The sequence below is a fragment of the Pollicipes pollicipes genome, unplaced genomic scaffold (genome assembly GCF_011947565.3).
Source record: "Pollicipes pollicipes isolate AB1234 unplaced genomic scaffold, Ppol_2.1 Scaffold_7231;HRSCAF=8579_pilon_pilon_pilon, whole genome shotgun sequence".
NCBI lineage: Eukaryota > Metazoa > Arthropoda > Thecostraca > Pollicipedomorpha > Pollicipedidae > Pollicipes > Pollicipes pollicipes.
In genome coordinates this window covers 36604959-36661912 of record NW_023597034.1, presented here as the reverse complement: position 1 = coordinate 36661912, position 56954 = coordinate 36604959, and the positions used below count along the sequence as shown (strand labels likewise).

Genomic DNA, 56954 nt, shown 5'->3' with positions numbered 1-56954 from the left:
CACAATTGGATGTTTCTTTCCAGGCAACCCCCATAGGGAAAGTGTTAACTCTTGCGGAACTATCGGGCCTCAGCCTCTTGGATCCTTGGTTTCCGTGCAACTGTAAACCTATATATATATATATATATATTATGTGCGTGTGTGTGTGTGTTTGTGTGTCTATATATATATATATATATATATATATATATATATATATATATATGTATATATGACTGATAATCAGACGCAAATAGGAGCAGAATATTCCTATCCGTGCATTTTGTCGCATCGAAGCTGTCCGCCACCCCGCGGATTGAGCTAAATTGGCCAGTGCCTTCGGACTTGAAAGACGTGATGAGATCGCCGAAACCCGGCTTCCGTGACAATCAACAGCGCAGCAATGACATCCACCACAACAGGGGAAACGAAAAACGGACCTTGCCTTCTGTTCCGCGCATCCTGGTTTGAGCTGGGCGCGAGCTTGTAAACATGAAGTCCGTCACGTCACGACAGACGTGACGCAGGTTTGCAGCGGAACGTGCCGACTGCAGCATGCAGCGCACAGGTGCAGCCGACGCCTCTGCTGTCGAAGCTTGCGTCATTTTCGTTGTGACGTAACCGAAGTTCACGTTTATAGACGCAGACAAACGAGTCCCTTAAATGCAAACATATGTAGCAACGAAATGAGAGCCTGCTGGGTGAAAGGGCCTCGCACTTCAATTTGGCCCTCTCCGGAGCGAAATCCTGGTTACGGCACTGTGCAGAACAGTAGTCCAGTGCCCGAAAGTGAACAGACAAACGCGTAGGCCTCAAATTTTGCAAATTGGATGTGACGCTGCGGCTGTTGCACGGAAAACACGTGGGGATTGAAAAACTTTGATTTCTGTTGCGGAACAGACCGTCGGGGGGGGGGGGGGGAATCTGAGGTCATCAGAAATCTGGACAATCAGGAATAAAGATCGCCGGACCGGTACATGGATGTGTGTGTGTGTGTGTGTGTGTGTCGTCAATTTTCAAGCTTTCAAAACATTAGGAGGCAATTGGCTCTGTAACCGTTTTTTGCTCGCAAAGGGTGCAAAAAGCCCGTCGCTTTTATGCCTCATGTCTAGTCCAGTCACGTTTATAACACAAACAATGGCAGCGCCACTGTCATTTTCCAAAAGCTCAAAAGATCAGATATAGCGGCCACTGAATCGGATTGGGGGGGCCTCACAAGCAAACATCTGCATATTTTTTCCTTGCATTTTGAGAGGATTTCTTAGGCATATATAACTGAACAAAATCTCCTCCGATCATTTTCGGTGGTACCTCCGATCATTCTCGGTGGTGCCTCCGATCATTCTCGATGGTGCCCCCGATCGGAGCCTTTCCATAGACTGGATAAGTTTACAGTGTTTTTCACGGGGCCCAAGCGTCTGATCACGCGTTGTTTCGACCAGCTGGTGGCTCCTGTCGACCAACAGGGCCTGGTGTTGGCCATACAGGGCCTCCCACGGCGCGGAAATCTTCTCCTGCGTATCCGGTCTTCCGTTCGGTCTTACCGACGCTGATGCTCCACGCGGGGAGTTGAATTCCACGTCCGCCTCCCTTGAGATCTTCGGAAGCCCCATTAGAAAGCACTATATTTTTATGTTGAAAAAATGGCGTCTGATTTCGCTCGACATGATTTGCACTTCCTAAGACAACCCAATAATCTGCACTAAGTGTCAAATGGGGGGGGGGGGGGGGCAAGGACGCAGACGATCTGAACATTTCTTTTAAAACTCAGTTTCTTCAATCATTAACAAACTCAGATTGATAGATAATGATTTCGAGATACATATATTGTGGCGACATTTCAAAATTTAAGAATTCGTTAACATATTCAAAGGAAGGTACGAAACATGGAATGATGATACCAAAATTCTAAACACAGGTGCATGCTACGCGTAGTGCGGCCACAGCGTGGTGCGTTGCGGGCTGCCCATGTGTCAGGGGCGGCCAGCCAACCCGTGCCCTCGGGCACCACTGGGTCGGAGCACTAAGTGGGCGAACGGTGGAGCCAGCGAGTCCAATGGTTTGTGCGACCCATTTGTGCGACCCAAAGCCACGCTCAGTCCACACGACGGGTGGACTGAGCGTGGCTTTAATACAGTGACACCCTGAGTTAGGGTGTGATTGGCCACGCCACATATATATGGTGCCTATATTGCATGCAAAGGACAGGTGGCATAGGCGTATCCAGTTTTCAAAACAAGGGGGAGGAGCGTATGATTCAAATAAGGGGAGGAGGATCTATTGCCGCCGATGCCGGCTGACGGCTCGTTGTTGGTGGCCACGCCTTCTGCGTACTGCAGCTCAACTCCCCTTCGTTGTTCCTGCGCTGGACTCTGGCATAGGTTAAGATGCTGTTAAGTGTACAGAAGGAAATGCTGAAATGAAACATTCCATTTCAGGCCTTCATGTTTCAAAGGCCATGGATCCTTCTTACTTCAGCGTCTAGAGACGCCTCTGCGCAAACATGTTTTGCTTACTTCCAGGAAAGAACATGAAATGTTATCAGGTAAAAACAGGTTTTTTCCGATCTGCACGTGCGAATATTTTCGCACCTTATTCATGCATAGCACCGCATTGTCAGTATACGTTTGAGGTGATGCTCCTTCGCACGCTCTTTGGCAAAACTTGAATACACTTCTCACCATGCATATCATTTGCTTTTTCAACTTTGCTCTCAGTGCATAGCTTTACACTTAGACGCCGAATCGCATCTTGTGTATGTCTGCATTAGCGACCTATAATGCACTTCCCAGTCAGCATTCCCGCATGGGCCCGCATGGGCTAAACGTGGGAAAACTGGGTTAATATGGGCACGGGCTACACATGGGGGTTCTAACTGGGCTCCTGCTGGGTCCCACATGGCGTGCCCACATTATGTCATATTTTTACATGCACTAGAAATGTTGGTGCCTTGTACTGTCCCGTCGGAATTCATCACATCAAGAAGGAATAACTCGCGACGGGGGAGCGCCTGCGTTGGTGGGAGCCATGCGGGCCATGTGCGGACAAGCTGGGCTCATGTCAACATGGGCTGCAGGTGGGCTGGTATCTAGGCTTGATCTGGGGCCCAGATGGGCTGCCCATATGTTACATGCGTAATAAAGTTGCCACACACAGAATACTGGTGTGCATACCAGTTGTTCCCATTGTCTTGGACTTATCGTGCACAATTACCCCAAAATATGGGACTGCTGCCTAGACTGGAGTCCATATGGGCTGAGCACCGGCTAGCTGGGCTCAAGTCCATGTAGGTTGCGGGTGGGGTGGTATTCAGGTTCCACTTGGTACCCAGATGGGTCGCCCATACGCTACTGTAGTCGGTGCAGGTGCATTAGGCTTGTTGCTTTGTGCTCCCGCGTTGAATTTTTCCTATCATGTAGAAATGAGTACATAGCAAAGGAGAGCAGCACGGGTTGGGGCTCATATGGGATGTGTGTGGGTAAACTGGGCTCATGTCAACATGGGCCGCATGTGGGCTAGTATTTGAGCTCCATGATGGGCTACTCATATGTTAGATATGCAACAAGTTGCCACCTACACGATTATGTGGATATCAATTGTATTTACTGTATCGACTTTTTGCCATATTTTGTGCAATTATTTTACAACATGGGACAACCGGCTGGACCGTTGTGGTTCGTTCGTCGTGGTTCGGCCCGTATGGGGTTCATATGGGATGCATGTGGGCAGTTTGGGCTGATGTCAACATGCGCCGCAGGTGGGATGGTCTTTGGGCTCCATGTCGAACCCAAATGGGCTACCCATATGCTGACGTATTTTACCCTAGTGCAATATTTTGTATGCTTTGCTCTCCACGGTTGGATATTTTCTGATCGTGTACAAACTAGTTCGCAACGAGGGTGAGCGACACAGACTCGGATCCAAAAGGGTCGCAGGCGGGCAAGCTGACCACATGCCAGCATGTGGTGCAGGCGGGCTGTTGCCTGGGCCCCATCAGGGACCCAGATGGGCTGCCCATATACTACCATCTTGACTATGTGCGCAATAATTTTCATCCCGCCTGTTTCCTGGCTCAGTTTTACCATGCCATGCACAAATAAGAGGGACAGCTGGCATGGCTCTCACCCGCATGGGGTGCGCGTAGGCGAGTTTAGCTCACGTCAACATTGCCCGATTCTCTTGTCACTTGTCATTCACATATCACTTGAGGCAGTTGGCGTGCTCCCTGTCAAAAGTTTGTGCGTTAAGGACATGGAGCGAGTCTGTTTGCTCTATTTGCCTTTATTTCACTTTTCGTATGTTTTTAATTGGTCGTACTTCTACAATCTAGACCCAATAGGAGTAGACAATGCCGTATTTTTTGTGTACTATTCGGCAAGGGGGCAGCCAGAAGCCTCTTTACAAAAGTGCTTCGGGTCTTCACATTCATTCATGGTGTTGTCTGCCACAGCCGATGCTGATCCCTATCGCAATCAGATGTGGAAGGGGGGGAGGGGGGCGCCACCTGAGCCAAATCGCCACCGAACGTCTGTGATAATCGTTTTTCTCAATTCTGTGCTATTTTAGACGTGTTCATGTACAATCCCTCTTCACGGGGCCTTTATTTAAGTGTGTATTACGCTATCTACGCTATGTACATTCGCTGAGCATTATAGGGCCCTTTAAAGTTGCGGAAGTTGTCCAGCACAGCTGTGAGGAACATTGCACAAGCGTAAGACAGTATGATAGCCTTGTTCCTCGTCAAATAACCAGGGAGAAGGAAAAAAGGTGCATTGAAATTTTGTAATGCATTCAGCATGGATAAATAACGTACTGAGGCTAAAATCCACGGAGGTACGAACCCTTTAACACTTTTAGAACTTAAAATCATAAACAGAGCACAGGGCCATCCAGATAAGTAAATAGTGAGCCCAATCTTGTAAAAGTCAGCGGCCATACCTAACCGTGGGCTCATCATGGCCGATTGTGCCAGTGCGATTAGTGCCTTAATGAGTGATGCGGGCTTGCTTGAAACTGTGAACACATGAGTGATGCATGATACGTAATGCGTGATGTCCGTATCAGAATGAAACAGACTCTGTCACTGAGGGGCATACAGGTATGAATATTTGCGTATAAGCATATTACTATCATCACATTTCTACATGGCAACGTGTGGATCCTTACAAAGATTTTCTGACGCTTAAAGGTGTTGGCCTTCTAACAACTCATGCGACTATTTTCCATGGACTTTTCCGTCCAAAGTATTTTTGCTTTAATAGCTTTCCGGCGAAGATTTCGTCGCACAGCCTGCATATTTTGTGGCTTTTTGCATTAATAGCTTTCTGCATGACGAGCTGTTTAACACACCGTTGTTGCTCTGCTGTACTAAGGCATACAAACTTGATCTCAAGAAAAATTTGTGTGCGATTTTTTCGTCTCAACAGCTATTGGCACGGCCGCCAGATGATACCTGAGGAATATTGCCTCTGCTTGCGGAAAAAACACGTATAGGAAGGACTGCATGACGACTGCTTGCAAGTTGCAAGTTTGCATGCGGAAAGCCCGTCAAGGTAAGCTGCCTACGGTATCAGTTTCGTAATGTGAAAACATCATCACGTAAAAACCTTGCTCGAGAAAACGGAAGTGTGAAAAGTTCAGTAAGAAGCTGCTTGCATCATAACCATCCGTATGGATAACTTCGTTTGAATTTGCTTGCCATGGATGAAGCTCATGTGAAAAACTACCTTTGCAATTTTTAGGCAGATGTGTGATGTGGATACACCAGCATTCGTCCTCAAATGTTTTTTATCGACAAAGTTAATTCCACATCAATGCGCACATAAAGTTGAAATTCGGATGCATGATATGTGCATGACCATGTCCAGGTCAAACGGCCACCAGGGATACAGTGCTTCCAACGGAAATGCTGACGCCATCGCTGACAATTGGAAAAGTGCATTTCCGCCTTTAGAAGGTAAATGGGCTCGTTACAGCTCAAAATCACAACATAGCATGGATAGCGTGTTAGAGCGCATGTACACATGTTAAAGCACATGAACGCGTACTTAATGTTTCGAAAAAAGAAAATCGGATAAAAACTGAAAGTTTTTGAGCAACGGGGAAGGAAGGTAAAAAGAGCATCGCTTCATTTTGATTTGTGCGATACTAAGTCCGGAAAGTCACAGTTCTTTGTCGTTGTTAATCGTGTCGTGTCAAGGTCATCCTTGCACCTAAATTGTGTTCTAACAAACATCTTTTTCGCTCTTAGGGCTTTTCATTAGGACCTTGCTAGGGGTTGACAAACATTTCCCAAACTATAATGTTTGAACGGAACATACGAACAACCGATAGTTGGAAATAGCAAGCTTCATTATTTGACTGAGAGATGAATTCATTCATCAAACACAGCATTCAGGCGGCATGGGAGAGGTGGCGTGAATAATTTAATAATCGGATGATCGAATTTTTTTTTCTGAAACGTCGTCATGCGAGTACTTCGTATGCAAACGATTGATGCAGCATCACTGATACTTAGGAACTTTTACGTGTGTTTTGTCAAGCAATGTTCGTGATGCCAGCATTGCCATGTTAAATATCGCCTAAGACAATTTTGGTATGTTTTGTATTTTACTTTATGCATGCGAGCTTTTTGCTCAAGAGATTCTGTCTTCTCTTCAACCTTTTCCCATAACAAATGTTTTGCACGCGTTCTTTGAACTACACAAACATTTGCTTACGAGGTCTTTGGTAATGGCGTTTATGCTCGTTCTTTTACCATACTCATTTTACATCATGCGTATTACGTACATTTGTTGACTGAGAACTGTGTATCAGTTTGCTTAATGCACAAGTACTTTTTCCAAGCGCATTTATTTCCTAAAATAATTGTCTTGGCGGTGACTGATGAGGTTTCTAACGTAAGTGCTTGCAACAGGAGAGCACGATTGGTAATAAACGCCTGCTGGCTCATACCGTTATGGCTTAATTCGAAACTACTGCAATTGAGCCGTGATTTCAACCTGGAGCTGGGTGGCAATGCCCTATGCATACATGCTATTGAGCATGAGGATTCTCTTCCAAACAAGGCCTAATCCTGGCACCGAACCACGTGAGCGGCAGACGGGACCGGTCGCTGATATCACACCGGTGACGCCTGCAGCCCACCTGTCCAGACCCGCCCTCTCATCCATTACGTCCCGCTCGGCCTGACGCCGTCGGGCCTTAGTTCTCGCTTCTGCCGCCACTCGATCACCCCATGTCCCTTGTTGGGCGCGGGAGCGAGGGACGTTTTGAAGAATTGGGGGAGGGGGAGGGAGGAGCCCGAGGCATTTGAGGCTTTTCTTTTCATGTACCGCCGCAAGCCTGGTGCTAACTTATCTCGGGGGAGGTGGACTCGATCCCCCGAAGTCGTCCTCCACGTAACGCGATCGTTCCCTTGCCCATGCTTGGTTACATGGTCCCCCGCCCGGCGTCCTGGTTGTTATGCTGGCGCCTAGAGGCCGAGGTAGAGGGGGGGGGGGGGGGAGGGGTGGCACGTTTCGGTGCGGGACCCGGGAAGGGTGACCGCATTCCCCTGGCAGGTCGTGGAGGGACGTCGAACCATTCGCTGGCTACGCCCGATTAGCAAGACAACTTCTGATAGAAGCAGTTGCTCCTGTTGCGGCTTTCTGCCAAGGAGTCCTTTTTTCTCAACGTCTTCTCCCTTGCTTTTTTGTTAGCACTTGGTTTAAAACACGCATCTTTCACTCGAGTTTAGTTGATCTCTTCCCGTTTACCGACTAGGAGGAAGCGCGGAAAACGCAAGAAGGATGACACCGACACAGATTCGAAACCGGCTTCCGGCATTGATACGCCCTTGGACACAGACGACGGGAGTGCTGCCGACCCCGCTTTGGCCGCAGCATCGCCCGATGACTCTTGTGCGTCCCAGGCCATGACCATTGGTACGCACACTTCCACCACGGTGGCTGGACGGCAGCCGTCTCCATCGAACGCCCCCGGTTCCGACCCTCGCTCGTAATTGACCACTCCGGTGCCTGCTCACCCTGATGCTGACCCTCGCTCGACAATGACCAGTGTTTGCCCGCCTTCTGAGCCAATTCTGGGTCCTCTCGGCTCGTATGCTGTCGTCTAACCTTGTAGTGAACATGTGTCGTTTCGAAAGATCAACGTTTTCTGGCCATCAAAGCAAATTCAGGCTATCTGCGGCCCATGCGACCTGAAAATTGAAGCACCGGCAAACGGATCACTCGTCATCAAAACAACCACTCGCGCACAGACCAGGGCTCTTCTCAAAACAACGGAATTCTGCGGCAAGCATGTAAAAATGTCTCTCCACCACGCCCGAAACATCACCAAAAGCACCATCTTCGCGCCTGAGCCCCATTTCATGACGGAAGAGGAGATCTTGGCGGAGCTCGGGGGCGAAAACGTTTATCATGTCCGAAGTCTGACGACCTTTAGAGATGGCCAGCGTCGCGACACCAGCCTGCTTGCTGTCACTTTTGCCATCACCCGACTTCCCGAAACGCTCACAGCTGGTTACCTCCGCTACGAAGTTAGTGTTCATACCAAATCCACTCAGGTGTTTTAAGCGCCAGCGGTTTGGACACGACGGCGAGCTTTGCAAACAAAGCGCCAGATGCCTCAAGTGTGGCGAGACCCCTCACGAGGGGTCTGCCTGTACATCACCCATAAATGTTTGAGCTGTGGGAGCGCTGATCATGCCGCCAAGTCTTCTCAGTGTCCCACATGGAGAAAATAAAAATAAATTTGTTCTGAAAAGGCCAAGACGGGTGTGTCGTATCCCGAGGCACGGCGCACTGTTGAGTCCAAGATGTCATCGCAGTCCAGTAAGACATATGCACAGGTAGCAAAAGTCACAATGGTCACAAGTGGAACACAAACAGACTCCATTACCCAGCTGCCTCCCCTGAAGCTCCTTACCTCTCGCTCCTCTGACTCAACTGAGTCGGCCACGCATGCCCAGACAAAAAAAAAACACCATTGAGTCGTCTCTGTCTGGGCGCTTGTATGACCAGACGCCCGTTCACTCTCGTCCCCCAGGCTGGCCGGTGTTCCAGCCCTCCGGCTATGCGTGAGCCGCGTGCAGCTCAAGCCCTCCGGCGTCCCAGCCCCTCGGCTATGAACAGTCGGCGGCCCGGCCCCTCTGGCCGCCGCACGAACGTTGCCTCCCCTCCCCCCAACACAACACCTGTTGTAACACGCCCGAACGAAGACCACCGGTCCCGTCCATCAGTGAGGGTGGCGATGGGACGAAATCGTTCTGTCTCGTTCGGCCGATTCCCGTCAACCGATGGGGATGGGTCTCTTCATCATTAAATGTTGCATCTCACAGTGGAATTGTCGGGTCTCATTTAAAAATGGCCTGAAGTGAAAGCCCTTTTTGCAGAATTAGCTCCAATCATCATTGCCGTAAAGGAAACATGGTTTCGTCCCACCGACACATATAACTTTAAAATGCCACGTTACACGTTATATCGCCGTGACACCACGGACGGTGCGCGTCGCCAGGGTGGGGTGGCACTGTATATCAGTGGAGAATTAACGCACACGCCACTCACTCTTAACACACCTCTTCAGGCCGTTGCGTGTTCAGTTCCGCTGCATGGCCGTACCATCGACATATGCGCAATGTACATGACACTAAATTATAACAACACGGAGCTTTTACGGCAACTTGGCCAACTCGTTGCTCAATTTCAAAGCCCTTTTCTCGTCCTCGGCGATCTTAACGCTCACAGTCCAACGTGGAGTAATGACACCCAAGGCGTTGATGGCCGAGGACGTTTGGTTGAATATTTTGCCAACACACACATCTTAGTCCTGCTAGACAAAGGCAATAGTGCTTAACACCCACTGGGATGGAAGCAGCCATTGACGTGTCGTTGTGCTCTCCCTCAATAGGAACCTTCTTTGATGGGACTGTTGAGAGAGATGTCTATGCCAGCGACCATTTTCCAGTTAAAATTTACCCCACTTTTGATTTTGCTGCTGAAGCAGTTCCTCGATATACACTCGGTTGGAATCTGCGAAAGACAGACTGGATCAAAATTCAGGAACTTTGTATTACAAACCATCATCGCATGATTCGCCAGAGCAAAGAGTTGATCTTATCACACATATCCTTCATTCTGCAGCAACCGCGAAAATTCCACTGACTGAACCTTCACCACGGCGCCTCCCTGAACCGTGGCGGACAGATGATGTTAAGAAGGCCATTGCCAGACGCAAACGTGTTTTTCGAAGTTATCAACGCAATCATGATATTCCAAATTTACTCGCCCGCAACTCTGAACGCGCTCAAACCAGGAAAATCATCAGGGCCGCCAAACGTTGTTCCTAGTAAAACTTCCTACAGTAATTTACATCAGCTACTCCGTTAAGCAAAATTTGGGGATTAGTTCGTACACTTTCTGGTAAGCGACCGTCTATATCTCACCCAGCTCTCCGAATCAATAATGCTTTAGTTATATCATCACCACAGGTCATGGAGGCTCTTGCCCAAGGTCTAGCACATTGTAGTTCTGACAATTACAAAGCAGACTTCATAGATCAAGCGGGACCCCGACTTCATTCACATTCCCATTACTTTCTTTCCGACAATACAGAGGACTACATCGTACCATTTTCTTTCTCGTAGCTCGGCGATGCGATTAAACCCACCGGTAACACTTCAGTAGGCCAGGATGGACTCCACTACGCTTTCTTCCGTCACTTACCTGACAGCATGCTTCAATTTGTATTACAAGTTTTCAATGATTTGTGGTCCTCTCATATTTTTCTGGACGCATGGAAAGAAGCAACAATAATCCTGATACCAAAATCAGATAAGGACTCACACGACCCCGTCAACTACCGTCCAATTGCGCTCACCAGCTGCTTGGGAAAACTTATGGAACGCATGGTTGGCAAGCGCCTTGCCTGGATAATAGATAATAAAAAAACTCATATTCGATCGCAATGTAGACTTCGACGTAACGGTACCACCTGTAATCACATCATTCGTCTCGAAACAAAAATTCGTCGCGCATTCCGCCAAAAACGTCAAGTCACTGCTGTGTTTCTGGATGTTACTCGCGCTTATCGCGTGGTTATATAACCTAGCTTTAACACGCGTTCGGGTGGGGTAGAGGGGGGGGGGGGGGGTGAAATTGACCTCCCAAAGGTTTTTCGAAAATGGTTTCCAAACGGCGGGGCGTAGGCGCGCCAAATTTTGCATGGCTGTAAAAACTTGAATAGCGGATCGTTTGACATCACGAATTTAAACGTACCTTGTGAAGTCGCTGACATATGGCAGGTCAAAGTCAGGCCATGGTTTCAGCGAAGCAAATGCCTAGCGAATCGTTAAATTTGATGCAACAACAGATTGTTTGAAGAGGCCCTACATTTCTGGGATGCTTTCTTAGGCAACACAAATATTGAATAAGCGAATTATGTTGACCTAAGGTCAGGTATAAAGGTCGGACCACGGCCAAAACCAACCTGATTTATTATTCTAGGGCTTGATGTATGGGATAGTTTCTGGTGCTCATTTCGAACTTATCGACAGCAGGAGCCGCATTATGCGTCTTCCATTGACTTCCCAAAGGTCAGAAAAGGTCATTGAACTAAGATGACCCTGGTCGACGTTTCTCCTTAGGAACATACTGCCTAGCGTAATCTTTGTCGATTATCCAAATGCAAAACTCAGAGCAGCCTTGTAATATTTTGGTCAACATGGCCTTTAAAAGGTCAAACAAGGTCACTGGCGTCAAAGGGGTTTGCAACCTTTTACTTAGAAACAGTCGTCTGGGTTCTGGGGCATTCAAAGAGACCAACCTGGAATTTGACCTTGTTTAACCCTATTTGACCTGAAGTCATGACCTAGGAAGCTCAAACTTTGGCCGAAGAGATTTCACGTACAGGTCAAGGCACCCTGTAAATTTGGTGTCTCTAGCTTTCTTAGTTCCCGAGATCTTAGGGGGTCAAATTGAACCCCCACCCGAGCAAAGGGTATCCAGCCGCCCATCCGGACGCGTGTTGATTTTTAAACTCAAAAGTTAGGATTTGAAGGACATTTGGCACACTCTCTTGTGGGATTTCTCTCAGGAACGCGGCCGTTCCGTGTAAGATGCCGATCGGCGGTTCCTCCTGTTCTCATTCAAGAAAACGGCCTTCCACGAGACAGCTTTATATCTCCAATGCTCTTTAACCTAATGCTATATTAAACGTTTGATTATCTCCGTTCAGGCATATCCTCGCCACTTTTTGCGGATGACAGCGCGGTTTGGTGCTCAGGTGAAGAATGTGATCACTTATTGCCACGCCTTCAAAACGTCCTTTACAAGTTACAACAATAGTGAAAACGCCATGGTCTCTATTTTTCCGCTAAAAAATCAGCCGTTATGATTTTCAGTAAAGGGCGACGAGACACACGGACATATTCTCTCCAACTGGACGGGCACGATGTTCCTTTTCTTTCATCGTTCAAATTTTTAGGCACCGTTCTCGACCCGAGGTTGTCCATGTCCGAGCACGTTGAGCATGTCCTCACCAAATGTGTGACACGCTTGAACTTGTTTAGGTGCATCTCGGGATTAAGGCATGGTGTTGACCGGCATGCGTTATTGTTGCTATATACATATTTGGTTCTTCCTATTATTGAATATGGATCTGTAGTGTATGCAGGTGGCACGGAAGGCAGTCTTAAGTGCCTAACTGTTACACAAATATGTGTTTGCGGCTTACACGCACATTACGCACATCCTCAATTTCGGCACCTAAAGCAAATGCCTCCATTATGCCTTTAGCCCTCCGACGTATTGAGCACACTACAAGGTATGTCACAAAGATAAGACAAAATCCAAGTCACCCAGCACTTGCCTTCACACATATATGGCCACGAATTCACCATACATACTTAGGACCAGCAGAGCGTCGCTCGGGCCTTACAATTGCATCACGTATCACTGTTTTTTGCCATATTTTAAATTACGTCCTTCCGCGAGCCTCCGTGCCACCTGACTTAGTAGAAGCCCCTTGGCAAGTGGCACCTCGCAAAGTTTTGTTTCTTTTCACTGATTCTAAACGCACCATCACAACAGCTTGAGTGCAACAAACATTTAACTGCATGATCGCAAAGTATACACACTGTCGCTTTATATATGCAAATGGCTCCATGGCAGAAAACCACACCGAATGCGCAATACTCTGTAACGGCCATTACTCACAAAAGGTAGGCTACCCGATGGGACATTCCTATATCTTGCAGAACTGTTTGCCTCATTTCTTTTTTGCAACATATCGAAGAACAAAGGCATGGGACTAGGCCCATCGTAATTTGCTCTGATTTTAGGGCGGCCCTTTTGTCACTTATTAACCCTGGCCTAGCCCACCACCTCGTTCGTATTATAGACACCTATCATTCTCTACGCACGCAAGACATAGACATTAAATTTGTGTGGGTGCCAGGCCATCGAGGTATCAGAGGAAATGAGAGGGCCGACCAACTGGCTAAGGAAGCATTGGCGTCACCTGACATAACACCAGTCCCTGTTGACCGTACTTCAATAAAAACGGCCATTCACAATTTAGCAAAGCAAGCTTGGCAACGACAATGGACAGAAACCACCAGAACGCAGCTTCGAGATATAAAACCGGAAATTGCACCTTGGCCGTCCAGACCGTTTGGAAGCAAAAGTATTAGCACGTCTTCGAATCGGACACACAAAGCTTACACATAGCTATATATATTTAAAACACCTGCGTCCCCTATGTCATGAGTGTGATCATCACCTTTCGGTTAAACATATTGTGCTTGAATGTGACAATTTCAACACCAGCGGATGACACTGGAAACAAACGGTCGCCACCACAACGTTGCATTATCGTTGAAAGTCCCCCCTAGGTAATGACCATCCACATCTTCTCGACCTTTTATTCAATTTTCTTAGACGTACAGAAATGCTTCAGATATTGTGCAACGGTAAGAGGTGGCGTTTCTTCTTTCTTCAAAACACAGAGTTAAGTTTGAGTTGAAATAGATCTTTTTAGGGCGTGGAATGGTCCGAACGGGCCGAAATGCCTCAAACCAAATGAACTAAACTAAACCATGCAGGCTGGTACGCAGGGAGGACGCCTCCTGGTGATGTTTTTTTGTTTGTTTGATGCGAACACTTTGAAAGGATGAATTTCTGGGATCAGCGCTCACACTAAGCAGTGCTTGTGAGAGCCCTGACCCCACCATCCGATCGCGCAATTCCAGGCAACGGCATTATTTAGTGGCGAAAGCTTAACACGCGCCCGGGAGGCCGGTTAGATACCCATCGCTCGGGTGGGGGGTGGTCAATTTGACCCCCCTGAGATCTTGAGAACTAAGAAGGCTAGAAACACCAAATTTGCAGGGTGTCTTGAATTGTACGTGAACTTATTAAAGTTAAAGTTTGAGCTTCCTAGGTCATGACCTTCAGGTCAAATAAGGTCAAATAAGTCAAATTCTAGGTTGGTCACGAAAGTGCCCCAGAACCTAGAAAGCTGTTTCTATGCAAAAGAGTGAAGGTCCATTTGAGGTCAGTGACCTTGCTTGACCTTTTGAAGGTCATGGTTACAAAAATCATACAGGACTGTTCTGAGTTTTGCATTTGAATAAGCGACAAAGATAGGCAGTATCATTTGCTAGGCAGTATGTTTATAGAACAAAATGTCGACCCTGGTCATCCTAGGTCAATGACCTTTTCTGACTTCTAAGAAGTCAATGGAAGATGTATAATGCGGTTCCTGCTGTCAATAAATTCGAAATGAACACCGCAAACTGGCTCATACAGCAGGCCCTAGAGTAATAAATCAGGTTGGTTGTGACCTTGGTCTGACTTTCACACCTGCCCTTAGGTCAACGTAATTTGCTCATTCAATATTTTTAGTGCGTGAGAAAGCATATCAGAGATGTACGGCTTTGTCAAACACTCCGTTGTTGTATCAGATTGTACGATTCCCTAGAAATTGCCTCCCCTGAAACCATGGCCTGACTTTGACCTACCATAGGTCAGCGACCTTGCAAAGTACATATACATGTTTGATGTTAAACAATTTTTTATTTAATTGTCTACAGCTATGCAAAATTTGGCGCGGCTACGCCGTGCTGTTTGGAAACCATTCCGGAAAAACCTTCGGGGGGTCAATTTGACCCCCACCCGAGCGCGCGTTAACGTGCCGCAATGCTCGGCACGGTCCGTCCTGCCTTCTGACGTCAACTGACCTTTAGCGCGGCTGTTGCCATCGGCCGCAGGCTATACCTGTCAAGGGCTAATAGCGAGCTCCTAAAACGACTCGTGCCTAGGAAAGCAGGTATTGTTATCATATGGGTTCATACTGTTCAGCTCGTACTTCACGTACAGTTCTGTCTAAATTGCAACGAAGATTTCCTTGCCACGATTGTTGGTGATTCCGCAGGATGAACATCGCGAAGACAATCCCATTTTATCTGTTTCCTTTCTCTCAGCACTTTTGCGTGCAAAAACTATTTGTGTAAATACAAACACAAACACCCAACACTTTTGCGTGCACACCAAATTTTGGAATCGTGACATAAGAAAGAAATGGCAGCATCGTTTTTCAAGTTGGAGCTGACAGCGTTTTCCCGGTGTCTGCTGCTTTGTTCTTTATTTCGCACATTTTTAACCAGCGCACCTATAAATCATTGACGACTGCTTTTGTTGCCGTCAGCCGCAGGCCATCCATTGCAGGGGCCAGGAGCGAGTGCCTAAAACGACCCAAACTTACCCTTTAGTGAGTGCGTGGATCGGAAAGCAGTTGATGTAAAAAAATGATTTATGGAGACAATATCGTATTCCTGGGCAGACAGCTGCTAGCTACTACGCTCCAGTCTCTCTAACAAAAACAGTGGTATGCTAGTCAGCGATGTCCTGGTAAAACAATGTACAACACTCAGCTTTTTTCTCACCAGATGTAAATATTTCGCTTAATTACCCTCATGAATGGCACCATTGATAGTTTGGTGTCGCTGTTATTTTGACCGCAGGAAGACATAACTCAAGTCGGCTTTCATACAAGTGCTCCATGTTTGTCGCCTCACGTTAAGTTTTCCCATACAAGCACTCCGAGAGAGTGCATGTATAGTGCATTTCTGCACTGCTATTCGACATACCTGCATTCATTACTATCGACCTCGGTAGACGACTTAGCATAAAATCGGTTATTTGGTACCAAAATCTGTGTACATGAATGATCGACCACACTCAGGCCATGGGGCAGTGACCTGAGGTCCTGAATATTACCATTTTCAGGGCCCAAAGCGCGCAACACACCGCGCAGAAGACGAAACGAAGTGGATTCGGTACCAGAAGTGTTTCGGCGAGAGAACTGCGACGGCAGCAGGAAACATCGCGCCAACAACGGCAGCAACGGCAACGCATAACATCCGTTGGCTGGCTTAATGGTTATCGCATCGGGCATCGGGCATCGGGCGATGTGCTACAACCGTTTACGGAATGTATGCAATTAGACGTTGAGTATCCGATTTACGTGAGCTTCAAAGCATCAAAGGTACCACTGTTTTGAAGCATAATTGCGTTGGTTGCTCCATGAAATCGCCTGCGCTCCTCAGTTGATTAAAAAGAGTAGAATTGCAAGATTGTTCCTTAAAGAGAAATCACAGGTTCAGGCATCAAATTTAGAGCACCAAACGCAGCGGCCTCGCCCCGCCCAAATAGGGACATCAACTGGCCACGAGGCTCACGGCGATTGGAGGGTTGGTGATGGCGATTGTCGAATGAAAGGCTGGCTGAGACTGTGTCTTTGAATCATGGGTCGCGTTTTTTTTCACTTCTCGAACCATTTCACACTCGAACTGACTTCTGGTGCGCATGTAAACCAGACAAATAAGATGAAAGAACCAGATATCAAATCATTTCTCAATGCACTCAATTCAGCACGTTCCAACCGGGCAACAGTCTCCTTAAATCGAACCACGTCGGTCTTGCAGCTAACACCAGGGCGGCGGACAAAGGGCGACTTGCAAGGACAGTGCATTGGAAACTTGTACTTTTATTGTTATATGAAATAAATTCGCAGGTGTGGAAAGTATTTTCGGCTTTATACCTCACACGTGCACACGTTGTTGTTCGGAACGGATGAGCATTTCCATCGCCACGAACTTTTGACGCAGTGGTGGAACCTCTAAGCGCTGTTCGTATTTATGTGCCTGCTATCCTTCCAGAAGATCAGCGTCAGAATTGCACATGTGAAACGCATGCCTCAGTTTAGCATATCGCTAGCACAAATTGACCTTCAACACGTGCTTATGCAGTGGGTAGAATACTTCACGTTTGTATGTGTGGCAATTTCAACCCCCTGAGATCTAAGCAAATTAGAGTGTTAGAAACACTAGACTCACATGGTGGGTTGACCTATATGTAAACTCACATGCGGCAGAATTAAAGGTTTCTAGGTCACGACCACAAGTCAAATAAGGTCGAGCAAGTCAAACTCCGGATTGGTGTCTTAAGTGCTTTCAAATCTTCTCATGCAACCGCCTTAAACCTAGATACCTGTTCTAAACAAGAGGTCACTTGCTTAGGTCAGAGACCTAATATGACCTATTAAATGTCTGGAAGATTTTGTTGGCGTTCTTGTTATCATTATTTTCAAAATGAGTGTTACAAACTGTCTAATCAACCAAGCTCTCCAGTAAAAAAACAGAATGGTTTTGCCCTTGTTTTAACCATTGTCCTTGACCAGCCCTCCGTTGTACCATGAGATCGACCAATTCCCTAGAAATTTCCTTCGCTGAGATCCACGGCCTAACTTCAACCTGGCATAAGTTAGCGACCTCACAAGGTGGATCTACTTTTTATTCGGAACTATCCGCTATTCATTGGCCTAAAGCTACGTGAGGTTTGGCACGGGAAGAGCGCCTGTGGAAAACTATTCTAGGAAAAAACTTCCGATTGCCAAATTAACCGCTACCAGAGCCCGTATAACCAATTTCAGAGACGTTATTTCCCCACACATGGCCGTTCTCGCGCGCGCTCCCTGGCCGCCTGGTGTTACTTGCAGAAACCAACACTTGCTTACTCTGACGGAGACTGTAACGCCGTGAAAGGAGTTTTTTGGGCTCGAAGATTGCGAACGCTCGTGCTCAAAACACTCCTGGTGTGTGTGGGTGGGGGGAGGGGGGGGGGGGGGGGGGTAACGGGGGAGGAAGACACTGGAAAGTCATGTTTCACATTACCTTTCATGGTCAAGGATTAGTTCAAATTATCAGGCCCTGGCTGGAATAGGGCGGATTCCTTTCCGCTCCGTTAAGTACTGGAGGCCTGTAACCGACGCAGAGGATGCTCGCTGGCTTATCGTAGAAGCGTTAGTTTACGTTTTTCATGTCTTTCATTGTTAAAGGGCTCCATCGTTAGAGGCCGCTGACTTTCTGGATCCCACCCCCGTCTCCGTTCAGTAAAGGTATTCAGAACTCCGACTCAGACCCTAATGCGGCGAGCAGGACTCCACGTTAGGCACTCTGAGCTCTTGACCAGTGGCGCAGTCAGAGGGGAGAGAAGTTCGTGGTGCTTTGGCCCTCCCCCGTCAGGTTCGAGCGCAGTTTTAGCTGGAAATCAGGAAAACTACCTTGGCTTGAAATCCCACAGACACTACCATGGTCAGTGACATATAGATTTCAACAGCCGTGATTTTGTAACAATACTAGCGGAAAGTTGAGTGAGCAGGTACGCTGCTCAGCTGAAACAAACCTTTTAGGCACCAGGGTAAGCCAACATCGATAGCTCACTGATAGACTTGGTAGTAAGGCATATCTTATGGGTAAATCGCTGGGGAGATCTGAGTCATCTGAATTCCGGATAACTTCAACACAAAATGCGTATTTTGCCGACATTCCTGTCATGCCGGCAATCGTACACAATTTCCATTTACCAATTTTGCTCTTTCCTTATAACTAAATCAACTTCGTTAAACAGGTTTAGACAGCAAACTGCATGATGAGTTCGGCTATAATATAGAGGTGCAGAGCACTTTTTTATCGCCTTCTTACTCAAAGCGGGCTGTCATACGATACACTATCTACGGAAATGTGCATCAATTTGCATGTCTACCCCTGCTTGCTTGTTTATATGCTAGTCGTCTCTTGCTTGTTCACCCGTGTGGAGGCCAAACAGAATGAAATAAAACACTGAAAGTCTCACATCACGCATGTGTGAGAGTCAGAAATGTACGTATACTGCTGACGGCTCGCTGCGGGAATCGATGAGCTCTACGCACTGATGGTAAGGTCTGTTCTAAGGTCAATAGGGTTACTGCAAGTACTTGCGGGCTTGTTTCTCTACACGACGTGATCAACTCCTTGAAAACGCATGGAGAGAGCCGTGGTACTATATGTAGGGTTGTGTCTACATTATTTTGGGCTACGCTCATCATCTTTCATAGAATTTCTTGACCGAGCGGACCTCTGGCTGACGGGAATGGGCGTGATGTGCTGACTACCAGGGATGTGCATGAGTTATAGAAAAGATACTTCATCTATAAGACAACTATCAAACGTGTACGTGGGTGAAACCAGTTGAACGGTAGTCCAGCCCGAGGCAACAGAAACAACGTCACAGAACGCTGCGGTCTCCGGAGTGTAGAGCCGACGGGTTTGGGAGCAGACGTGAATTCGGACACCAAACTCGTCATAGATACGTAGGACTAGGTAGGACAACAGCTGCCTGCCAATGCATGAAAACCGCCGCCATTTTGGGACAGTCATTGAGCCCTCTGTGCAGGTTAGCTGGGTATGTCTGTGGGGGTCGGTATTTTACATACTGTTATGGTTTTACGTTTTTATGGTCCATGTTTTTATTTTTACATATTTCGTTATTTGTCGCTTTCGTTGAATATGCCGCGTGATGGCATAGTCTCTGCAAGCCAAAGGTGTATCCAATAAGCCGTGGATTTGTGTTTTTTATATTGTAATTAAGCTGGTGTTGACGGTGCCAGTCGGAGGTGCCAACCAGGCGGTAACGATTTCCTTTCAAGGGAAGGTTAATGTTCTGGTTAGGGTCAACGCTCCCCGGGAATTTGATTTTCGATGACCTTTTCAACTTTTAAACCAAGATCTCTTTTTGAGATCTCTTTTAAAATTTGAGGGCCCCTATTCTGGATCTTTAACACGCACCCAGGTGGCCGGTTCGATACCCTTCGCTCGGGTGTCGTGGGGGTCAATTTGAGCCCCTCCCCTGATATCTCAGGAACTAAGAGAAACAGAGGTACCATATTCCCAAAGTATGCTAAACTTTACATTTACTCTCTTAGGTCAAAGTTTGAGGTTCCTAGGTCATGTTCTTTGGGTCAAATAAGGTCAAACAAGGTCAAAATCCAGGTTGGTCTCCAAAGGGCTGCTAGAACATAGATAATTGTTACAACCAAAAGATCACATACTCATTTAAGGTACGTGACCTTTTTGACCTTTTGAAGGTCATGGTGGTCAAAACCGTACAAGGCCGCTTTGAGTTTTGCAATTGAATAAGCGACAAAGGTTACGCTAGGCAGTCTATTCCTAAAACAAAATGTTGAACTGGGTCATTTTAGGTTAATGACCTATTCTGACTTTTGAGAAGTCCACGGAAGGTGTATAATGCGGTTCCTGTAATCAGTAAACTCATAGTGAGCACTACAAATGATCTCATGCAGTGAACACTCCAGTAATAAAACAGGTTGGCCTTTACCTTGGTCCGACCTTTGTAATTGACCCTAGGTCAATGTAATTTGTTTATTCAATTGTTGTGTGACCTAAGAAAATATATCAAAGATGTGTAGCTTCGTCTTACACTTCGCTGTTGGAGCGGACTGAACGATTCCCTAGAAATTGCATTCGCTGAAACCGTGGCCCGACTTTGACCTGCCATAGGTCATCTGGCCGTCCCATTAAGTGTGTTGTGGTTGGAGATGGCACAGTTGGGAAGACATGCATGCTGATCTCCTATACCACAAGCAGCTTCCCAGGAGAATATGTGCCCACCGTGTAAGTATTTTAGCAATAAGTATAGCCCGGTGCATTTATGCTTTGTCAGGAATGATTTCGGGCTGAGAATTTGATAAGGTTCAGTGGCTTCAGAAGGGACATCTATCCGCTATTCAATTGTTTACAGCTGCGACAAATTTGGCGCGGCTACGTCGCGCCGTTCGAAAATCATTCCGAAAAACCTACGGGGGGCATTTGATCCCCACCCGAGCAAGTGCTACATCGTCGACACTTATTTACATGGATGTGATGCCTGTGACATTTTGATGAGGGAGCACGTGCTCCTCTCCACGGAACATTACGCTGCCCAGGAGGCCCCACTTTGTTCGGGAGACCGCTTGAAAAATTTTGCCCCCTACTGAAAGTATGCAGCGCCGTCACTGCACCCCTGTGCTACACCGATTTACACACCCTCGGGTGGGGTCAAATTGACCTCCTGAAGATTTTTCGAAATGGTTTCCGAATGACGCTGCATAGCCCCGCCAAATTTTGCTTGACTGTAGACAATTGGATAGCAGATCGTTTAACATAACAAATTTAGGTGTAACTTGCAAGGTCACTGACCTATGGCAGTTCAAAGTCAAGCCATAGTTTCAACGTAGGCAGTTTCTAGGGAATCGCTCAGTTTGATCCAATAACGGGGCGTAAGATGAAGACACACATCTCTGGGATACATTCTTATGCAACACAGCAATTGAATAAACAAATTACATTGACCTATGGTCAGGTATGAGGGTCAGACTAAGGTCAAAACCAATCTGTTCTATCACTCGAGGTCTTGCTGTATGGAGTAGTTTCTGGAACTCATTTCAAATTTATTGATAACAGGAGCCGCATTATACACCTTCCATGAAGTTCTCAAAGGTCAGAATAGGTCACTCACCTAAAATGACCGAGGTCAACATTTTGTGTTTAGGAACATGGCGCCCAGCATAATCTTTGTCGTTTCTTCTTCAATTCCAAAGCCCAAAGCATTCTTGTATGATTTTGGTTACCTTGACCTTTAAAATGTCAAACAAGGTCATTGACCAAATGAGCTTAGAACAGCTAGCTTTGCTTAGAACAGTTGTCTAGGTTCTAGCTGCCCTTTGGAAACCAACCTGGAATTTGACCCTGTTTGACCTTATTTGGCCCGAAGTTTATGATCTAGGAGACTCAAACTTTGACCTGAAGAGTTCACGTACAGGTCAGCATACCCTTTCGGGGGTCAGACTGACCCCCCGCTCCCTCCACCCGAGCGGAGGGTATCCAACCGGCCAACCGGGAGCGTGTTAATGTTTGTTTAGTCTGAAGTCTGTTGCCATACTGGGCACTGTCAATGGCGCTGGGATTCGCTCATAAAAGTAAACCTCCATCGCAATTGATGGTGGCCCGTCACCCTCAAACATTTTGCCTGCACCTCTGCCCACGACCGACGCCGGGGGCTCCTCAAGATCTCAGAGCTACGTTCAAAACAAGAGGCCCTTAGTGACAGTCGTGGGTCCCGGCCTTTTTCTGGATTCGGAAACTGGCCCCGAGTGGATAGACTGACAAGACCTGGGTTGACTGTTCGGCATTGGTGGTGCCTGACCGACAATGAGGTCCTGAACGTCCCAGGAGGTCCTGAACGTCCCAGGAGGCCCTGGACGTCCCAAAAGGCCCTTACTCAATGCATCAGGCCTTTTGACTGCTATTTGAGGGACTGGCCCGGGGAGGGGTCCTAAATGCGAACTCCAGCTGGACCTTCTGGCCCTGGCCCTCCAATGATGCAATGATACATCACGGCCCGGGGTCCCTCATGGCTCCCGGGTCCCTCATAGTCAGCCCATCATGTTCAGTTTATGCTTCCTCCGGGAGGTGACCGACTGTCCTCACTGCATTTTTGCATTTTAAGACGACAGCAGGGCTTCTAAAGGCTCCAGTTATAATTTCCGAATGTCGGAACGGGATGCCTTTAGTCCAAAGATCCTCCTTGATTAAAAGGCCACTTCTCGACCAATTTCATCCCATCTTGAGCGGCATAGTGGCTCCGCCACTGCGAGGTAGGCAAGAAAACCGTTACTCACCAGCGATTGTGCCCCGCAAAGTGGAGACAACCGAAAAGCTTGACCCAGTGACGTCATTTGCCGGGCCATACAGACTATAAGCAAATCAGGGTTGGACTAGCCACTATAGACCTTTCCTTGGAAGTGCTGCCGTTGATGGTCGCCGGAGCGGCGCCGATCGCTGAGTCGAGGCGTGAGGGGTGAGTCACTCTGGGTGGGTTTGCCGGCCTTGTCAAGGGGTTTGCCGGTGGGTGGGCAAATGGCGAGTGGACGGAACGTCGGACGCTGGGCGGTATCGTAGGCCGAAGTCTGTTTGTGTGCCTAGGAGAACTGCGTGCGTACCAATCTCCAATTTCACTGCCAATCGCTCTAGTACCAAACAGAATGAGCAAGTTCTGGGTGTTCCCACCGTCGTGGAATGAGTCATGGCCCATGTGGTTCCTTGGACCCATCCGTTAAGGAAAAAGACGAGGTCGTGGGTCAGTCATGTGGATGGATTTCTTGTACACTGCTATTGTGACTGACTAGATGACTCTATGGGTTAGGTTTGCATTTCCTGCATATCCCTGTGTTTGTTGGCATTGTGTCAGTGTAATTGTTATATCTGATGGCTGCTGTATTCATTCTGTTAGTTTACAGCCTGCAAATGATATTACAGACATCAGGACGCTCTTACCATCAGCATGGGCTCTGCCACAATAAGGCAACTTGCAGAAGCCTGGATGGCTGCAAACTTATCCCTTCTAACTGGTTTTGAGATGTTTAATTGTGCAATCCTTAGCATCAAATGCAAAGCATAATCAGGAGAGTAGCAAATGAAATAGCATAATACATTATGAGTGATATGCAACCATGTATATGATTAAGTATTGAAAAGTCCCTTCTGCTTCTGAGGCCTGTAATACAAGGACAAAGATAAATTTGACATTGTTGGCATCTTTGGCATTAAAGGTGCATTAACAAGAGGTATTTGGGACACTCCCTGTGATCTTAGATGTAAATTTTATAGTGTCATATTAATATTTGATAGAAGAGCTGTAAGACTGAAATTTTGCATTATCCCAAAACATGAAGATGATCATAGAAATTGCCATTCTGACACCTTTTGCTCTGGTTCACTAGGCAGGTATAATGCCACAGACTTAAATGCTGTTGATTTGCTAATATCACAGCATGCTGGTAACCAAATAATGCATTTTGAATCCAAACAATGCATGCATATTGCAGCACTATTGGTATTAAGTTGACAGACAACAAGGTATTATATGCATAAGGTGGAGGCACTTCAAGCTGCTTTGGTTTTTTCTGAATAGAATTGGGTGGGTGCAGTTATTTTAAGTAAGATGTGCACAATATCATTTGGTGTTTTATTCCAAATAGTAAGGAGTTGTGGGAAAGATCTCCTCTCACATTGTGCCTGTACCTGCAGTGGGCCTGGAACATCCGTTGACCAACACAGAGCTGGCATGTCATCTGGTCGTCCCATTAAGTGTGTTGTGGTTGGAGATGGCACAGTTGGGAAGACATGCATGCTGATCTCCTACACCACAGACAGCTTCCCAGGAGAATATGTGCCCACCGTGTAAGTATTTTAGCAGTAAGCCTAGCCTGGTGCATTTATGCTTTGTCAGTAACGGTTGTGGGCTCGAGCAAGCCTTTCCTTTGCTGAATGACATGTCAGGTTGTCAGATTTAATCCTGCACACTTTCATTGTATCTTTGAGAATTTGATAACATAGGACATCCTGCATTTCACCAAATTTACTCCAGTTCAAGGATTGGCTCTTAGATAAAACACAGTCCAAATCAGAGACAAATGGGTCAACAAAAACTAGTGGCAGGTTGTGTTGGGTGATGCAGGTAGTTGGGGGGACTCTATTGCCTGTCCAGAAAATGACCCTGTTGGTGCTACATGCCTCTGACAATATCTTGCCAAGGCTCAGGTGCTGAGTTTATTTTCCTGGTTTCCTTAGTCTGGACTACCAGCTTGGTCTTGTGTATGACATTCCACCATCAGACGTTCTGTAGTCTCCTGGATTTACAATGTGTGAGTGTATTGGCATTTGATGTCCACATCTGGTCATTCTGCAGGTTTGACAACTACTCAGCGCCCATGGTGTGTGATGGCATCCCTGTGAGTCTCGGCCTCTGGGACACGGCTGGCCAGGAGGACTATGACCGGCTGCGGCCTCTGTCCTACCCCCAGGTAACCACCCGACCACCGCACGGGAAATACGGGGCTCACGGCAGAAGGGAAATGCGACTTGTATGCTTGTTTTATCACCCCATTTACTGGATGCAAAAAGAGAGGATGTGGTGTGTCTAGTTCCCTTGGAACTGTGCAGTTGTGCTAGAATCAGTGAAAGAAATATGGAACATAGGGACAAAACGAAAAAGTCGATACGATATCTGGACGCCAGCAGTTGCCGCGCTGCGATCTGTGTTGCAACATCAGTCAAGTAAATGTTCTGTGCACCATTTCAGACAGACGTCTTCCTGATCTGCTTCTCGGTCGTGAGTCCGTCCTCGTTCGAGAATGTCACAACCAAGTGGTGCGCCGAGATCAAGCACCACTGTCCGGAGGCGCCCGTCATACTCGTCGGTAGGTGCCCCCCGCCATCGAGCTCCGCACTATGGTTGTCTGGCGGCCAGCTAAGCCTGTCGTGGATGGAGATAGTTGCGCTAGGTTATCTGTGGTTTGTTGCGGAGGACGTTGTAAAAGAGCAGAACTCCTCAAGAAGTTTGGGTCTGCTTATGTTTATACGCGTTTTGTACTGACACATTGTAAGGAAACAACAGCCAGTTAGTAAAGTCTGGTGTTCGACTAAGTGAGATGGAAGGATGTCTAGTCGTCTGCACGGCTTCCGGTTGGCGCGAGGCGGCTCTTCATGACGCCCAGTCTACCGTCCAGGCACCAAGATTGACCTGCGGGAGGACAAGGAGCAGCTGCAGCAGCTGTCGGAGCTCGGCCTGTCGCCCGTCAAACGGGAGCACGGCCAGAAGCTGGCGCACAAGATCAGAGCTGTCAAATACATGGAATGCTCGGCGCTGACCCAGCGCGGCCTCAAACAGGTGAGAGGTCACGGACCATGGGTTCACGGTGGCGGCAGCGGTTTGAGAGAATCTAGGTCGACCACAGAGGTCTGTGGTGCTGCACCGTCGCTGGTGGCGTCGTGATGGGCTATGTCTGCGGTGTATGATCATGAAGACTGTTCGCGGTGCGACGCCAGCACCGATAGAGCTTGGAACTGAATGCTGGTGTGGCGACGTTTTGTGACACCATAACTGACTGGCCCAGCAAGATCCTGAACGGAAGCGGTTTCGCTTAAGTCTTGCTAGATGGATGCACAATGTCTCCCCGCGTGCCTTATTTGTGGTATGGCCTGGCTGATTCATTACCCGATACCCGAAGCTTGTGGTCGCTGGCTCGTCTTCGCTTGCATTACGGGCTGCCATATATGTGCAATGATCTGGGGGTGACTCATGCCGCGATTTTGCAAGCAGCGAGCGGTTGTCTTGGAGGTTATTTGTGTCGTGCAAAACAACAAGGCCCATGGTATGCTTCTTCCTACACTCGCGACTTTTCAAATGCGGCCCTCTTTGTCGGAATGTTATATTCGACGTGTTTAGTATTTGTGGGAAGATCACCACACATTTCTAGCCAATTTACACAAAGACCCGTCATTTTTTCTGCGCCATCCGCTTAGCAACACCTCACTCATGAAGCCTGCCAAAGATCTGCCAGCCGTGAACGCGCCGCTGCTTTGAGCAATCCCTTCTGTTGAATTCCTACACACGGACGACGCACATGGCCCGAATGCAAGCTGGATCCCACGACCCGTTTGCTTTTTAACAAGGCATCGAACAACGAAAACCCCTCGTGGGGCGGTGCTTTGGTGATGACCTAACTGAGAGCAATGAGTGGGCAGAATTTGCGCGGCCGAGCGGATACATGTTTACGAACACCCAGCAGTGCGCTTCCCAAATATCGCCAACCATTGACGGTCTGTGTCCGCCGGTGACCCCGCTGACGGTCTGTGTCCACCCGTGACCCCGCTGGCGGTCTGTATCCGCCGGTGACCCCGCTAACGGCCTGTGTCCGCCGGTGACCCCGCTAACGGTCTGTATCCGCCGGTGACCCCGCTGACGGTCTGTGTCCGCCGGTGACCCCGCTGACGGTCTGTATCCGCCCGTGACCCGCTAACGGTCTGTGTTCGCCGGTGACCCCGCCGACGGTCTGTGTCCATCCGTGACCCCGCTAACGGTCTGTGTCCACCCGTGACCCCGCTAACGGTCTATATCCGCCGGTGACCCCGCTGACAGTTGTGTGCGCCGGTGACCCCGCTGACGGTCTGTATCCGCCGGTGACCCCGCTGACGGTCTGTGTCCGCCGGTGACCCCGCTGACGGTCTGTGTCCGCCGGTGACCCCGCTGGCGGTTTATGTCCGCCCGTGACCCCGCTGACGGTCTATATCCGCCGGTGACCCCGCTGATGGTCTGTCTCCGCCGGTGACCCCGCTGACGGTCTGTCTCCGCCGGTGACCCCGCTGACGGTCTGTATCCGCCGGTGACCCCGCTGACGGTCTGTGTCCGCCGGTGACCCTGCTGACGGTCTGTGTCCGCCGGTGACCCCTCTGACGGTCTGTGTCCGCCCGTGGCCCAGCTGACGGTCTGTATCCGCCGGTGACCCCGCTGACGGTCTGTGTCCACTGGTGACGCCGCTGACGGTCTGTGTCCGCCCGTGACCCCGCTGACGGTCTATCCGCCGGTGACCCCGCTGATGGTCTGTCTCCGCCGGTGACCCCGCTGACGGTCTGTCTCCGCCGGTGACCCCGCTGACGGTCTGTATCCGCCAGTGACCCCGCTGACGGTCTGTGTCCAGCGGTGACCCCGCTGACGGTCTGTGTCCGCCGGTGACCCCGCTGACGGTCTGTATCCGCCGGTGACCCCGCTGGCGGTCTATGTCTGCCGGTGACCGCGCTAACCCCGTCCCCATCCGGCAGGTGTTTGACGAGGCGGTACGCGCCGTGCTGCGGCCGGAGCCGGTGCGACGGCGCCAGCGCAAGTGCGCCGTCATGTAGCGGCCGCTCCGAGGAGAGACGGACCCGCTCTGCCGGGCGCCGGCCCTCCGTGCCGCCGGCCCCGTTCGTTCTCCGCAGAGTAGCTCCGCCGCGTGCTTCCAGCGGGAGCCGGGGAGCCGCGCTCGGCACCCACCGCTGCCCCGATCTAGTCGCTGCCCGGTGCGCTGCCGCCCGGGCGCAGTGGGCAGCTGCCCGGTCCGAGTCAGGCCGGCGGGCTCTGGAATCAGACGGACTCCCGCATTACATGGTTCGGTGGAGTCTGTTCTACATGTTCCGATACAATTCGTGCGCTGTGTAATCGGACGGCTTGTGCTCCCTGATCATGTGGAGTGTGCTCCTCGATCACATAGTACATAGTGTGTTCCGCGATCAGTTGGTGTGAGCGCTGAAGTTTATGGAGATGTGTTCTTTGGGAGCGTGAACGCAAGGGCTGATTGGAGTTTGTGCTTTGTGTGTGTGCCTGTGGTTGTCTGGACAGCTCTGTCTGTGCTAAGTAAGAGAGCTGAACTTCTGTCTGCAAACTGCTACAGTTTGCACTCGGCAAAGAATGGAATGCATGCAAGACATGACTGATGGCTCTGATGAAGTTATATAGCTAATCAGCACATCCCACCGAACCTTTGCACGATACTTCTTCTATATATGTATATTTTTATTTCGTCAAGTGGGCCTAACCTGTCGTTGATGTACACTAATCCGCCAGCTTCGGGGGGCCAGCGGCGTGAATGAGTTGCCTGGCACGCGCTCGTCTCGCGTGCGATGTTTGACGCGTCAACGGCCGCTGCGGCGTGCCGAGGCGTGCCGCGCCCCGGACGCGCGCTCTGCACGATCTCTGTCCGTGGGGGATGCAGGGACGTCGGCTCCCTTGTCCAGTCCATAATTGGCGGGGTGTGTGCGGCGTGGACCGAGACTCCATCGTCCTGCTCTCTTTCTGAGGTTTATTTGTATCCGTCAGATGTGATTATAATCGACATTTGCTTTGTCTACTTACGCAGTGCCGGAATATTTGTGGGTCACAAAAGGTCGTGAGGAGTACAGACTTTCTAGGAGTATGATTTTTGACTTTTTGTACTTTTTACCGCAATAAACATACCGTGCACCGGGTGTGGTTGTGGAGCCCGTTTTGATAATGCTGTGATATGACAGGCGTCCCAGCGTTCTGGAGAGTTCGCGACTGAGCTGGATTTTGCGGCCCTTCAGCTGGAGCACACGAGCTGCCGACCGGATGCGCACAGATGCCACCAGACGCCGCTCGCAAGCGAGAGATCGGTGATGTGCCTCGAAAATGTGTGACTGAGTTGAAAATCCGGTGGCATTCGCCAAGAAGCCATCAGTCAAAAGTCAAAACCGAGTCACCGAGTCGCGCAAGAGCACCCAGGCCGTCCTCGAACAAACTGGAGATCTCAGCACAGAGATGTAGACATCTTCGCCAGTACGAAACAGCAATACGCTCTTTCCTCGTTTATGTCAGCAGACTGCTTACGACACAACGCTGTTCTTACTGGACTAAACAGCATTCAAACAGAACATTTTCGACGGAGCATCACTGAGTTGCGCAAGCCACGCACTTGACAAACCACGAGAGAAACGGGCCCATCCCTACTTCTTGGCCCGCTTGCCCTGGCCCTTTGGCGGCGGTCCCTTGCCTCTAAGCTTCCGCAACCGCTTCATCTCATCGTTGAAGTCCTGGTGCTCGTCCCGGTACAGACCCAGTGCCCTGAGCCGAATCATCAAGTAGTAGGTCTCTTTAAAGCGTGGATAGTAGTCAACATACTCTGGGTCCTTGTACTTGGGCCTTTCTGACAGCAGCTTCACCACTCTCATGGACGTTTGCGTGGTGGGCCGCGCCACCTCGCCGAAGATGCGGCAGCTCAGCCGGTTCATTCGCCGCGCGTACTCGGTGGCATTCTTGGTCAGCTTGGCATAGCTGTAGAACCCGGACGTCATCCTGAGACCTGGAAGACCAACCACATTCAGGTACTTCCTGACATTACCAACTGCAAATGCAGAGGAGCCAGCAAAGCAGTTTCTATTGACAAATCATGCCTAGACGGCGGTGTTGGAAAACTTGACGTCTCCTGGCATAATGTATACTGGGAGATTTTATACCGCAGGATTGTGACTAGGTAATATGAAATATTTTGTACGCCATCATGATGCAACAAAAACGGCCTGTGGAAACTCATTTTACCTTTTTGTGTCAGGACAAAAAAAAAACCAAAAGGCGCAACAGCGTGAGACTTGCTGCTTCCATTAGGAGCCATGTATTGATATCCGTGAGAGCACAAATCTTGCACCCACCAGACTGAGGTGCCCAATAGCAAGCAGCCTGTGTTGCCATCTAGGTATATGATAAACCATGTATGGAAATGTGAAAAGTAAAGTGTGTGAATGTTGAATGGAATCGCCTTTGAACAATACCGGGAAATGAGTTACGAGTACCAGAATCGCACCGGTCTGTGGATCAGCAAAGCTCTCGTTTCCTACGCCCTACACAGACCAACTTGAATATCACTTAACCTACCATTGACGACGAATCACATTAATTGCCAAAGATGCAACGAACAGTCATAGAAAACCACACTGCCAATCACCTACCACAGATGGCTGCCTACTCACGCAACACCACTGTGTCATGGCAATGCAAATAAGAGAATCACTCGCAATTCAGTGTCGGAAACGTCTCAACTATTCAGCGGCTTGCACCCACCTCCCAGCTCAGGTTGGAGGTTGAACACAGCAGAGCTCTTCAATTGGCTTTAATGGTTCGCCTCCTCGTGACTGATTTGTCAAGAGCATAAATATTCTGCTCGCGCTCATGCCTCGGACAGATTTGTAAGCATTTGGAGGGAAGCTGTACAGAGATGGACATCACGATTATGAAGGACTTATTTTTGTACTATTATTTGTACTCATCCAGAACTGCCATGTGGTTGGATTTTTGGCCACTTCCTGGTACCCGGAGTACAAAAATGTTACGGAAGCTGTGGACTTAAACAAAGTTAAATTTGTCACTTAAGGGTGTGAAATTGGAGCTGGTAATTCATGCTTTACAAAAATATCCTTTTAAGTTGAAAAACGCTGCTATACATCGCCAAAAAACTGTTCGGAGACAGCCATCTCACTCCGGTAAAAACACCAGAACACCGGAGTAAGATGAACCCATAATTTTGGTCCGACAAATTACGGAGAAGGGACAAAAACAAGATTAAGACAAAATCATGATTAAATTGCAGCGTGAATTATCATATTCTTCAATGGTATCAGTAAAAGCGCATCAAAATCCATTTATACATTGCATTATCCGCCGGAGTCAGCGGAGTGACTGACTCTGATCCCTTTTGGTCGGCCTGCACGGGTCTGGCAGGCATGGTACTCCCGCTGGCTCCATAAATCGGTGAGGAGTGCTGCCTGTCTCTATTGTTCAGGTGGGACGTGCAGAGCCTCGTGTGTTGACTGGGAGTTGCAAGGTGGGGGGCATAAATGCTTAGCTGTTTTTAAAACCAGTTAGCTGGTGGAGCGTGAGTGACGTGACCGTGGTGGAGCGTGAGCAGCGTGATCGTGGTGGAGCATGAGTAGGTAGCAGTCTGTGGCATGTTAATTCACATTTTTTGTGTACCATTTTTTTTCTGGCTGTGCGTATCATACCCAGCCTCCATTTTGGAGGGTGCATTAGCCCGGTGTGTAGTCGCCCTCCATTTGGGAGAGTGTGTAAGCCCAATGGGTAATTACTCTTCATTTCGGAGGGTGTAGGCAGAACCTTTCATAAATTGCAAACCTATGTATATTCACACATGTTGCATAGTACAGAGTAAGAGACTGTTGTTTCAGTGTGCCATGTTTAATACTGATGTTTCCTTTCATTTAGTGTTTTTACATGAATTGCTGTAAATAAAAAGTGGGGCTTTTGTTGAGTACCACCAACTGTACTGTTATCTCTTAAAGATAACATAAATACAACTGTAATGACCTGCAGCACTTGGATAATTTTGTACTCCACTATAGAAAATTTGTACTCTGCTACCAGGAAGATTTTTAGATTTTCCAACACTAGTAGTGGGGGAAGTAAATGACATGCACCTCTGCCACTTAAACAGTATTTTACAACTAAAATGACCACTGAACAAGTTGAATGACAACTGACAACCATGTCACACAACACCAAGGAGCTCAGCTCTAGGCATAAAGACACAAACACATCAGACCAACAGACAGACAACAAGGGCCCATTAATGGTTTCTAACCCATGCTAGCCACTAATCTTATGACCTCACTTCCCTAAATTTAACTAGAGATAAGATCCTTAGATCAACAGAAGTTGTCCAGATCATTTTCAACTGTTGCTAGGGAGGGACTTTCTACAACTTTGTTTGGCAGTCCTGGGTCCATTCCAATTGTTGATTATGCTTTGACTAAGTGACATATGCATCTTCACAGTTCTGCTCCTACCTTTTGCTAATTGAGACTGGTTTCCCTCTAAGTTTCTGCCTAACTTCAAGTGCACTTGTAGATCTACCTTGTCTTTCCCCTTTGCAATCTTAAATACCTCTATGAGAACCCCTCTACATCTATGATATTTCAATGAATACAAATCCAAGACCTGAAGCTATCTCCTCATATTCTAAGTTGCTAATCATAGTTATTATCCTAGTTGCTTTTTACCATACCCCCTCCAGCCTATCCATATCCTTTTGGGTACATGGGGACCAACCCTGTGCATAATACTCCAGGCATGGTGTGGCATAAGCTAAGTTCAGCTTTTGACAGCATCCCTACTCTTGAAATGGACATCCTTGTTCATAAGTTCCAGCATCTCAAGTGCCTCTACTTCATGTAGGCATACTTCATGCACATTCTCCTAATGTACCACAGACTGATGTCTTCACTCAGGTTGTGCCTTGTGGTGTACTTCAAGCACAAAATCAGATAAATGCTCTGAAGTTCAACCCTTCATAGCTGGCTTAAAAAACATGCAACTGCTCACTGACAAAAGTCCTCAGGCGATTGTTGCACTTCTACGCGTGGGACCACTTGTTGTATCATATATTTGATATCTTTATGCTTAAAAGGAACATTTCAAATGAGGCAAACAACGATCACTTCATTATTAGCAGCCTACATTTCATTGCAAGTCACAATTGCATTCAAAATTAAGCAAACCACGGACAATCTGTTCACAATTTGTCTTAGCACCTACCGTTTCAGAATCTCAAACACCTTGAGCACATGTCGCAGGCGTACATAGCGTATTCCTCTATGGAAGATACAATTACTACCGCTTAACAGAGCTGCTCTTTCGAAACATGTGCGTCATTTTCCATCCGAAATTGCAGCGGCCAAATTAGGAGGAATTTTCCCATACCGAGAGCCCTTCCCGCGAAATCGCGGCAGACGGCCCTACGTTACGCCTTTGTGAGCATTCCCTTGCCGTCTACCCCCTTCTCTTGTTACGCACTGGCTGAGCTGGGCGGAACTCGCCCCACCTGGTTACACTGCAATAAGCGTAGCATCACTAAAAGTAGGTACATGTAGACCGAGGTAGACAATATACAGATGCGCTAGACAAAAGACGGCCGTGTTGCTGTCCTGAAAGGAAAACATAAAACGCAATTTAAAAAAGTCGTAGCACAATCTCCAATCAAGGCTTTAGAAACTTTACGTTGTCGACCCTCCCCCCGTTGCACTGCGGCCACGGCCCATAAAAACGCGCGTCTAAAATGTTACGGCAATATGTCTATGTCGAAAACAGTGTGCCCAACATTTTGGGTACCTGCTTTTGAAATGATACACGAAAAAATGATATACATGAATGAAATGAGCTGCTCCTATTTCCTCGAGTTATTACGGTAGCAGCCGGACGCTTAGCACGATCGTCCCCTTCAAGGACGTGCCGAATTTGCCTGGCGCCAGGCGTAGGGAAAACACGTGACCGTCGGGTAAGTCGTCAGTCACGCACGGCCACGGGCCTAGCAAAGTAATGCAAATTACAAGCGCCGTAACTAAAAACTTCAGTCCACTTGAACGTGGAACCGCGACGGACCCATATCCTACCGGCAGCCTCCAACGTCCTCACAAGTAGTTACTGATGACGCTGTTGTGGCGTCGCCACTAGTTCCGGTCGTTGTCGCAGCACACACAAAATTGTCTACTATCGCCTGCTTTATTGACTATCAACACCTGCAGATTAACGCCTGGGGCGTATGACACGCACAAAAGGCCAATTTGCACTATTAAGTATTTGTTTGTGACACAACGGAGTAATAAGTAGTTCATACATTGCGAAAAAATGCAATAAGATCGACGCAACGCTACTAGTCAAACAGGACTGACGGCTATCTAGCGTTAAATAACAAACTATCACCGCACGGTGTAGAACCAGTTGGCGTTGCTGACTGGAACAGGTCAATAACTAAAAGCAAGCATCACCACACAGCCCAGTCAGTCGGCGTCGCAGGCTAGAATACCTTGGTAACCATTTATGACCGCACAGAGCAGAGCCGGTCGGCGTCGCAGACTAGAATACCTTCATAGCTAGCACACTAAAAAATCGAATCCTGTGATCAAAAGTAGGTACGCATCAAAGCGTTTCACACCGGTCACAACACCACGCCCCCCCGGCACGCCGATCAATGCAGCCGCCCCGGCGGGACGGGGAACGGCGCCCGGATGTTTTTTCCCCACACATGCAGTGGGAGGGGACCTCCGAAACGGCCGGCTCTCATCGGTCAACCATGCCTACAGCTGGCTAACGCAGTAGGAACGTTTCAAGCTCTGCAGGCTAGGGTTGTATCGTAAAATGGTGCACGCCATAGATTCGGTGCCTGCCTGAGATCGATGCAAATACTCGCCAACTCCACAACTGGACCTGAAATAGCCGGCTGGCAGGCGTAATACATGCATACGAGAGCCACGCCGGGCCGCTGTCCCTGCGCCCAGGACTCCAAAACCAACAAAATCAAATATATGAAATGCGTCATTTACGAAATGACTAGACATCCGTCATCCGACGTTCCGCCAGTTACATAGCAAAATGACAAGACACCTATCAACAATCCGTTCCGCCAGTTACATACCACATGACTCGTGTGGCAAGGAGCGCCACCATCATGCGTAGCCATTAAGGACACTAAACGGGGGTTTCAGTGATCGCCATTGTTCACGTGAAGAGATCATTCAGCCCTCGCAAAAAACGACCTAGTTGCTGGGATCGTCGCAGGCTTCCTCGTATGACCGTCCGTCAAACGGCGCCATGTACCCCGGCCCCGTGAAGTTCATCAGCGCTGCCAGCCCACACAGGCCGTACCGGAACTCGGCCATTCTGTTGCACATGGGCAGCAGCGGCGTCAAGTCGACGCCGTTGTACACCATGCGGAACTGGAGTCCCTTCTGCGTGTGCTCCGCGCTCGGCGCGTACACCTCGATGGCCAGCCGGGCCGCGTACGGTGGCTGCTGATGAACGGCCATGGCGCGCACGTCCAGACTGAGCAGCGCCGCGCTCAGCGTCAGGTCGTGCGCGGCGAACACGACCAGCGCCGGCGCGTCGGCGGCGCCCGCCTCCAGCCGCGCCAGCAGCCGGCCCAGCTCGGCGAAGAAGCCGCGCATGCGCAGCCGCGCGGCGTGCCGCTCGTGCACGCCGCGCGGCTGCCGGCTCTCCCAGCGGCGGAAGGCGAACAGGCTGGTGGCGTCGGCCGGCGTCACGCAGCGGCCGGCAGCGCAAGGCAGCGGCGCAGCGTGGCAGACGAACGCCAGCAGCGCATCCCACAGCTCGCCCGGGCGCAGCGGCGGCTCGGTGGCGGCGCGCTCCGTCGCCAGCGCGCCAACGCGCGCCGTGCGCTCGGACACAGCCGGGTGCGCCTCCAGCTGGCGGCGGCGCTCGAGCGCGGCGCGCGTCTGCAGCCGCTGCGCCGCCGCGCAGCTGCAGCGCGCCGGGCACAGGTGGACGTCGCGCGTCACGCGGTACGCGGTGCTCGCCGAGAGGGCCGCCTCGCCAGCCAGGCCGTACAGGAGCGCGGCACCACTCTGGAAGGTGCGCTCCAGCGGCGTGAAGTAGAGCGCCAGCGGGCCGGCCACCAGGCGGGCGTAGGGCCCGCGCAGCGCTGCGCCCAGCTGCAGCAGCTGCAGCGCACCCTTCCGCGTCAGCCGGCCTACGCGGCAGCCACGGCCCTCCGGCAGCAGGCGCGTTTGGCTCAGCGCCGCCAGTCGCGCGCGCCACGAAGGGTCGGCGGCGCGCGCGGCCGCCGCGCGGCTGTAGTTGGAGTAAAGCCGGCGGATGTCGCCAGAGAGCGACGCTGACGTACCGCAGTCGAGGTCAGTCAGGTTACGCACGTGTAGCAGTGGGCCCCGGTCGCCGTGCCGCACCAGCAGGAAAGCTGCACGCAGCTCATACCCGGCCAACGTTGTGCCTGCAAGGGGACGGTCAAGGTCAGCATAAAACTGACAACAGGATGTTTGGAACACTGCAGGCCTTGCATATAGTGGTACATTGTATCATCAGTCATGTAAAATGCTTGTTCAAAGTCAGCCTGGTTCTAGAAAAACCAACAGTAGATAATTACACCAACAAACCCACACCTGAACATTTTAAAGAATACCATTATAATGCACAAATAGATAATATTCTTATCTATGAATTTTCTATCTGTGAAAATGAGCAACTGAAGCTGTGGCATGAGCACAAGATCATGCATTAAGATTGAGCTACAAAAATTCCATAACCTTCACTTCCTGCTCTGATGCTGTCAAGATGGGCACAGGCTTTCTTTACAGGAACCAGGGCTGAGCTACTGCCGGGATCTAACTCTTTCTGTTGGAATTGAGTCTTTAGTGCATGCAGAGGCAGAGCATAGCCTTGTCTCTTGATGGACATGCTTGTGAACCATGACCAAGCTGAAAAAGAGTATTGGAGACAATGAGTACATATGATTTGGACTACTTGGTTGCAGTTGCAAGTGCCTCAATGAATCATAATAAAACTATCAACCTTAGACATACCATGTTATACAAGGCACATTTGCATGATTTTTGTACAGCCCATAACATACCTAACAATTTGTGCTGATGAGGACAAACCACAAAACTTTAAGCTGGGATATAATTCACAGAAGATTATTACACATCAGCTTTAGCCAGCTTCATTTTATATTTATTGCCAGCTACAATACCCAAAGTTCAAATATTGCAATTATACCCTGATACATATTTCCCAAAAGAAAGTGGGAACCATATTAAAATAACTCGGCATCCAACTCACCTATAAAGCTCAATGCCACCACAAGGGCCAGCACACATACCAGCCTCACCCATTTCAACATGCCACTTCTGGTGCCCAGAAGAGCATAACAATTGAAGCAGCTGGGATTCTGCACCCCACCTGCATTAGACCTGTGCTTAGACATGATGCCAACTAAGTGTTCAAGGTTCACAAGACATTGTTATGAGGCAGTGGCAGGCCCCCAAAAGCCTTATTTAAAGAATACATTTAACATTGACTTTTCATATGCCCCACTTATAAATAGACAAATTAGGTCAGTACACCAGCAGGCATCTTCAGGTGAATGCAAAAACAGCCCAGGAAGGATTACAGCCAGGGGGCGGAACCCCGGCTTTTAGCCAGCTACAAGACAACACAAATGCATCATTCAAACATCCAGGTTGTCATGGAAAATATACAACAGTGATTGAATAAAAAACGCCGGAAATAGTTTCGGTGACAAGCCCTGACATTAATCAAAGCCACCCTCACAATAACAAATGGGCAAAAATGAAGGAGAACCCTGAGACAGGCTGCCGCGAGCAAGGGCCACTCAAGGATGGGGAAAACAGTGGACTAATACTTGTACACCTCAACCTCAATGTGGCTCTGGCTTTGAAGTCTTTTATAATTGGTCAGTCTCAGCATGACGTCAGGTTGGCACACACCGCAAACCTTCGCCTGTGATATGCAACATTAGGGCGTCGGGCGCATAACGGAATTCAGAGCTTCCGAGGCTCTCGTACTCGGATGCACCGATAGTTGCATGAGGTTAAACAACAGATAGTGGCAACTATGCGACAGCAAAAAAAAACGAATATTTTTTCCATCGTTGCCTTTCCTACAGCGGCATTTGTTGTCAACAAAGCCACTGTAAAATCTTAGCAAAGGTTGTAAAATGTGAGCACACTGCTGCCGATGTTAGTCCGTTTCAAGCCCGTAAAAGCAACGCCCCTAAAACAAACCATGCTAAAATGTCGTTCTACTACCTACCGCGGCACTTTGGCGCAGGGACAGCGCAGCAAGGGGCAGGGACTCAGTTGCCCCCAATGCCGGGAAGCAAAAGTATGTTTCTGCCCCGTGAAAATTTTTAGGAAGCTCCTTTTTCCAAACTATAGGTTTTGTAGATCTCGTAGATTACCAGATTTCAGATCGAGGAGGCCAGTGGTTGAGCTAAAGGATTCAAAATCGGGCTCAAAAGATCTTTTCTGGATCACGAGGTCTGTTTTCTGGATCATAAGACCGGCTTTATGGCTTAGGTAGCCCATGGTCTAGGTGAGGAGGCCCAGGAGTGGCCCTTGTTGACTCGGGAGGCTCCTGTTAACAGGCTCCTGTTGTCTCACTCTCGCTCAAACACTCATGTGTTTGGGTGGGGAGGATAGTCAATATGAACACACGAAGGTTTTTCCAGAATAATGACCGAACGGTACCGTGTAGCCGCGCCAAACTTTCCATAGTTGTAGTCAGCAAGTACATGAATATAAAATATTTTGACGAGCAAAATTTGATGCGCCTTGTAAGGTCGCTGACCTATGACAGATCAAAGTCAGGCCGTCGCTGTCAGCGAAGGCAGTTTCAAGGGAATCATTCAATCTAACGCGTCAGGGGAGTTTTACGAGGCCGCGTATCTTCAAAATAGTTTCTTAGACAATACGACCATTTCAGTCAGATAGCAACAAGTTACATTGAGCTTGGGCGCCATAAGACGGTCAGACCGAGACCAAAACCAATCTGCCTTTTTACAGCATAGCTTTCTTGATGGGGTAGCTTCTGATGATCATTTTGAATTTATTTATAACAAGGACGTCAACAAACATCTTCCTTGGACTGTTTGAAGGTAAGAGGAGGTCACCGACCACAAATGGCGCAGATAATCTTTTGTTTTGAGGAACACATACTGCCTGGCGTAATCCTCATCGGTACTTCAAATTAAACAGTGGAGACAACCTTGTGGGTTTTTGAACACTAAGACCTTGATATTATGTAAGGTCAGCGCCATGAAATGAACACCTGAGACATTTTGCTAAGAACAGGTATCTAAATTTGGGACGGTCGCATGAGGAGGTCAGTACACACTTTGGACACCCATCTGAAGTTTGGCCATCTTTGACCTCAAGATCACTACCCAGGGAAGTCAAATTTTGACACAAGTTAATTTACTTACAGTTTTACCTTTGAGTTTGATCAAATCCAATTAATTCCGTGTCCCAGGGTCTCTTAGCTTTTAGATCTCATGTCTGTAGCTCAAATTGAGCCCACCTCCCCCAGCCGAGCGAGTCGTATTCGACCGGCTACCCGGTCAGCAGGGTTAGATCCAGGGAGCAGGCACTGGGCGCACGCAACTCTCCTGATCGGCCGTGAAGCCGCCGCAGGCAAAACACGATTATATGATTGAGTTGTGTCGACATCACATTGGTTGCTGGTAACCACACATTGCTACCCACTCATTCTGCGGTCACCGTGAGGATATTAGGCTGCCAAATTCACGACGGCTGTTTTATGAAGCTGTATGGTGGGTCGGATTGCAAAGACTTCCTTGCGACGTGGATGGGGGGGGGGGGGGGGGGCTTCTCAGGTCAGAATTGGCTGCGACACCCTAATGGGTTGCCACATCTCATCCGTTTCAAGGTTACCATCATAGATATAGTTAAGGGGCGGGAGTGGTGGTCCATCCCCTTGGGCACACATTGCTATAGCTGCAGAAAAGGCCACTGACAGCGAGTAGAAATCAGCGAGTACTCACTGAGTTCCGTCCCTTTTCCACGAAAATCGTGCGTGCACCCTGGTTATTATGACACTATGAGGTTATTGTGTTCACATCGGCTAATAAAGTCTCATGATGCAAGTCCGTAAGTGCTGATTTTTGTCGGAAAACGCAGTTCTGACGATCGAAACATTTTTAATACCACCCCATTATCACCTGGTTGAAGGAGTCAGAACATAATGACCATTGCCATCAGATTGAAAACGGCTAATAAAACTGTGGTACGCTGCGAACCAAACGATGAAGGTTTCATGAACACAAGATGAGGCATGCAGTTTCTTCTGACGTTGGAGACAGCTGTAAAGACAACGGCTAAACGGAGCTTCTCCCTACGTCACTAGTTCATGTGACCAATCAGATGCCTTCAACTTCGCTGCCATTTTTTCGTGTTACTCTGGCTTTGGATAAACCTCGTGCGGCGCAAGCAGACTGACCAGACCTGTGATATAAACATTTGAAGGCGAGTACTGCTAGATGTGCGATGTGTTTTCATCCTGTGAAAAAACACAAGTCCCATCAGTCTGGGACCGCTTGCACTAGTGCTGATGTTCTAGGCATCCTGCGTTGCTTGTGATGCATGGGTAGACGTGAGGCACGTCGAATAAGCGCTTCGGCGGATATGCCGATGCACACGGATATGGGGCCAATTTTTGATGTGCAGGGTGGGAAGGGTAACATCTGCCAATGGTTTTTAAACGTAGTGACAAATAATGCTTCCCTGCTTGCGTGGCTGCGTCAATGGTCGCCGAAAATTGGTGTTTGCACGATCGTTGGCAGATGCCAGTCGTGCGCATCACCGGGGCGACGCTTAAATCAGCTGATTACAGACTTCCATGACGTCATTGGTACTCGCCCGATTTTCATGTAGATCAAAGAGTGATGACGATTATGGATTAAGGGCGCCCTGATTGCCGTGGTTATTTTGCGCCCTCGATGATGGAGGTTTGGGCCTGTGATAAAGGCTTAGGCTTGTATAAAAGCGGTTGCTTTGTAAATGTCGAACAAGTTATGTGTTTGGCCGCAATAAGGGAGTACGAAACAAGGAAGCATGCGTGATGCCATGTTATTGAGTGAAATATATATTCGTTATGATAGCATATTGAAGTTCATTGAAGGACTGATTGATAGGTTGCATCAGCCATGGTGGCTGGTTCGAAGTCCTCACGTCGTTTCGTTATTTGGAACCTCGGAGAGCCGGAACACATTTTCGTTTTACTAAGTATCCTGCAGCTGGTTGAATGCCCCTCACGCGGATTGCGGTCAATTTAGCCCCTGAGGTTCAAGAAACTAAAAAAGCTAGAGACGCCAAATTTGTAGGGTGTATTGGCCTGTATACTACATAGGAACGCACTTGTGCCATAACTTAAGGTTCTTAGGTCATGGCTTTCGGATTAAGTGAGGTCAAACAAGGTCAAGCTCCAGATCGGTGTCCAGAGTGCCCCCAGAACCTAAATGCCGGTTCTAAGAAAAGAGTCACTGGTGCTCATGTAAGGCAAGTGATTTTTTACCTTTCTCAGGTCATGGTGACCAAAATCAAACAAGACCGCTTTGAGTTTTGCATTTGTACAAGCGTTCAAGATTACGTGAGGTAGTTTGTTCCAAAAAACAAATGTCGACCTGGGTCATCTTAGGCTAGCAGCCTCTGCTAATGTTTAAGAAGTTCATGGAAGGAACATGATGCCGGTCCTGTTATTAATAATATTGAAATGAGCACTGGAAACAACCCCACATCGCAAGCTTTGGAAAAATAAAGCAGTTTGGTTTGGACCGTGATCTGACCTTCATACTTGACCATAGGCCAAAGGAGCTTGCCAATTAAATTGTGTTACCTGAGAGACTATCTCAGAGATGTACGGCTTCGTTTAACATTGTGTCATTTGCATCGGATTGAACGTTTCCCCAGATATTGTCTTCGCTGAATTCATGGCCTGATTTTAACCCGTCGTAGTCCAGCGACCACAAGTTTTTGATACCAGGCGATCCGATATTCAACTGCCTACAGCTATGCAAAGTTTGGCGCGGCTGCGTCGTCCCTTTCGGGAATCATTCCGGAGAAACCCTTCGAGGGAGGTCAAATTGACCCACGCCCACCCGACATGTCTTAAGTTATACGATTTGACTCACAACACACGATGCGATCAGCCATAATGGATCCGACAAGCTAAGTATGGTGACATATCCAAGGGAGAGTTTAGGAAATTAGTAGGGTTCACGTTGTCAGAACTTTGTTCCGTTCTATGGATGCATGGAACATTTGAGATGCCTTGGCTTCGGCTCAGCCATCGAGTACCACCCTTCTCCGCCGTTTTTCGAAACACAGCTCCAGTTTAGACTGGTGTTTGTAGAGTCTTCGACTGATGGTTCCTCCGTTATTTCGCAATGCTGCAATGTTCGACCGCGTGACTGAATCATTTGTTTCAGGAAGAACATATTCATACCAACAGCCCGGATCACACAGAAAACTTTGCGAAGCCACGTGTCGCTGCTACAATGTGTAAGTAATATTTCGTTACATCGCTTTCATTCAATCATTCATTCCGGTTTGGATGGGTAGGTAAGGTGAGTTCTGGTAGGACGCAGGTGAAGGGGAGGTCAAATGATATTCCGTTGCAGGGGCGTCCGCACGTGATAACCTCCCCCCCCCCGAGAGTACGTGCGCCCCAAACCAAATTGTTTGTATGTTTTGTACCACAGGTGTAGTTTCGCCGATTGAGTTAGCATGGGTGGAGTAGGTTGAGAGGTGGAGGGCTGAACAGTGCGTAACAACGAAAGGTGCCTTCAAAACAGGCCAACAAATCGGTTTGTCACGGATTTGGCCCACTTTCCTCTCAAAGTTGAGGCCGAGGTGCGTGTGGGGGGGGGGGGGGAGAGGGGGAGCTGAAGCTCCTTCAGCTGAAATAGGAAACTGCATCCCCCACATGTACGTGACTAAAGGTTGATAATCGAAAAATCTAGGTAGCTACTTTAAGATAAGAGTAAAGAACGAGCGGTGTTGTTTTGTGAAACGTGTGAATCTGTGCGCCCCTGTGGGACGCTAACTTCGGTTTTCGGTGAAATATTTCAGTTGTTTAGGCCCCGTCGTAAAGTCCTGCATACGCCCCTGTTCCCTTGTGCTGCATCGATGATATTTAAGACCACATATCGTTGGAAATTCGATGGGAGAAGAAGTTGTGATATCTCGCGTCAGGTTTTTTTCTCATCCAACTGCGTTCTTTGTATCCGGGTGCATCGGTGTGAACACCTTGGGTGCTTCTGTGAATTACCAGCTCAAGGAAGGCCGTGGATGCGCAGAGGGTCCGATACTGTTCCATACGAATGAACATGAAGTAATTATTTGAAAACGTACGAGTAAAAGGAAGTCCGTTGCCCCGACATTTCACCTTTTTGTCATTTCTCCCTTTAGTGCCTGCACAACAAATTCAGGCCGATAAAGCCACGGTCAAACCAAGCCGTGTGAGTTATGTTTGAAGTGTGTTCGTGTGACGTGCATGGCGGCAGTAAACAACGCCACACCGGATCTCTCGACAGGCGCGCAAATCTAGAGTACTCGTACTCTAAATTTGAGTACTGGTGCTCAAAGTACTCAGAGCACTCGAACTAGAGTATCAGTAAGAGGGTACTCGCACCCCGGTAGTAATCATAATAAGTTTGCATTTTCAATGTGCATGACAGCATGTCTTCGAGCACACTTAGCGCGACGAAGCTCAGGCCTGCTCTGCACCGTGCGAAGGTCAGCTGTATGTAAGCCGCGGCTGCAGCTGATCGCTCGTCTTCCGCCAGTATGCGTTGTTCCATCGCTCACAGCGATGATGCGTCTGGGTCGGTAACGAAACCGCCAGATGTGGAAGGGTTAGCTTAGGTCTGCCTCTCTGGAGCACTGGATTTAGTGCACGTCCAGAGGCCCGGGTACAAGTATGTCTATAAATACCGGAATAGGAATTGGCGTATTCCCTTTTCACACGTGTATGAGAAATCCCGGCGATGCGCAGGTGACACAGGCACATCGGGTCATTGTCGACAGGCCTGGGGGGGGGGGGGGGGGGGGAAGCCTTCCTCTCGCGCGTCAAGGCCTCGCGGCGATAAATTTACTCATGGCCTGATTTAAGGGAGTGTTTCACACTTGTGTGGGATTTTGAATTGAAATGGCCGACTGGAAGGTCATTCAGTGCAGTTTGCTTCTCGCCCTTCTGGCCTATAAACCTCCAGTTTCTGAGCTACTATTTCAAGGTCACCCAGACATTCATGACGCTGTAAAAAACGTTATTCAGGTCTCGCCATGTCATTAGCCATATGGCGATCAAGGCAAAAAAAAAGAATGTGTCGTTCATATCTGGCGTTCGTGAGTACGACTTCCAGACATAACTGCCGTAAATTGGCTGTCAATCAATGTTGTGCACGATACGATGACGCAAGCAGACAATGACGCATTGAGAAGCATAATTACTAAACAGAGAAGTTTGTCGTGTTGAGCAGTTTTTACACTTAAAAGTATACCGATGGATGCAATTGAGCCCATGCTATCATATCTGATGCTTGCTTCAATGTCTTCAAACGTGGAACATTCCCTTCAACCGGCTGTTTTTTGTTTCTTCTGCTGCGGAGGCCGGGCCGACAGTATGACTTGGGATGATGTTTGAGTGTCGGCAAGGTGTTTTAAGTATCGAAGAACTGAATGATCTGGACCACACAACGTGTCTAGTTAACGTAGGCTAGCTACTATCCAGGCTAATTTTGCCAATATATTCAGTTTCAAGTGCAGTTGCACAATCAGCATCCTGCACTTGACAATATGACCAAAGTATCTGGCATGTACGGCTGCTGGCGGGCGCTTGTTCGTTACGTCTGTATTACCCGGTTGCAGCGCTCACTGAACTTTGATGACAGCAGCCAGGCAGACAGCAGACGGTGTAACAGGCGTGCTTGCTGTCCCAGTCGTCTGGTGGTCGTGAGCGTGGACAGCCGGGTTAAATTTCCCTGGTGCGCGTCGGACCGCCGGTCTGCCCGGCGCGTTCATAGGACGCTGCTGACCGCTGAGTCTCGTTGGACAGCGTGCCGAAGCTCGGTCGGCGCGCTGGTGGTCATCTGGTACGGCTGCTGGGCGTAAAAAATGGCCGTAGTATTTGTCAAGTCCTTGACGCGGGTATACACCTGAATGCCGAATGATTGCACTGTTTGAGGCCTGCTGGCGTAAGCTGATAGCAAGCATATCTACGGATACCGGCACACTTTGGGCTCGTGCGACTGCGAGCGAGCCGCCAGCCGGCCGCAGAGTACCGACGAAATGTAATGTTGTGTGTCGAAGTCAGCGGCTCGATAAAATGCCATTTCAAATCATAGATCTGTGCGACACGTAGGGGTGGAATTGAGACGTGTTGGCTGCACGAGCCTTCCTGCGAAATCGGCATCCGTATTCTGTCGGAGGAAACCTTCAAATGATGCAGACGCAAGGGACAAAGGCTACAAGACACAATGCTACAAAGTGACCAAACGCGTAGCATCATCCGGAATGCGGGAACTGGGATCTAAAAATGTTATGTTCTTTTTTGCTCATTGTGGACTCAGATCAATTACCGAATTCACCGTACTGTTCTACAGCGACTTGTGCATCATATAATCGTTACATTGTTGCGAACGTTTTCCGTACATTTCGGACAGCAAAGTTGTGGTGATTGTTTTCCAGAAAATCATAATCGATATTAAATTGTATGGAGATCATGATCGATGCAAAGCTTACACCTGATAACGATGCGTCACTTTTGTTCGCACGAATTATTCTTGTCGCACGTTTTACATCGTTCTTCATATCCCAGACTCGATACCAATACCGATTATTTTCACAAAAATCGCATTGCACGGGTAATACAGGTGGCAGCCTGGTGAATGTGGCTGAACTGAATTACAGCGAGAATAGAGATAGCCTGCAGGGCTAACAACCGGCCTGTTCACCGGACGGATGTGGCTATGGATTATACCTTTTGCCTCGCTCGCTATACGCTCGGATACGCCTCATCACCAGACCGTTGTCTTAAAGCTTTGACGCGTGTGAGCACCCGTGCACACGGACCTGGGCACGAGGCAGTGCTTCGTCATTTTTCTCGTTCTAGTCTATAAGGTGTAATTTGGCGTTTGGATTGATGGTTTCATGAAGATATGGGTGGGGCTTTGGGCGTTCTTTGGTGAATTCTCCCCCCCCCCCCCACATTTGTCCCCCCTCGATGAGCCACCAATCCACCCAGTAGCTAGATATAGGGCCATTATAAAAGACAGCCTTTTTTCATCGGAAATCTGCCATTCTCCGCTTTTCAGTCTTAAGAAACTTCGCGTTCCGTCATAAGCTTAATATTCGATGGAACTACGACTTAAGGTGACGCGGGGAATATTTGTTTATAAACAGTGATTCGCAAACTATTCAAGAGCGCTAGCTGTCCACGAGCATGATCTGCCGATTACGCCGTTGAGAGTTGACTGTCATAAAAAGGCGAGCAAATGTCCCTGCGCAGTTCAGTGACCTGAAGTGTGCACATGATATTCATCTATTTGTTTTTTATAAGCACTTGTCGTACCATTGCTTGAGTAACCAGTTTTGGTTCAACAGTTGGCCTGCGAGCGTTGGAAGCCTTGAGACAGGGCTCTGGTGCTGTGCGTGCTACAATGCACCGCCTACCCGCGCCGATTCTCTCACGTCTTAGCTTTGCCACTTCGGAATGGGGTAAGACTCGTTTGTTTTCTAGCGTACTTATTGCCTGTTGCTGTGTCGGTTTGGAGACATGGCTTTAGTAATCCACGTGTTGTCCTATAGTGGAACGCTTTCTCCCTGCACGCTCTGTGCCGGTTTTCGTTTGGTTTTGTTGCTAAGGGTACACTGCAACATCGCCTGATCTTAGTTGTAGACAAATGCTCTCAGGTGATGTTTCGTGACACGAACAGTAGTTTGCTTGACAAAATGGCGTACAATTTTGTACTTTTCGTCCAATTCTCAGTCACATGTCATCTCACTTAGATATTACAAATGTGTTTTCAATGTTGCTCTCACCCATAAAAAACGGTGTGGTTGTTGCATCAAATTAATAATAACCGCTGGAGTTGATGTCGGAGCTCTCCAAGGGGTAGTAGCTTCCTCTCAGGCGATCCCACCCCTTAGAACTCGTGGGACATTGGCTGCGACGGGCGAACTTGGTGGATCCCATGTCCACCTGTATTCGGGTTAGGTTTCAACCTCCAGCGCTGTTTAATAACATGACCTAGGGCATGATATCGGCTTTTCGTCCATAACCTGAGCATGACTTCAGCCGTTTGACATCTTTGGCTTCGGCAAGGCAACCTTACTCCGTGGAAGATATTGATTTTTGTATAATAATTTTTCAGCTGAATCGCAGCATACTACGGTACGCTCGCCTGATGCACCGAGTATCTGTGCGTTTGCCGGCAGTTTTCTTTGGTAATCATCTGCAAAGTTTCAAAATCAGCATGGGTACTACGAGAAGCGGGTGCCCGGCAGTAGGGCCTAAACGATGGCGGCGTGTTAGTTCATGGCGCTACAGCCAAAAGCGAAGTGGAATGGTTGCTATGTTTCAGCTGTTAGGAGACTCAGGATTGACTGCTGTTTTTTGTTTTTGCCTGAATTTTCTCGTTTTGGTAGCCATACAAAGCGAGAGGTTTTTTAGTCCTCATGATTTTAAGTGGAAAGTTATTGGTGATGAGGTTGCACCCAGCACTGACACATTTCTTCTGCAGTGATTTCATGCAAGTGCTCAGAGCGTTTCGTCTTCGGGGTTAAAAGTTGGGGTATTGCCGAGTAGGAACAAAAATTTGTAGATGTGGGCAGAGAGTTGCCCATTTTACATTGCGTGGTAGGGGTAGTCTGTGTAGAAGGTCGTTTCCACGCGTTCTCCGCATTATGGCACTTCCCTTTTTTAGAGCTTGTCATTTAGACTTATTGGAAATAAAACAGGTCTTCCATGCCTCGCTCGCAGCGTGTCGACACACGTTGCCGAGACTGTCCGTGATACGTTGCCGTGACTGTCCTACGAACATGTTCAATACCAATGTAATGACAAGCTAATCTGTGCCGCTGTCTATTAACAGCTTGCTATAGTTGTCTGCAGTGCTCATCTCTTGAGGCCTTAAACGCTCTTGCTTAGGCATCAACGAGCTTGGGATACATTGCCCTCAAACGACACAGACGGGTTGCTCACGGTGCAGTGAGAGATATGCACTGAACTGAGTCCCGCCAGGGAAGGTCAATATTAAATCCGAGCGTATTCACGAGTTTTATGCAGTCATTCTTTCGGACGGATTTTCTTACACAACCTGGACCAGAGGAAACTGGAAACACCCGTATCGCATGAACGCAATGCTTAAATGATGTTTGAACATCGCAGTTATTTCACACAAAGTGAAGTAACTAGTGTTCAAACACTACCAAACGGGAATGGTGCGCGCTCGCCCAGTTTGTTGACCCCTTTTATGTTTTAATAGCGATGAAGGACCATCCGCACAATAACGTTGACATAGTTGGCTTGTAAATTGAGGGTGCTGGTCACATCTGCATGAGCACTTGGAGCAGGTGCATTCGCCTGTGGGCACTGCCCCTGCCCCTCCGGCTTCCCACGGTTGTAGTTTCCCGCCGTTTCTTGCTCTGCTGGTCCGGGTTCGTTCTATTTTCACCATTGGCTGTAATGGCTAAAGTTGAATGGGCTCGGGATTTTTGCTCGTTTTTTATTTCCATTTCTTTGACGGTCATTCCGAATAATGCTATGATGTGAGAAAGCACGGCAAGTAACCTTAGGTGATTTCCATGACATTAAGGAGTGATGCAAAGCCGATCAGGTTGTATCATTATACCCCCACCCCACCCCACCCCCACCCCCACCCCCACCCCCACCCCCGCCCACCCTGTGGAAAACACGGGGAAACTAAAAGCATGGGAGAGTGGTACTTCGTAACATTTTGTGAGCTCATCTCGTGTGCTCCCAGGGTAATGTAGGCGTAGGTTTTGCCTGTGCAATTTTCAGATTGAAACCTGAGCGGATTGGCAGTTACAACACCACACGCACTGCAGACCCCAGTGTAATCTCGATTGCTTGTGTTGTAACTGTCAGTCCCTCTGGGCATCCACCCGAAAACTGCGTAGTGCAAGTTTGCGTCCCTGAATTCCCGATGTCCATATGAATTGAGTGTAACAGGAGTTTTAAAGCATTATTTCCCGGCGCATGATCTTTTTCTCTCGTCCGTCGGTCACCACTTAATGAGAGCTGAGGGGGTCCGATGCCCGTTGACCTGTGGAGACTGCAACGCCGGGTTCTGTTTTGTGGGCATAGGTCGGCTTGGGCACACCTGGCTGTCTTGCAAATGGGTCAACAATTCATCTGTAGTGTTCTCCCATGCAATGACAGCATTGACCCACAGGCTCTAAAACATATGACGCTCGATGTTGTGTTGTCACTCTGGGCATCCGTTGTCCATCTGCCGTTGTTTGGCGATTGATTACGGGGTTCAGAGCTAGCTTGCAACCAATATCTGCGCATTTTAACGTTGAGCAACGAATGCCTGACAAAATAAAGTCGCTCGTGATATCAAATGTAACTTGTACACTTTGCATGTCAACGATGTCCCAGACGGGATCAAAACGCGATGTGCTGTAAGTCATCAAGGTCTGGGCTGTTTTCTAGCTGCTGACTTCGCTGACGTCAAGAAAGCGGTGAAGGATGGCGACGCGACCATCGTGGACGTGCGGAACCCTGAGGAACTGAAGACGGACGGCAAGATCCCCACCTCCATCAGCCTGCCACGTCAGTAGACCTCGGCTATCGATTGTCTGGATCTGATTCCGACTGAGGATCGATTGTCGGCTAGCGTTGCGGCGCGTGCCGATCAGTTGGTAGGGCGTTTGTCCAGTACCGGACGCCGACTCGAGTGTCCGAGCCCGACTACCGGGCTGACATTTCGACGACCCCGCTGTAACTGGCGCCGTGACAACTTGCGGCGCTGCTGGCTGGCTGAGATGTTACATGCGTCGTGAAATCTTCCCTTGATCGAAGCGCAGGCTCGCCATGCCGAAGTCAAATGTCCGCACTGTACCGTTCCATCAGTCATTTTCTTGATGGGTACGCCTTCTTGACGTGCTCTGTTTCTAACCGTGAACTGTTCCCATTGTGAATTTGTGCATGTGTTGAGGGGAGGGGCCGCGTAATATCGCACCATTTCATGGACAGCTTATGATCAGCGGCTGCAGCTGACTGCGCGGAATTACTGACATCCGTCGAGTGACGGCGTTTGCCGGATTGCTCATGTTTAAAGTTTTGGTTTAGTAAAGGAGTTGAGCAAATACGTTAGGCCTTGTAACATATATTTTGATAATGTATCTGATGTATTTTCATCATTAATTCTTCCAACAAGGTGTTTCCAAAGAAAGCGAACAGTTAATTCCAAACACTTGGTAGAAAAAAATCAGGTCATAGGGCCACTGCGCATGGACAGCCGTCCTGTTGCCTGTAGGCGCCGGGTCACGCTGGCCTGTGTTCCTGCCTGTTCGCCTCACACATTGCACACCCGGTGGGCCGTTGCAGTGCCCGAGATCAAGGAGGCGGTGGCGTTGTCGGAGGACAACTTCAAGAAGCGGTACGGCGTCGCCCGTCCCGGGGAACGTGACCCGCTGATCCTGCACTGCAGGGGCGGCGTCCGCGCCCAGAAGGCGGCCGCCCTGCTGACTGAGGCCGGCTTCAGCAACTTGCGGTGAGGCGGACGCCACTGGCTGTTGCTGTCATTTGCCCGCAGATGGCAGGCGGTCACCGGCTGCAAATGGAAGGTCGCTGAATGCCTGTTTGTGCGCTGTGTGCGTTTTGAGGTTAACGCCGGACACCAGTCCCCCACATTTCCGAGAATGTGTGAATGCATTAGCATAACATGGCTTTTTCATTAGTAGCGTTCATGTGTTATCGTCACTAATCCTTCTTTGGTCAGGGTGTACCAGGGCTCGTTCGCCGACTGGGTGAGCCAGGGCGGCCCGGTCGACAAGTAGCCGGGCGGCGGGTCTGCCGACGGCTGCTTCGACGTGACGCAGGTGGCGCCACCGCTGCGCAGACTCCGCGGCCCGCCGTCGGCCACTGCAGCCAGATGCGGATGCGAGTGCTTGAGGAAGCCGAGATTTTGACGCTTTTCGTCTGCGCTGTTTGACTTTATCCCAGAGTAGGTTCGGCGCGAAGCGAAGTGAACATGTGATACTGCGTCGGTGATCTCTTGAGGTGGCTAGTGGCTGAGAATGCACAGACATAGAGCTGCATAATTTGGGGGTTTTCTGTGCAATGGCATCATTGGTGGCGTTTTGCTTGAATCAAAACATATTTTGATGGATGAATGCTATGTGTCTGTACCCAAGAAATATACTTACAAGAGTCCATCGTATCTCAGTTTTCGTCCTCGTGCATTTCAACGTTGGTTGTACAAAATTTCAGGTACTGACTGTAGCTCTACAGTTCATGGACATTTCAGCTTCGTAACCTTGGTCCAAAGATGCTTCTAAACTATGTTCACGGGACAAGAGTAGAAAAGGAAGATAACTTTGGAAATGGACGACTTTTGTTCAGGCGTTATTTCAACAGAAATCGACATGCTTCACCGTTTTCACTTAGAGTATGCAATGGAGTCCATTAAGTATGTTGACAAGATCAGCTTACTAGGCAATAAACCTAGCTGTCTGCATCATCCCACAGGCAGACTGTTTGGAGTTTAGCCGCCAGAGTTCGCTGTAAGCTACCATAATAGTCATCATCCAGTACTGCACGCTGTCTTGGGGACATGTATGCATGCACACGTCCCGTTCGACAATGTGGGATTACCTCAGTTGAGGTGACTTCGTGGCGAACTGGTGAGAGAGGCAGCGACCAGCGCGATTCCGGGGAAATCGCCGGGTTAAGCGGACGGAAGGAAAAGTAAGGAATGAAGAAAAGAATAAAGAAAAGCACGTTATGGGCAATGAATCGAGGTGGGCGCATAACAGCGTTTAGTGGCTCGTAAATTCGGACTAAGCCAAATGCCTGTCAAAAAACGATATTATGAAAAAGAAAGGTTAGATACAGGCTTGTGCTTCGCTGCAGATGGAGCTGGAATGAACACCGAAATCACCCGCACTTGTTCTGAACGAGGGAGAATAGATTCTTCCGACAAACATGATCGAGCATGAGACGGAATTGAATTGGTTGTTTTTGGCTGAAACTTCAATGAGCCGAATCAAACAAGCATAAGGTACAGTCATTTTCACAGACGGTTTATATCGGCAGCAAATTAAAGACTAAGTATCAGCAATGCTGTTTCATCAGGATATATTTCATATCCACTTAGGAAGGCCATTGGGCGTGGTATCTGGTAGTGTTCGCCTGGAATCGATTCCATTGAATTCGATCCCGGAATCGAATCGAATATACTACGTCGGATCGGAGTCAAATCGCAAATTGTGTCATGCACAGTAAGCCAGAGTTCAAATCATCCTGCGACTTTAGAATCGGTGTCGGAATCGGTCCTCGGATGCGGGGTCAGACACATGCCGAGCACGAGATGAGTGCCAATTCGGTTTGGGATGAAATGGCGAACCTCATGGCACGGGGCTGGATGAGCGGATACCTTAACTCCAATCAAGCATGATCATACATATGCACGAAATGTTTAAGTTTGAAGTGGCTATCTTCCACTGCACGGGCCGTTGGTTTGAGCCCGAATATCTCCCGGAAAATGGTCATTAGATTTGGTACTGGAGCAAACTAATCTAACGGCAACAAACAAAGTGGCTTAAATCGGAGGATAAACAGGTTTTGCTTGGTCTTCACGTTTGCTCCGAACTGACGAAATAAGCCCCAGTTTTGCGGACCGCAACCATCGTTGACGAGGATCTGTAGCCTTTGTGTGGGAGGTGGGCGCCGCTGAAAGCTGGCACGAGGAGCGCACTGTCACGCGGCTGGCTGACCTTCAGAGAGTTCAAGTGCGATGGAGCTGTAGACCTCAGGCCGGAGCGTTGACACGATATCCCCAGAAGTAAAGTGGAGGCTTAGCGAAGATAAGGCCCATCGTCGATGAGCTTGCAACAATTCCATTCACCCGTTGCACACCGTTACATTACGTTGTCCCGCAGCGCTGCTGTGCTGTGGACGTCCTCTTCGTCCTCTCGCTCACTGCCTTATCGTGAATCCCCGCAACACCCCACCTCACAGAGAGGCCTGTGGATGCTGAGATGGCCGCACCGCCGCCCTGGCGGGGAGGTCCGCCGGAACGCCGGCACAAAACCCGCAGGCGAGTCTCTGGGAGAGGGATCGGCCGAAAGAGTCCTGACCAAATGCAACCAAACCAAACCAACCGCAGCGGAACACCGCAGCGAAGCACATATGTGTTTCACGTGTGGAAAGCAACAAATGTGTTCAACTCACAGTTTATTCAACAGGGCGCGTAACACACCCCACCGCAGTTGTTTTCACACACATACTCAACTTCAGGACGAATAAAGGCGAGCCAAAATTATCGGTACCTTTTGAAAACAATGTTCTAGATACTGCACCAACAATGGTCGTTCGGGTTGAAACGCGTTACTCTCAGACCACAGCAACATTATATTAGCCACCGATATTTCATTGCTGTCCTTTGGGCCTATTATATGTTATTGCGTGCTTTTTTGGGAGGAGGGGGAGGAGGATGCAGCCGGCCCACCTAAAAGTTCCTAAAAAGCCCTGCGCAGTCATGATGACGCAAGTCCGATCTCAGGTCACCCGAGTGACATCACACTGGCAGCTGTATGGTTATTCACATTTCACAGTTTGCAGTTGTTCCGAGTCTCAAACATCACAGAATGTCATGGCGCACGGGCACGTCTCCGTTGGCGGGCTGGTCTTGAAAATACATGCTAACGTCACAATCAAATATTTTAAACGAAGGAAAAGAAGTGTCCCTCTTAGGTTTTGCGCGAGGTACAAGCAACCTGCGTAGTATATTACAACATTCTGACTTTTCCTTGCAAAAGTATGATGCATGAAGTAAAGAGGAAAGTTATGAAATAAATCAATGAATTAATTCAATTTCACGGGTTGTAAAAGTGCTGCACTGATAGTGTTAGCATACATACAAGTGATTTGAAACATTTTTTGGGTCCTTGAGGAAAGTTAGAGCTTTGTAGAATATCCCAATGTTAATAAGAGATGATCAAACGAATAAATTCTTCAGTCGACCATGCACTTAAAATTCCGGCCGAAAGGCAGAATGCATCATGTGCGTTGCGGCTTTATATTACCCGAGGTACCTTGTTGCACAAAAAAGTCCAGTGTGACTTTTCTGACAATAACAGCAACTACTTGATCAGTGTTGGTTCATACATATCTGGCCATACATAAAGTTCACGTTACTTAATTCACTCCGGTAAAAATATATGCCGCTGTTAAAAGGAAGAGGGCTACAGTCGAAACAGTAAAAAGCATCATGTTTGTTTGAATGTTATCCTGGCTCATATAGCTTGTGCCCATCGAGAACAGCCACACATTAGCCGTGCTTTCATTGCGACATTATTTTGGTGCATAGCTTTACATCCGAAGGCAAAGCACACAACTTGAATATTTCAGCCATTTACAATTAAATGAGATGAAGTGCTGCATCTTGAATACACAGTTTTCTGTTAGTTCTTGAACAAAAATATTTCAAAAACTTGCGGTGGTGTGCTAAAGCCCTTTATACACCTATCCGTACGCGAGGTAGCCGATTAGTCACCTAGAGCCTGAGTTATGTCCAGCATTCCATCGCCGTGTGCGGCGCGCGCCCCTGGCCCTGAGTCGTCGCTTGAACGTCGACACATGGCTGGTTCCTCGCGCTGTCCGATCGGTCCCGGTGGTTCCTCGCGCTGTTCGATTGGTCCCGGTGGTTCCTCGCGCCTCTCGATTAGTCCCGGTGGTTCCTCGCGCCTCCCGATTAGTCCCGGTGGTTCCTCGCGCCTCTCGATTAGTCCCGGTGGTTCCTCGCGCCTCTCGATTAGTCCCGGTGGTTCCTCGCGCCTCCCGATTAGTCCCGGTGGTTCCTCGCGCCTCCCGATTAGTCCCGGGGAGCGCTGGGCGAAACCTAACGACTCTGCGGCAGTCCGAACAAGCTAAACCATTGCTGGCACCGATATCAAATGGCTGCAGTAACGAGGCTATTTACACCCGAGGACCACAAATCGTCGCAAAAATAAGCACATAGTTGTTGTAACGGGCCACTTAAACAGGCCAGTTACGGACGCCGGCGGCAGCCCGCTGCTCGCTATCTGTTTTCACCTACAAGACCAATGTCGTGAAATCATAGTTAGGAACGTGGGAGGGGTGCCTGGGACCGTGACCATCCTCTTTTTTCGTGAAATATCGACATGTATGCGTCTACGCTCCGAGGGAACCATAGGGTTACGGCCCAGGAGGGCATTGTTGGTTAGCACCTGGAGCATGGGTTCACGGGTGTATTGCTGTCCTTTTGTAAACCTTTTTGTACTGCAAACCTGTGGTGTATTGCTATCCTTGTTCAGATATTAGCAGTCAACTCTCCATCCCACTTGGGAAATTCCTCTGCATGATGACGGTAGATTCGAGCAGCGTTTTTTGAGTCCGACACTGTTCATTTTTAGCACGATGCCAGATGGTGCGGGGTGTTCCAGCCCCGTCCGAACCTCATAAACCTTTATGATAATTTATTTTGTTGCGGCGATTCCTTGCAGGTAGCAGCCAAGGGAAGCGGTGCGACCGTCTCCTTACGCGCATATTTTTGTTAGTTTTCACAATAAATGGCCCCCGCCAGAACACAAAAATCAGCGTGATGCATGCCCACCGAGCCTCTCCCCGGGCCCCACCCCCGCACCTCCCACTGTGAACATCCTGGCTACGCCCCTGATTCGCAGGCGCACCGCAACACAGTGGACCGTATCACCGCCGTGCCATGTACGCTTACGCCAGCCGAGGTATCGTCAAATAATGCGGATTGGACGAATTAAGGAGTTGGCTGCAGTACAGGTCACGCAGGCCATTCGCCGCAAGCAAATGCATATCGAGACAAGAAAGCACGGTCGCTAAGCTGCAGTCACGGAATCATAACACCTGAAAACATCGCCTGCGATCTCTGTGACGGACGATGTTCACACACTCCCCCGGGAGGCACGCGGATTGCTGCCACTCGAGAGAGAGGTGTCTGGTATTTTAAAAGTGCACACCGGCAAGGTTTTGAGCATGTATTCCAGCAGACATCGCCACGGATGCAGCTTACGGACAGCGGTTGCGTGAGGGTCCCGCCCGACGCTGTCCGCAGAGAAGCCTCTCGGTGATTTCAGAGAATCACGAGTGTCGCTCGTGTGCACCTTCCTGTGCACCAGACGACATTCCTTGTACTTATATATATATATATATATATATATATATATATATATATATATATATATATTTATGATCCCTGTTCTGACATACATAATTTTAATGATGCGTAATTTTTTAGATACCATTAATCTACTATCCTTTTACTTCTATATATATATATATATATATATATATATATATATATATATATATATAAAATGTCGCTGGAAAAGACCCGTATGGCCCGTTTTCGTGTCTTCAATAAGTGTTCCGGTGGCAATTTTTGGGGAAGGTTAAAGTTTGAACGACACAGTTACGTATTTTGTTGGCACGGTCTCATAATAATGAAACGAGGTCCAAGGAGGCAGAAGTATGTTACACGCAGGAGTGTCAATGGTGGCATCGCCGCTTCCGTGGTGTCGGCTGGCGGGATGAAGCATATTGAGTATGATAGGGCCGTCCAGCTTCATCACATGACCTTGACAAGCTGCTTCACCGCAGAGAGATTTT

General features: G+C 48.7%; 4 protein-coding genes across 9 annotated transcripts; 2 read left to right on the top strand and 2 right to left on the bottom strand.

Moving 5' to 3' along the window:
• Nucleotides 1-20970: 20970 nt before the first annotated feature.
• Nucleotides 20971-29197, top strand: LOC119110285 (ras-related C3 botulinum toxin substrate 1). 2 transcript variants are annotated; one of them, XM_037234049.1, is made up of 6 exons: nucleotides 23178-23213; nucleotides 24443-24595; nucleotides 25104-25218; nucleotides 25497-25614; nucleotides 25924-26084; nucleotides 28016-29197. In XM_037234049.1, exons 2-6 carry the CDS (start codon nucleotides 24480-24482, stop codon nucleotides 28091-28093), a joined length of 588 nt encoding a protein of 195 aa, XP_037089944.1. In that variant the 5' UTR covers nucleotides 23178-23213; nucleotides 24443-24479; the 3' UTR covers nucleotides 28094-29197. The 2 variants fall into 2 exon arrangements, with proteins under 2 accessions (XP_037089945.1, XP_037089944.1); XM_037234050.1 differs by lacking the exons at nucleotides 23178-23213; nucleotides 24443-24595 and adding an exon at nucleotides 20971-20989.
• Nucleotides 29198-29541: 344 nt separating this feature from the next.
• Nucleotides 29542-33385, bottom strand: LOC119110291 (mitochondrial ribosomal protein S33). Of its 4 annotated transcripts, none has more exons than XM_037234057.1 (2): nucleotides 33291-33385; nucleotides 29542-30048 (listed from the first exon to the last, which is right to left on the bottom strand). In XM_037234057.1, exon 2 carries the CDS (start codon nucleotides 30038-30040, stop codon nucleotides 29693-29695), a length of 348 nt encoding a protein of 115 aa, XP_037089952.1. In that variant the 5' UTR covers nucleotides 30041-30048; nucleotides 33291-33385; the 3' UTR covers nucleotides 29542-29692. The 4 variants fall into 4 exon arrangements, with proteins under 4 accessions (XP_037089952.1, XP_037089951.1, XP_037089953.1 ...); XM_037234056.1 differs by lacking the exon at nucleotides 33291-33385 and adding an exon at nucleotides 32870-32957; XM_037234058.1 differs by lacking the exon at nucleotides 33291-33385 and adding an exon at nucleotides 30692-30777.
• An 848-nt stretch (nucleotides 33386-34233) lies between these two features.
• Nucleotides 34234-37888, bottom strand: LOC119110067 (uncharacterized). The gene is made up of 5 exons (XM_037233810.1): nucleotides 37344-37888; nucleotides 36809-36979; nucleotides 36391-36495; nucleotides 36020-36189; nucleotides 34234-35638 (listed from the first exon to the last, which is right to left on the bottom strand). Exons 1-5 carry the CDS (start codon nucleotides 37486-37488, stop codon nucleotides 35288-35290), a joined length of 942 nt encoding a protein of 313 aa, XP_037089705.1. The 5' UTR covers nucleotides 37489-37888; the 3' UTR covers nucleotides 34234-35287.
• A 2629-nt stretch (nucleotides 37889-40517) lies between these two features.
• LOC119110288 (rhodanese domain-containing protein CG4456) lies at nucleotides 40518-51508 on the top strand. 2 transcript variants are annotated; one of them, XM_037234052.1, is made up of 6 exons: nucleotides 40518-40567; nucleotides 42529-42601; nucleotides 46703-46816; nucleotides 49779-49898; nucleotides 50676-50841; nucleotides 51070-51508. In XM_037234052.1, the coding sequence occupies exons 2-6, from the start codon at nucleotides 42598-42600 to the stop codon at nucleotides 51125-51127; spliced, it is 462 nt and encodes a 153-aa protein (XP_037089947.1). In that variant the 5' UTR covers nucleotides 40518-40567; nucleotides 42529-42597; the 3' UTR covers nucleotides 51128-51508. The 2 variants fall into 2 exon arrangements, with proteins under 2 accessions (XP_037089947.1, XP_037089948.1); XM_037234053.1 differs by lacking the exon at nucleotides 46703-46816 and having other exon boundaries at nucleotides 40549-40567.
• Nucleotides 51509-56954: the final 5446 nt, after the last annotated feature.

What these genes read in the sequence shown, in the direction of transcription:
- LOC119110291 (XM_037234056.1), bottom strand. Translation starts at nt 32,906, where the DNA reads ATGCTGGAACTTATGAACAAGGATGTCCATTTCAAGA. An exon ending in CAAGGATGTCCATTTCAAGA is followed by an intron (nt 30,049 to 32,869) that starts GTAGGGATGCTG and finishes TTGGTCTTCCAG; the next exon opens with GTCTCAGGATGACGTCCGGG.
- LOC119110288 (XM_037234052.1), top strand. An exon ending in CACCTCCATCAGCCTGCCAC is followed by an intron (nt 49,899 to 50,675) that starts GTCAGTAGACCT and finishes GGGCCGTTGCAG; the next exon opens with TGCCCGAGATCAAGGAGGCG. An exon ending in GCCGGCTTCAGCAACTTGCG is followed by an intron (nt 50,842 to 51,069) that starts GTGAGGCGGACG and finishes TTCTTTGGTCAG; the next exon opens with GGTGTACCAGGGCTCGTTCG.
- LOC119110285 (XM_037234049.1), top strand. Translation starts at nt 24,480, where the DNA reads ATGTCATCTGGTCGTCCCATTAAGTGTGTTGTGGTTGGAGATGGCACA. An exon ending in GGCGCCCGTCATACTCGTCG is followed by an intron (nt 25,615 to 25,923) that starts GTAGGTGCCCCC and finishes TCTACCGTCCAG; the next exon opens with GCACCAAGATTGACCTGCGG. An exon ending in CCCAGCGCGGCCTCAAACAG is followed by an intron (nt 26,085 to 28,015) that starts GTGAGAGGTCAC and finishes CCCATCCGGCAG; the next exon opens with GTGTTTGACGAGGCGGTACG.
- LOC119110067 (XM_037233810.1), bottom strand. Translation starts at nt 37,488, where the DNA reads ATGTCTAAGCACAGGTCTAATGCAGGTGGGGTGCAGAATCCCAGCTGC. An exon ending in CATCAGAGCAGGAAGTGAAG is followed by an intron (nt 36,496 to 36,808) that starts GTTATGGAATTT and finishes GTCCCCTTGCAG; the next exon opens with GCACAACGTTGGCCGGGTAT. An exon ending in CCTGACTGACCTCGACTGCG is followed by an intron (nt 36,190 to 36,390) that starts GTACGTCAGCGT and finishes AGCTGGGCGCAG; the next exon opens with CGCTGCGCGGGCCCTACGCC.